Source organism: Cupressus sempervirens, chromosome 2, assembly GCF_028749045.1.
Source record: "Cupressus sempervirens isolate cs-2001-9-10 chromosome 2, ASM2874904v1, whole genome shotgun sequence".
Taxonomy (NCBI): Eukaryota; Viridiplantae; Streptophyta; class Pinopsida; order Cupressales; family Cupressaceae; genus Cupressus; species Cupressus sempervirens.
In genome coordinates, this window is record NC_143119.1 from 22296157 (window position 1) to 22368245 (window position 72089).

Sequence of the window (72089 nt, forward strand, 5' to 3'; positions counted from 1 at the left end):
CAACACCCCCCCTTAAGTGCAACTTAGGGAATGCCCTTAAGCTTACAAAAACTAGGATGAAATGCATAATGGGTCCCAGCTACTAGGCCATGTTAGGTACCCATGTACATAACGAAGATGCAATCTCTCATAAAGCGAAGAAAGAGGGAAAACCTCATGGGAAAAACCCTCCCCCAAAAAGAGAGATAAATAGGGATGCATGGATGGATGGAGTAATCAAGACCCCCCCATTACAAAATACATCTAGTATATACAATAGAGAAAAAATGAGAAGAACAAGAACCTCATAAGAGAAAAAATTCCCTTCCATAAGAAAGAAGAAGAAGAGAGACAAGGTAGTCCCCCCCACCAAAAAAATAAAGAATGCCAGTCAGTGAAAGCTGCTCTAATGAAGAAGCTAGTCCAAGGGTGCTCAATGACATTACTCCCCTTAGGAAGAAACAAAGGCAAAGGTACAATCCTAAAGATGTATGGTGGCCCTGAAACTTGCTCAAGTATTCCTGTGCTGATGTTGGTGTTCACCCCTTCCAACTGCGCTAAGAAGAACGAATGCAGATCTGGAAAGGATGTTTGTTGAACCTATTCTAATGAACCATCTGTCTCCTCAACTAACAAAGAGACCTTCAAAAATTGATGTTCATAAGGATCCACAATCATGCCAACCTGTGAAGATTGATCATGTAGAGAATGGACATGAGGGTCAAAGTGAACCCTCACAACAACTATAGAAGGATCATCGTTATCAGTGAGAAGATGTAAGTCCTCAAGGCTATCTCCCAAGTCAACTAAAGCTGGAGCTTGAAGACTTGTACCATGTTGTGATGGACCTTTCGCTGTGGCAATATAATGTGGACTAGACTAATGATGTGACCTCTCACTACAATTGTCGATAGAACCCCACATGTCTAAACCTGTTGAAGCACTATTGCTGGTGTCACTACCAGTTTCCACTGTGTATGATGTGCAGAGAGGAGTAGAGGATAAGCTAGGTGAACTTTACTCAAAATTAACATCCTTCTCCACAAAAATTTCATGTGTCTCGGGATCCATTAGTCTGTATGCCTTAGCATTATCTTCATATTCGATGAAGGTACAAGGCCTAGCTGTCGATTCCTTGCAACTCCTAGAAGATGGGTTAGTCCATGCTAGACAATCAAAGAATCTAAAGTGATCCACAACTGGTTTTCTCCCGCACCATGCCTCAAAAGGATTCTTCCCGTCCAAGGCATTATGAGGAGACCTGTTAAGTATGTGAGTAGCATTGCTAATGTAGGATCAAGAGACTTGGCTTTTATCATGCAACTTGCCATAGTTTTGAGAGTCCTAATCCTCATAGCTACAACATCTATCTCGTGCAGACTGAATGTTGGTGGATTCTGAAGATCAATCCCCTCAAGTTTGCAAAAGTCCCTAAGTCTTCTGTCTACATATCTATTCTCATTGTCCACTCGAAGTACCTTGATGGCTTTCCTTGACTTGTGTTCAACATGAGTCTTGGAGTCTTGAAGCTTATGAACCACTTCATTCTTGTGATGAAGGAAGTAGACCCAAGTGAATCTTGAAAAGTCATCAACAAATGTGAGTATGTAATGGCCTTGGCTAACTGAAGTCACTGCAAAGGGTCCTGCTAAAACCATGTGAACTAACTAAAGAATAATTGGAGCTCAAGAAGACTTCCTTTTATCATACTTCTCCTTGAGATGCATATGCACTGAACATGATGATAGAGGGCCACACCACTCTAACAACTCACAACCAAGAATGCAACAATATAGAGACCAAGAAAAAAAAAATGCTTCACAAATAATTTTATTATACTTGAAAAATCCTTACAACACCCACAAGATGATATGACTTCTTCAACATAAGAGAAATCCTAAATAAGAGTCTTCACACCAAGAGCTTCACTAAGAATTTCTACTTTAAGAGCTACACCTTTAGAGCTTTCACACCTTGAAGTCTTCACACCTTCTAGCTTCTACTTCTCAAGCTTCTCCTTGAGCTTCCACTCCTCAAGTTTCTCCTTGAGCTTCCACTTCTCAAGCTACTCTTTGAACTTCCACTCCTTGAGCTTGATTAAAAATGCTCATATGCCTTGCTTAAATAGGCACTTACCACCCTATGCATGACTTATCCACAACCTTCTAGAATTCCTCCTACACAATATCCACAACCTTCTAAAACTTCCATAACCTTCTAGAATTACAACTAAGCACCACCATGTGGCCCAATTAGAAAATTAAATTTCCTTTATGGATCACAACAAATATTAAATGCAAGATTTAAGAAACTTTCCACAAGCTTCTAAGATGCCACCTACACACCTCGATTAATGTAATGACAACTATTTTTCTTATTTTTCTATTTATGCCACCTATGCACCTCGAAAATAAAAATCCTCTCTTTCTTTTCTCCTTTTTTCCCCTTTTTTATTTTTTTATTATTTCTCCTCTAATTTTCGTCACTTTCTCTCTCCAAATTTTTTTTTTTTTTTTTTTCAATTTTTTTTTTTTTCAATTTTTTTTTTTTTTTTCCCAATAATTTTTCCATGCAAGATGCTCCTGCATCACATGATGAACACTCACTCTTAGAAAATTTGATGTTAGGTAGACCTTTGACCATATGTTTTGAGCAAAGTTGCTGAAGAGAGTGGAAGTCAAGGTGACCAAACCGCTCATGCCATAAGTTGATGTGTGAAGTAGAGTGAGTCAACAAGGCTTGAGAAGGAGACTTAGGCACTAAGTGGGAGAAGGAATAAAGCCTCTTGTCATCATTGACTTTTCCCACTACAACCAATGAATCATCTCTAGGACTTCGCACCATCACTAAATTTGGAAGGAACTCAACTTTGTGACCATCTCCAAGGTGAGTGATTTGGTAAACTAATAGGAGATTGGAGCTAAGGTTTGGAATGTAGAGAACATCTTTGAATTCCCCATTGTCCATTTCCACATGTCCTTTTCCTTCAACTTCCATTTTAGTATCATCTCCCACGAAGATTTGTAGTACCTTTGACTACTTCAATGAAGAAAAGTCTTCCTTTGAAGAACCCATATGGTAAGAGGTACCTGAGTCAAGTATCCATTCCAAAGAAGAACTTGTGTTTGCCATAAGTTCTTTCCCTTTACCCTTTGAAGAGGTTGGAGTTGAATCCTTGGAAGTATCTAGTACTTGAATCTTGTTCTTCCTGAGTAAGTTTTCCAACTCATCGATTCTTTTAGTTTTGCAATGATGCTCGTCATGATTTGGCTTTTTCTAGTATGCACAAAAGAATTTTTCCTTCTCTTCATTACTTCCCTTCTGGTTGGAAGAAGAACCACCTTGTGGTGAGGAAGATTGCTGTGTCTCAGACTATAATTTCTACTTCCATTGCTTCTTCTTCTTGTTTCTTTCCCCTCCTTGACTTGATTGGTGCTCATCACTAGCCACCAAGGCTTTGGTCTTTGATGACTTGAGAAGTCCTAAATCCATCAAGTGAGATTATTCAACAATCAACATTTCTGCAAATGCATCAAATGAAGGCTTCTGATAAGCAGATCCCATGGTCAACCTGTGAGTATTAAAACTTTAAACAAAGGAAGCATACTCTAAAGGTAGCCTCTTTAGGATGTGATGAATCAACTTGTCATCCTTCATGGGATTTCCACAATCTTTAAGAAGTACCTTAAACTCATTAGCTTTGTTGATGTAATCTTGAATTGTGTCAAAGTTCTTTGGATCCAAGAAAAGTAGATCATCCTCAATCTAAAATCTCTTCTCTTCATCCACCTTACCATACAATGATTTAAGTTTATCCCAAGCTTCTTTGGATTCTGTACAATTGGCAATGTGAAACAAGAGATCTTTATAAACACAATTGCTAATAGCTCATAAAGCTTGTCTTTGCCATTCAATGAGTTCTTTAGCATTAGTAGGTTTGGTAATTGTACCATCAGCATAAAGACTATATCCTTTCTCCATTAATCTACTCCAAGCAATATCTTTCCATGTAGAATAGGTGCATGAAGTTAGAGGACATTTAAAACCCATGATGCAGAAAATGAAAAGAGCACAATAGAGAGACACAAAAATATAGTACACACCCCTCCTTTTCACTCAATCAAAATAACCCCCCAAAAAAGATGCTTTTGACACTTTATAAGTAGTGTGTGTACAATGGGCCAATTGTCAAAATGAACAAAGTGGACTTTTTGATTTTGTTTTTACAACTACCTTATGAGGCCCAAATCTGTCACTAAGCATTGTAGCTTAGATATACAACAATTCTGAAAAGTAATCAAAGCTTTACAATGCAGAAAAAATCGTAATTCTGAAAGTGAGAATTTGGTTCACACAACCCTAGAATATAACTTTAGATCTAGAAAGTAGACAAAAAAATGCACTTCCAAAAAAAATAGAACCTAAAAAAGTGACTAGATGTGCCCGTACGAAGCGTTTGAAGTTGCAAAATGCAAGATTATGTAGGTATAGTCACCAAAAAATGCAATTTTTGCAAAATCCTTGCACAAAACTAGAAAAAAACACTACCACTATAAAATTTAGGAAATTCTACCCAATTTCAAAAAAAATTGCACTTGAATCAGAGTCTGGATGTCCAAGTTATGGGCTCACAAAGTTAGGCTGCCAAATTGAAAAGCAATTTGGAAAGGGGTTTGCTTGGAAAACTAGTAGCTTAAATTTGATGGTCAAATAGCCATCATAGCAATTATAAATGGATAGGTTTTGACAGTCATACGGTCATCAATTTTATCCTCAAGAAAAGATGACATCGGTAAAAAATCTAGGCCCCTTGCTGACATGTCAATGACTGTGTGTTGATTGTATGTCAGTACAGTACAATTGGGTTGATGTGTCTGGGCTTACTAATGTGTCACTATAATGTGTGGCAAATAGCAGACATGCTTATCTATCCACATGTTATCGCAGGTGGCAGATAGCAAGCCATGTGGTGGCTCCTTACAAGTTTGCATGGAGGTTGTCCTGTGTGGCGGATACACTACGTGGCAATAAATGAACAGTCCATGTGTCCCCCTAGCTGTCGTGGGCAGGAGTGAAAAAAATACACTAAATTTCAAATAGTAGTGAGCAGGTTTCCAGAATATTCTTCAAGCTATCAAAATATTCTTTATGTGGCGAGAGCAGAGATATCGCACTAGAAAGACACTCACATTCGTTGGAAATTGTGGCCGAAGTAAGACAGCGGGCACTAGATTATCTTAAAGTTGCCAGAATCTACATGTTAGAAAAGTGAAGAAGGGCTCAGGTCGATAAAATTTGCGGGGGCTAGAGTTTTAATTTTCGGCAAGTGGCAATTGGGATTTTTAATCCCACATTGCTATAGGTTAAGCGCTATGCGCTTTGTAAAAGAAAACCTCTGCAGATATTATGACAAAGAGAAAGGCTGTCGGAGTATGCTGTGGCTGGGCCAGGCCTTGTTGCTCATCGAGGAAGGTATATTTAGTGTCCAAAAAATTTATTAGTGCCCGTTGTAAATTGTTGTACGACCATTACGATGTGCGTAGATTTTTTGATTGAAATGCCCACCTGCAATTAAATAATGAACCCTACAAATGGCAGAGCCGGGGTGTCACTACCCGATTTTGCTATAAAAAAATTCTCTGAATTTTCACAAATATTCTGATGAAAATAAATAGCAGAGAAATAAATACAAATCCAAAAATTAAATTGCAGATCTAAAAATAATGACCATACTCGAATTGCAAATCGGGGCCTTTGGGTTCCGATTTGCAAAAAAGTTTTGCCTCACGATCGACTTTGGGTCTAGGTAGCCAAGTTTATAGTTGATCTTCACCAATTCAGCATTTTGAATGCAATGGTGAAGTCGGATCTAGCTCTAAACAGTTCTAATTTCTGTAGTACTCCAGATTCAAGCTGAGGTGCTTAAGCAATAGTGGTCTCGAACGGCTATGTGATGAGAAAATCTCCAAGCTCTGATACCGTGTAAGAATTTTCCTAAGGGAAAAATTCACCTAGGAGCTAAGAACTCAAACAAAAGCACAATTGAAGACCAAAAAGAGAGAATATGATCAGAATGACGATATATTCATTCAATATGCCATATGAAAGTACACTAGGAGTGCCTGTATATAAAGGCCTCTAAGATACATCTAGAATGCCTCATAATCAGCTACATGATATGTCAACAACCAGGCACATGTCCACCAGATATGGGTTATCCTCCATTAAGCACAGAAGTAAGTGCGGTGATGAGAGGATAAACCTGCAAGGGTGTGACATGCAAATCAGTGTTGTAGACACCATGCGCTAAAATAGAGTTGTGTACTCCTGTGTTGTCAACGTGACAACTCAAAAAGGTGCGCAAACTCCTAAGTGTCTCACAAAATAAAATAATAAAGTAATGCATTAACCTAAGTAAACTTAAGTAAGTGTAAATAGTGAATACGTATTTACACCAACAAATGCAAAGTTCAAACTAATAGCCTATCAACTAATAGATAAGATATATCAATAATTAATGTTATTAGAGAAATATTAGGATCACTTTATTGCTCAATAAGTTATGCCTAAAAGGAAAATATGGACATATAAAAAATTGTGTTTTAGTATCTGCACAAGGAATTTTTAGATTAAGTTTTGATTGAATCTATAAAATGTCATTTTTAGTACACTTGACACTAGATGTGTTATTTCGATGAATTATGTGATAAGGCACACCTCCAAACCTAAGCTACAAGTAGATCAAAGTCCTTTATATATTTTGTAAAAATACAATCCTAGAATATTGTGTAATACTATATGTTGATAAAGTGACTAGATGCCCCCTTCCCTAGTGCAATTTTTTGTCTTTTCCTTCCTGTGAATGTTTCTACAAATTTAGTAACGACCACCCTTTGCATCTCTAAAGGAAGATACCTAAGGAAATTTGGGAAGAAGCATTTGCATATTCTACAATAAGCAGTGGAAGAAACAAAATGGCACTGCATTATGAAATACACAACTTATGAGGATATTTGTACTCAATATGAAAATGGATTGAATGTTGATAGCATGCACTAGCTATTTGAAAAAGAATCAACATTTTTATCAAATTTAATAATATGAGGTACATTATGAAAAATAGCATGAAGATATATTGAAGATGGTGTTGTTCTCGCTTCATAAACTCTTTTGTGTTCTATGGATGATATTTAGCCTCTACATATTAAAGTTATCATCTTCTTCTCTTTATATTTGAAGTAATTGTATAAAAGAGGATAGCAATGCCATGATGGAAATGTCTTATCAAACAAGACAGTTTTTTAAATTAAATAATTTAATAAAAACCTGAATATAACCATATTTTAGCCGATAGGCTATTTGTGGGAACTTTGTTCCTGGAAATTAAAATTTTGACGAAAAATTTGCAAGAGTTTGGTCAGAAAATTGAAAATCCTTCCCGTTAATTATTTATTGGCAATTTTTATCTCCCTCCACTTTTAACTCTTGTTTTGATATTTATTTATTTTTTGATCGATAATAAGATATGTTATTTATTTTAAAGGAAATTACATAGTCTTCATACATTAACCTTTCCAAGGTTCACCATTCTACCATTGAGTCTAAACCTTCCTCCCTTCTTACAAAAAAATTCTTCACTATAGCCATCTACTTTCATTACAAGTCTTTACATATTCAAACATAAGTAATTGCATACTACAAACTTTTCATATTAAACATAATCTTCTATAGGGGACCACCTTCTTTCAGACAAAACCCGACCATTTCAAAATGTATCCTTCGCACATTTTTTGCCTTCCCTTGCCGCACTACTTGCCTCTGGATGACTCCCCTCAGTCGCTGCCTTCATCTTTTTTTTCCTTACCACCAACTAGAGCCAAAAAAATTGAGATTCCATTTACCCTTTTATTTGCTATCGTTCATGTCTAGAGGCAACAAAAAGGATATGGCCTCTATCACCAACACCAAAAAACCTTCCATCAAGTCTTACCTACGCCCTCTGCTGGCCCCTCTTTCCGATCGCCGCTTCCTTGGCACCATCACATTGAAGGGCTCATTTCGGTGCTGCTCCTTGACCTCCATGATTGCATTTTTTAGGGCATTCCACACCACTTAGCGCTCATTCACATATGCCTCTTTCTCCTTATATCCCCGTGGCCTATTCACAAACGGCAAGATTACTTTCTCCCTGCCTTCCTCCTCATCTGCATAACCCTCCGAGAAATTGAAAGCCCAGCCCAGATGAGCCCACTCCAACCATGTTTCCATGTTTGGGATTAATTCCTCTTCAAACAATTCCTTCATAACCCATTCCACTACTCTTTCATGCTCTCCACTTTCTAAGCCCCAGGCCATTGTCATCATAGCTATATCAACTTGCGCTTTCCATCGATGCTTCGAATCCTGAAAAAGGGGGCCCAATGTGTCTTGCAACGCGTCCACCACAGCCTACGATGCGCACTTTACCATCTTCTTCAGCCTATGGTCCGTGACTCACCCGAATAGAGCCTTCTACTATCGCTGAGTTTTGAAAGTGAAGGATGGCTCCATCTCTACTATTCACCCTTTCCTTCTACAATTTCTATCTCCCTTCAAATTTTCACTTAAAAATGACATACGTCGTGTAGTTTTAAGGGCAATTATATTCTTTTGAATCATTAAAACTATCTGTGGGCAACCTACTTAAAAGATTTCGCACACTTCGTAGGATTCATCGGACGGGCTGAGTTGTCAATTTCATCATTTGCTAGCAGTCCTCTTTGTTCCTTGCAATTTAGGATGTTAAAAAGTGTACCTTTTGAATTAATCTTTTCAATCCTTAATGTCTCCTCATTCATTGTTATAGCCCATTTTGAAAGCATGTCGGCCTCCTGATTTCCTTCTCTTTTTATATGCGTTATTTTAAAATCCTCAAAGTTATTCAATTCCTGCTCTATGATATTAATAATTGGTTGTAGATGCCATGCCTTTGCGCTCAATTTAGATATAGCCTGCACTGTGATCAAAGAATCCCCTTCTAGATGTATTTTTTTTATCCCTTCCTTTCTAGCTATTTGAACTGCTAGTAATGTTGCTTGGCATTCTGCTATGTTATTCGTTCCATATGGGAGTTTTTTCACTCCTGCAAATAAAAGGTGCCCTCTGTCATCTTTAAAAACAATCCTGATTCCTGAATCCCCTGGATTGCCTTTTGCTGCTCCATCAAAATTCACTTTGACCCAGCCTTCCTATGGAGTAACCCATTCAACTGGCTTCTTCTTTGTTTTGTTTCTGCTTGTTACCAAAGCTCCTGAAGGTGATTTGAATCTAATCCTCGGCCAAGTATTCTGTATTAGTCTATCACCTCGTGTGAATGAAATTTTCATAGCTTGTTTCCTTGTAGCTGACACACTAACTGTTTCTTCTATTGCATTAATGATTCTGCTTATGCACCTCCTCAGACTTTATTTTTCTCCTCTAAAGATTCTCCTATTTCTCTCCTTCCACAACTCCCAGATTATCAAAGATGGTGCTACTATCCATATACTTGATCAAGTTGATTTCCCAGCTATCCTTTGCCATCCATCCAAGGTTTCCTTTATCGTTTGAGCTCTTGGCCCTTGCCAACTTAGTTTGAATTGAACTATATCCCAGCATTTTTTAGCATATTGGCATTGAATTAAAAGATGGTTAATGGTTTCCTCTTGTTTCTCACATAAAAGACATCTAGATAGTCCATTAATCCCTATCTTTCTTAGCCTTTCAGCTGTTAGAATTCTCCCTTTGTAAGCTAACCATGTAAAGGCCCCGACTTTAGGCAAAATATCTTTGTTCCAACATAAGTCTCTTGAGAAGAAACTTTCCCTTCCTGTCTCAACTAGTAGATTGTAGCCTAGTTTTACTGAGTATTTACCTGATAATGAGCCACACCAAATTACTTTATCCTTCTTCTTTGTTAGCATCACATTCTTGACCTTAAAAATTTGTTTCATTTTCTCTTTCTGTGCATTTGTCAGTTCCTCCCGAGATACATCCTTCCAGCACCACTCCTTTCCTACAAGACCATCCTTCTCAGTCATATAATCTTTTACTGTATTACCCCATCTTTCTTTAAAGTAGGATCTCAGTTCATTGTTCCTTATAGTTTCCCCTAGCACTTCCATTCCATTCCACGAATCTTCCCAAAATTTTGATGTTCCCCCATCCCCTATCTGCCATGTAATATGCTTAATTAATACCTCTCTACAGGATAACATGAAGTTCCATATGGCTGATCCTTTTGGAGGATTTCAGATTGTTAAAATTCTGTGGTTATCCATAGTGTCTAAATATTTACCTTTTAGAATTCTTACCCAGTAGAGGTGTGGGTTTTCATAGACTGCCCAGATTAATTTAGCTCCTAGTGCTCTATTCATAAAGCTCCAATCCCTCAGACCAGCACCTCCTTCCTCTTTGGGTTTGCATATTTTCTCCCAAGCTAACAGTGGAATCTTATTCTCTTTATTGGCTCCATTCCAGAAAAACTTCCTCATTTTCCTTTCCAAGATTCTAATAACTTTCTTTGGCATCTCTAGACACATCATTGCAAAAACTGGCATTACTATTATCACTATTTGAAGTATTAGTATTCTGCCTACCAAAGTCAGCCATTTGCCCCGCCAACCTTCCATTTTCTTTTGGCAATTTTCTATAAGCTTGTCCCATAAGTCTGCCTTATTTCTTCCTGCAAAAAAAGGGATGCCTAGATATTTGTTTGGCATTAACCCCAATTTGATATCCAATATTCGGTAGATCCTAAATCTCATATTATAAGGAGTGTTGAAGAAATTTTTTTTTGACTTTTTCCAATTAATAAACTGCCCCGAGACTTTTCCATAAAGCTCTAAAGTGTTCTTCATCACTCTTGCTTCTTCTATACTAGCTTCTCCCCCTAAAAAAGTGTCATCTACAAATTGCAGATGTGTGAGGGATTCAACTGTTGCTATGATTTTGATTCCTTTCCATGCACCTTGCTCCCTTTTCTTCTGGATCAGCCTTCCTAGCACCTCTGCCATTATTATGAAAAGGAAAGGTGACAGAGGATCACCTTGTCTTATTCCTTTTTCTTGTTCAAAAAATCCTTAAGGGCTTCCGTTTACCAATACAGAGAACCTGGGTGTTTGAATACAACTTTTCACCCATTGAATCCATTCCTTATTAAAACCAAATTGGATTAGCACTTCCAGCATGAAACTTCTATTAACCTCATCATATGCTTTCCTAATGTCTAATTTTACCATCATGTTTTGAGTTTTTGAAGCACGGATGGTGTGCACTGCTTCATGTGCCACAACTACTCCTTCAAAAATTGATCGCCCTGGAAGAAACCCACTCTGCTCTATTGAAATAATGGAGTACAATACTTGCTTGAGTCTGTTTGCCTTCACCTTTGATATCATTTTATACACTATGTTTCATAATGAAATAGGTTTGAAATCCTCAAAAGTTTGTTGTGTTTCCTTCTTTGGCACCAGTGCTATAAAAGTGTTATTAAAATCTTTGAGAATGAAACCTCCTTGTCTCGACTCCTCCACTACTTCCCATAAGTCTTTCAAGAAAATGGAGCTTAAATTCTGAAAAAACAGAGCTGGAAAACCATCTGGTCCTGGGGCTTTGTCCCCTCCTAAACCCTTTAATGCTTGAGAGACTTCGCATTCTATAATTGGATCCATTAGGGCCCTGTTTTGTTCACCAGTTATTACTGTCGGAATAACACTCAACACCTCTTCAACCTCAAGACTGTCCCTTTCTGGCATCTATCCTTTATATGAGAAGAAATTTATAGCCTCTTGTTTTATTTCTTCACTATCCATCTTTAAAACTCCATTCATATCTTTTATTTCATAGATTTTATTTGTTGTCCGCCTTACTTTTACCGAATTATGGAAAAAAGTAGTATCCTATCTCCATCTTTTAGCCATGTTTCTCTAGATTTCTGATGCCAATAAATTTCCTCTTTGTTTAAGCAATCCTCCAACTCCTTTTCAAGCCCTTTCTCCAATTTGAAATCATCCTCAAACATTCCACTTTCTATAACTTTGAGACTTAAAGTTTTTAACTTCACTTCTATATCCTTTTTTTTTATCAAAGATATTACCAAAGTGTTCCCTATTCCAGAATTTTAATTGCTCTTTTAGAAATTGCAACTTTTTAAAGAAAATAAAAGCTTTGTTACCTTTCCTTGGCGGGGCATTTTTCCACCAATCCACAATCAGGTCTGAGAAACCTTCTGCTTTCAGCCACATTGGTTCAAATTTAAAGGGGCATCTATCTGGAGATTTTTCATCTTGAATTTGAAGAAAAATGGGAAAGTGATCTAAACCCTGGTAAGGTAGAATTTCCGCATCACATGACCAATTTGCTTCAGCCCAATTCCCTACCACTAGAAACCTATCCAACTTTTTTGCTATATGCACAAAACCTTCCCTTCGGTTTGTCCACGTGAAGTCACCTTTTTTGAAATTTATATTTACTAATCCATTGTCATTTACAAAGTTGCTGAAATCTTTTTGACTCTCATAAATCTATCCTTTGCCTCCCTTTTTGTCTTCCGGATTTAGAATGGCATTAAAATCCCCACCTAAAATTGTTACCTCATTTGGAAACTCCTGTACTTTTTCAGCTATTTTTCCCCATAACTCTTTCTTCTCAGTATTTTTATTTGGTCCATACACATTTATCACCATAAATGACTAATGTAGGTTTTTAACAAAGATCTTTGCCCATTACCAATTTGCATTTAACTTAGACTCCGAAATTATGATTGTTTCAGGCTTCCAAAGTATAGCCAATCCACCTGAAGCTCCTTGTGCCCTTGTCAACAAACATTCCCATCTCCTAAATTTATTTTTTAAAGCTAGAAAAGTCTTCTTCTTTTATCTTGGTTTCCTGAAGAAAAACTAAATCTGGCTTCGATTGATCAAGACACCTTTTGATCAATCGAATTTTGTCAGGGGCATTGCAGCCCCTGACATTCCACGATAGGGTTTTCATGGCTCCCGGGAAAAGGCCAAGCCTTTTCCCGATCTCAAAAATTTTGTTTGGCTTGCATCTTTGCTCGCCATTGCCAGCTTAAATTTGACTGGTTTTGGTCCTCATTTTTTTTGGCTTCCAACATTCGATTTTTGCTTTTTGGAGCTTGTTTGTTCTAAAGATCTCTCTGCCTGTATTCTTGGCATCTCTATTAATCTAAGGTCATTTAATAGGTCTTCTTCTAAAGGTAAACCCATTTCCTCCATTCCACTACTACTATCCAAGGCTTCCTCAAAAGAATCACTTAGATTTCTTTTTGGAGAGACTTCAATGTCTTTAAAAAATATTTCATCATTACCTTCTAGATCCTTATTTCTCGGTGTTTCACACCCTCCACTCACTCCTCCTACTAGGGATTGCATCTTATTATTTCTGCATTCTACAAAACTTGCACTACACCTTCTTAGGTTTATAGGGTTGTCATTCATCCCTTGCTGGTCACCCTCTATACCCTGAAAGTTTCTCTGCACCTCCATTTCCCTTGGTTCACATTCTTCTTCCCATGGGGTTTCTAGTACTCTTTGGGTGGAGTTCTCTGCGACCCTTTTAACCCCTTCCTCCTCCTCTCTATTCTGCATATCTCTAACCTCTGACTGTACTGGAGGATCTTGAATTTCTTCCTCAATGTTAGTGGGTATTTGGTCATTGGGGATCTGTGCCTAAAGCTTTTGTCCTTCTCCCATCTCTAAGAAATCTAGGATTTTATCTACCTCCAAACCTTTCCCTTTCCTACTGCTGATATTCCACGATACCTCTTCTGGATAATTTTTATCCTCACCTTCCCATTTCTCTACTTGTTGTTTCCAAACCCCATATTCCGTGCTTAGGTTTACATAATCCGGGCATGGATTCCCTTCCTTTAACAAGATCAGTAGCCTTGGATGAGAGGAAGAGTCAACTTTATTAAGGACCATTTCTGACCTAACATATTCTCCTATTGTGTTTCCAATTTCCTCCAACACCTTTTCTCTCCAATATTCTACTAGTAAGTTGTGGAGATTGATCCAAATGGGGAATGACTGTAACTTCTCTTTGTTTGGATCAAAGTTTGGTGTCCACTCTTTTAAAATAATACCCTTTCCTTCTAGGAAATAGGGGTCGTTTCTCAGGATGCCATCTTTATCAGATCTACTTGGTGTTATTCCCAAATAGAATCCATTTGCTAGGGTTTTGAATCTACATTCTACCCCCCATAGAGATCGACTCCCCTGCCTAATAATAGAAACTGACGGCCATGGCCCTAACCACTTAAAGAAAAATCCTTTCTCTTTCATTTCATTAACTGATTCTAGCCAGTTTTCATTACTGATGCGGATTATAGACATTACCTCATAGGTGGCATTGTTCTCTTTGAATTGAGAGCGCTCCTCCACCGCATCTTTCCCCCCCATGGCCACTTTCTCCTGCTGCTTCTGCCTGTAAAACTTGTGGGCAATTCTGGAGTAGTCAAACTTATCAAACTTTTTATAAAACCAGTCATTTCCGTTCCCTATCTTGCTCCATCCCCATTTCTTTGCTTCATCCTGTCTTCTCTATGGTGGATAAAACTATCACTGGTTTTGGTAGTAAGGTTTTTCTTTCTGCTCCCCATTCCACCTATACCGATTCATTGGGCATCTTTTATTGATTTTCTCATCATATGCCCATCCCTCACGACGTTTGAATCCTGGATTCCACTCTGTGAACCTCTCGTGTACTCGCCTGTCTGTTGCAGGTGACCGTTGCCCCCAACGTTCAAACCTCGGTCGCACCCGCTCTCGCTCCATCCCTTCTCTTATTTGTTGAATTTCTGTTTTGATATTTATTAGTTGTATTGTTTTTCTCTTTTTATTTATTAGTTGTGATCCCCACATTAGCTCATGTTGTGATCTATTCATTTAACTTTTGATTTTTAAAATTGATTTAGATTTTAATTTTTAAATTATTTATATTTATTTTTTTTATATTGGTTTAATTTTTTCTTTAAATATTAATTTTTTGTTTCTATAATTTATTTAGTCAATAGAATATTTGTTAGACATATTATTTTTTTGTATTTCTCTTATTAATTTTTCATAATAGATTTTTTGATGGGTTTTTTTTAATGATTATTTTTTTCATATTTGATAAATTTAATTTAAATAAATAATATTTATTAATCTATTTAAAAGATTTTAGTAAATATTATGTTATTTAAACTAAAAATTATTAATACTCTAATTTGTTCACATAAGATTATATTTTAAAATCCACTTTTAACTATTGTTTTTCTTTTCTTATTTATTTAAAAAATAATTACTTGTGATCTTCACATTAGATTATGTTGTGATCTCTATTTATTAAACTTTTGATTTTTAAATTGATTTAAGTTTTAGTTTTTAAATTACTTTAAATTATAATTTTTTATTAGCTTAGTTTTTTCTTTAAATATTGTTTTTTCGGTTTCTATAATTTATTTAGTCAATAGAATATTTGTTAGAGATGTTAGTATTTTTCATTTTTTTTTTTTGTATTTCTCTTATTAATTTTTCGTAATAAATGTTTTGATAGATTTTTTTTTGAATGATTATTTCTTTCATATTTGATAAATTGAATTTAATTGTAAAATCTTGAAATTATTAAACAAGTTTCTTAAACAATATTCAAATTTTCTATGTTTTAATCTTCAACTTTTTTATTTTTTATTTTTATTTTAAAAAAACTTATATTTACATTATTTAATGTTTATTCTACATTTTTTTCTTGAATCTCATCTCCTATCGTGTCACGAGGTCAGAGTAAAACACCCGTGCGACACTGCCTATATACTCAGAACTACCTTAAGATACAAAACAAACTATGCCTACACCGTTTATGCGGAACCCAGATTACTTAACATGACAAGAAACAACATACATTCAAGATACGTAACCAACATAATACACCAATTTGGGTCAACATGGATTCAATACTCATAAAAGATAACAATCACTTACAGTATGCCACCCCATTGTAGCAAGTCGGATACCACCGAAAATACTTGCGCTATGTTACAAACCCATTTGACATCTTGCCCAAATTAAAATCTCGCAGACTATCTATCTTAGTGTTGCCTTACAAAAATCACACCAAACTTAAGAAAAACTATACAATAGCATTACAACAATAACAGACTACTGCAGCGCATCCTTCTTGTCACTATTCTGTGTACGGAATGAATCCAGCGTCCAGATTATATAGGCATAGCTCAGGATCTTTGGAAGATCTAAGTGATTCGCAATTGTTGACTAACAACCCAACAAATTGAGCGTCGACAACCATTCAGCGAACGATCACGTTGCTTGACCGTCGAATGCGCCGCACAATGCGGATGCGGTCTCCCATCGAACTCGAGCCATCCGATTGCGATCTATGTGCTACGATCCGATCCAACTCATGGCAAGCCGTCGATTCCATTTCGAACCAGGTGTGTTTTCTCTTGAAGCATTTCGCCTTCAAGGAAACACACTCACGTCAAGCTCAACAGTGTGCTTGTTGTGCCATATTGTTTATGCATATCGCTATGCAACCAACCCGTTTTAAAGCCAATATAACTCGCCTCATTTCATGGACACAACATTCTCCCCCACTTAAACTAGGCGACGCCCCGACGCCGGTGCATTCTTTCCAAGACTACAAGGAAGAACATCAAGTGCCTCATCAATCACTCTTGCTAAGAGGAATTCCTCCCAGTAAGAAATTCAAGTACCTTCTCCTCATCACGCCACAATACTTCAAATCTCACCCATACTGGATCTTCGGTCTCTGCTTCTTCCCATAACACTAGAAATTCCCTAGCTGCCTTCTTCCCAATGCCGTGCACCCTTGTGCCCAAAATTTCTTTCGCTCGGCGAGTTGGGTTGTCTAACACGTTTACAAGCCCATGCTCAAGAATGTTTCGAGCTAGATCTTCCAGATCGGCTTCATGAGCCCTCAACTGTGAAACATGGAATAGAGGATGAACTCTCAAGTGCAGGGGCAGATTTAGCTTGTAGGCAACCTTGCCCACCTTAGCGACTATCTCAAATGGACTGTCCCAACGACAAACCAAGGAGGAGCTGATACTGTGAGGAGCTTTAAACTAGTCTGGGTTCATTTTCAACAAAACCTTGTCACCAACTTTGAAATCAAGTTCTCGCCTCCTACGGTCTGCAAACTTCTTCATTCGATCACCAGTGAGTGTGAGATGATACCTTGCAACATCAATCTTATTATTCCACCTTTTAACAACACTAATTGTTGTAACATCACTTCCATGATATCCACTCAACAAAGTGTGTGGCATCAAAGGCTGCCGACCCGTCACCAACTCAAAGGGTGAGTACTGACTTGAACCACTCTTCTGCAGATTGTAGCTGAACTGTGCAATTTCTAACAACATTGGCCAATTCTTTTGATCACCATTCACAAAGTGCCTCAAATAGTCCTCTAGCAAAGCATTAACTCGTTCGGTCTGACCATCCGGTTAAGGATGATAGCTTGTGCTCATCAAAAGCTTAGTTCCAACTAACTTGAACAACTCTGTCCAGAACTTGGAAGTGAACCTAGGGTCCCTATCGCTTATCATACTAAGAGGTACTCCCCACATCTTTATAACATTACTGAAAAACAACTTAGCTGCTACTTCAGTAGTGCAGGGATACTTACAAGGAATGAACGTCCCATACTTTGTGAAACGATCTACTACCACCATGATACTGTTGAACCCTTCAACATGGGGTAACTGGGTGATGAAGTTGAGGGATATGCTAGCCCAAGGTCAAACTGGAACAGGCAATGGTTGGAGCAATCTGCCGGGTAGCATGGCCACAGGCTTATCCTGCTAACACACAAGACATGTTCTTACATACTACTCTACATCATTCCTCATCTTCGGCCAATAGAACCCTCTCTCCAAGAGTGCAAGAGTCCTATGCTGCCCTGGGTGTCCTGCCCAGGTAGAATCATGACATTCCTTTAGCAATTCCTTCCTCAACTCTCTCCACTTTGGGATATATACTCTATCTCTAGTAAAGTATAGAATGTTGTCAACTATGTTGAACCTCCTTGTCCGCCCAGCACGAACTTGAAGCATAACTTGGTGAGCTTGGGTGTCGGCTTCAAGACCTTCTTTGGTCCGACTGAACACATCTTCACTCATCTGCTGTCGACTTCCAAACACTTGCTCTTCTTCAACACCGAACACAACTCCTAACTGAGTCTTTGGACTTAGCGCGTTTGCAACCACATTGTGCCGACTAGGCTTATAAACCAAATCAAAGTCGAATTTAGCCATGAACTCTTGCCATCTAGCCTGTTTCGGTGTGAGCTTCGCTTGGGTTTTGAAGTAGGTTGAACTCACGTTGTTTGTCTTAACAACAAAATGCACACTAGGCAAGTAGTGATGCCAAACCCTGAGACAATGGATTATGGTAGTCATCTCCTTCTCGTGCGTAGGATAATTCTTCTCTCTGTTATTTAGTTTTCTCGACTCATAAGCCACTGGATGACCTTCTTGCATGAGGACTCCACCTACTGCAAAATTTGACGCGTCTGTCTGCACTTCAAATGGTTCACCATATCTAGGCAATGACAACACTGGCTCACAAGTCAACTTTTCCTTTAGCAACTCGAACATTGCTTGTTGCTTTTGGCCCTAGTGCCAACCTCTCTCTTTCTTGAGCAAATTCATGAGAGGAGTTGCAAGTCTTGAATACCCTTCTACAAATCGCCTATAGTAATTAGCTAGCCCCAAGAATTGTCGCACCTCGTGCACACTCTTCAGCGACTCCCAATCCACAATAGCTCGAAGTTTGTCTGATTCTGGCCAAATCTTACCATGTCCAACGACATGGCCCAAGAAGTTCACCTCTTGCTGTACAAAGCAACACTTCTCCTTCTTGGCAAATAATCGGTTGTCCCTCAGAATGGAGAACACCTTTGATAAGTGCTCTTTGTGCTCTAACAATGAATTACTATACACAAGAATATCCTCCAAGTATACAACAACACAATGATCCAACAAGTGTCTAAAGATATCATTCGTAAGAGTACTGAAAGTGGCAGGGGCATTGGTTAGTCCAAACGGCATAACCAGAAATTCAAAGCTCCCATACCTGGTCGTGATCGCCGTCTTGTCTTCATCACTAGGACCAATTTGGATTTGATAGTAACCATGACGAAGATCGAGCTTTGTGAAATATCGTGCTTCTACCAAGCGGTCAAAGCTATTAGCGATTAGTGGCAAAGGGTACTTGTTCTTGACAGTGAGCTTGTTAAGGGCTCGGTAGTCCATGCATAGCCTCAGCGACCCATCTTTCTTCCTCTGAAACAACAGAGGAGCTGCATATGGAGAACACAACGGTCTTAGATATCCTGCCTCCACAAGTTCACCTAATTGTTTCTTCAACTCAGTCATTTTTGGGCCAGAGAGGCGGTAGGGAGCTCAATTAGGTGGCCTTGCATCCGTCACGAGCTCGATTACATGATCCACATGCCTGCGAGGAGGGAGGCCTGCTGGTAAAGAATCAGGCATCACATCTGCAAACATTGAAATAACATCCTTGATAGCATCTGGGTCAGTCGAATTAGAGGATTCCCCTTCATCCCAACCACCCACAATAGCAGCCAAGAACAACTCCGCTGTCTGCTTTCTTGCTACCTTTTTCAAACTTAATGCACTTACTCTAGTGCTCTTATCATCAACTACCACTGTCGGCATCATACAAGGTTGATCCGGATCTAACACCATGATGCATCCCAGATGGGGTGCGATCATAGCATTAGCTCTGCGGATAAAATCTTGTCCCAAGATGAGCTCATACTCAGACATCTTTATGGCAACAAGATTCATAAGACCTTGCCAAGAACCAACCTTCACGACAACATTTCTACAATTACCCTCAATTTTCTTAGCTGGGCTACTAACAACCTTAAAACAAGTATCAGAAGGGTCGATTTGCAAACGCAAACTTGTAACCCTATTTACTGCCATATAATTGTGAGACGCACTTGAGTCTATCATTCCAAGCACCTTCTTGGATTCGAAGAACGCCTCCACGTAGCAAAGTTGATGATGATTGATCTCAGTCGGCTGGCTGCTAGGAGTTTCTTTGAGTGCATTTAGTAATTGCAAAACCCCCATCTTAGGCACCTTTTCTTCTAGAACAATAGCTACTCGTGCTCGTTTAGGACACTCACGTGCCCAGTGGTCTGGTTTGTTGCAGATGAAGCACGCCTTGTTATTCTCGTCCTTGCTCTTAGCCGCTGGAGTCTTCTTGGACTGTTGCTTTGATCCATTCGACATAGTCTTTGTCTTCGACTTGCTCTCGTTCTTCTTTTATGGAGACCCATTTCGCCTCTCTCGCCGCAACTTGAAGTTCTTGCGTTGATCTGTTCTCGCACCACCAAATCCTTTGGCCGCATTGCCTTTGTAATCCAAAAGTCTGTCAGCTACTGCAATGGCCTCCGCCAAGGTCTCCACTCACTGTCGACGCAACTCATTTGTTGCCCAAGGTTGGAGATTCCGCATGAAAAGATAGAGCTTCTGGAAATCATTGAGCTTGTTACACTCAAGATCGAGAACTTGAAATGCTCTCACGTAATCATGCACCTTCCCTATATGTTTCAGCTCGTCGAACCTTGCTCGGATCACCCAATCACTGTTTCCAGGTCTGAACTGTTCTTGAAGCGCCGCCTTGAGTTCTTCCCAATTCTCAATCTTTCAAGTCGGTCTGCTAGCACGCTCGTCGTCAAGATGTGTCCTCCACCATAGCTTGGCACTCCCAGTAAAACAAGCCATGGCTAGCTTCAGCTGGGCATCATCCACCAGGCCTTTGGTGCTTGACAAGTGCTCATCGACGTCCCAAAAGAAATCGTTGAGCAATTTATCATCTCGATCGCCATCATACTTAGTAGTAAGACTTGGTGGTTTGGTACTGCTTGGGTTGCCTTGCAACAACGAACTATGCAAGGAATGACCTTCCTTCAAGAATCAGACATCTTCTTGAAACCTCTGCATGGCCTCCTCAAACTCTTTAACTTTTTCAGTCAGCTCGACATGAGTCGCCCCAACAACGCCAAGACGCTCATCGAACTCATTGGCCTCCAAAGTCTCAAGCCGTGAATCATGATCGAGCACCCAATCTCTAGTCTTGGGCTGACTAGAGGTTGCCACTCGTCCAGGCCGCGCCTGAGTGTTGTCATGTTGAGCGGTCTCACCATGATCCGATTCCACCATGACACTCAAGTGTCACTTTCCTCGGTCACAACCACGATGCGCCAAACACCACCAGAGTCGACACTAACAACTCAAATCAAGAATCAAGAATGACTGCAGCTATCAAGTTAAAACAACTCTGATACCAACTGTCATGGGGTCAAAGTAAAACACCCGTGCGACACTGCCTATGTACTCAGAACTACCTTAAGATACAAAACAGACTATGCCTATACCGTTTATGCGGAACCCAGATTACTTAACATGACAAGAAACAACATACATTCAAGAAATGTAACCAACAGAATACACCAATTTAGGTCAACATGGATTCAATACTCATAAAAGATAACAATCACTTACAGTATGCCACCCCATTGTAGCAAGTCGGATACCACCGAAAATACTTGCGCTACGTTACAAACCCATTTGACATCTTGCCCAGATTAAAATCTTGCAGACTATCTATCTTAGTGTTGCCTTACAAAAATCGCACTAGACTTCAACAAAACTATACTACAGCATTACAACAATAACATACTACTCCAACGCATCTTTCTTGTCACTATTCCGTGTACGGAATGAATCCAACGTCCAGATTATATAGGCATAGCTCAGGATCTTTGGAAGATTTAAGCGATTCGTGATTGTCGGCTAACAACCCAACAAATTGAGCATCGACAACCATTCAACGAACGATCACGTTGCTCGGCCGTCGAATGCGCCGCACAATGCGGATGCGATTTCCCATCGAACTCGAGCCATCCGATTACGATTTGTGTGCTGCGATCCGATCCAACTCGTGGCAAGTCGTCGATTCCATTTCGAACCAGGTGTGTTTTCTCTTGAAGCATTTCGCTTTCAAGGAAACACACTTGCGTCAAGCTCAACAGTGTGCTTGTTGTGCCATACTGTTTATGCATATCGCTATGCAACCAACCCGTTTTAAAGCCGAAATAACTCGCCTCATTTCATGGACACAACATATCGGCTCATTGCATATAGAAAAACATGCCACTAGTGTAAATTTTAATTTAATTATTAAATCTAAAAAATGGTCTTTGCCTTTAGACATTCCTGCCACGATCGCATTGCTCGAAAAGAAAAGACGAGAGGGAACCACGTCGGATAAAAGGGCTCTAGAAAATCCTCGCACACAAACACGAAAAGAGAAACACTCGACGAATCTGCATCTATAAAATGTCAGTTCAACATAATTCTTCTCGAAATTTAATCTAAAATATTTGCCTCACTAAAGGAAAAAATGTCCGGCGTGAGGGTTCAGGGTTTAGCTTCTCTCCTCAGCAAATCCGTTCGAGCAGGTATAGCGGCCTCTCGATTACAGCAGAACGATGGAGTCGCAAATTTAACGCAATGGCAATACAGCAGAACGGTTTCTGCATTACCTGCAAGAGGCCTTAATGGCGGAGAAGGAGAAGAGAGGAGATGGTCAAGGGGGCCTCTGGTGGCGGCGGGTGCATTTTCTTTTTCCTTTGCGGCCTCGTCCTCCTTTTCCACTGCGGTTGCCAAGGAGCGCCCGCTGCATGAATTCGTTCCCAAGGAGCTTGTTCTTTACCAGTACGAGGCATGCCCTTTCTGCAATAAAGTTAAAGGTATGATCTTTGTTGTCTAATATATTTTTTAACGATTTCGTTTTTGGAATTTTGGTATGTTTTTGTTGTGTGGCTTGAGAATATGTCACAAGTTGGATGGCAAAGATCTGGAACTGAAAGACTCGGCAAGGATTTTCCCCTGTGTTAATTTTTGTTCAACTTTTAGTTTTGAAGGTTGTTTTTCCTAGTCATTGTTCAACTTTTCTAGTACTTACACTGTGTCACGATGAGAATAAATTGCTCTTTTTGAGATGCCAGACCTCGCGAGTTAGATGTTGGGATTTTGCACACGGTCACATTACTCGCATCACATTTGCAAGGTGGTCTGTTGAGATTTGGCGTATCCAGTGATTTGTTTGCTCGGACTGCGCATCCAATCAAAGCAGCCTCTTCTTATCAGGTGAGGCGAGGTTAAAAAATTACATGTAATGAGATGGTTAGGGGAGACAACACCTGGCCAAGCCTCCACCGATAAGGATGAACTGGAGCTTTTAGGTGCATCTCAGTTAGTGAGTTTGATGTGGTGATTTAGGTGCATCTCAGTTAGTGAGTTTGATGTGGTGACATAGCACTTGGTCAACATACTCTCATTGCACCTAGTGAGGGTGAGTTGATTTGCTAGGGCTATATTTGATGTACTCTGCTAGATCAACTTGCACCCAGTGGGCCTGTCAGAATCTCCAATCCCATTGAGATTGTTGGTACAATCAGTTATCATAGACATGATATTTTCATGTTGCAAGCGATTCAATGAGAATACTCTCGGGAAAAAAAAATATAAATATTAGACATTCATTGCACTAGGTGTGTCATACTTGAGTAGATCAACTTGCAATCACTAGGTGTGCCCGAAGAATCTTCACTTCCATCGATATTGTTGATATAATTAAAAACATGATAGTTGCACATTAATGTGAATCATTCAGAATGCTCTTGGTAAAACTCTCTGTAGAATTTTGAGAATCAATTTTTTAGATTAACAATTATGATCTATCATACACACGAGACATTCTTAATCTTTCTTGGCCTCATCTTGATGATGGATCTCCAAGTTTGATTTGAAACATTGGTTAAAAAGGCTCTATGCAACTTCCTACTTGAAACATTCTAATGCATCACTGTATTCAAGCTAGGCTTTTTGGAAACCCTCTCACAAGAAGAATAATCAATAAAACTGATTTATATGATCATTGCATTACTAGAAATGTCCTATAGATACAAGACAATGGTCGTTGAAATCACATTGAGTTTTTCCTCATTTGATTCAAATACAAGGAACTCCTAAGAATCCATAGTTGTTGGACAATTTGATGCATAAAATGAAAAAACTTCTAGGTTTGAAAATATCTCAGACTACCAGAGAATTACCTTAAGCCATGTTATGGTCCCAATAAACGCTTCAGACAATTTTGTAGAAAAATTATAGGAAACCCAAAACATCGGCAAAATCTTGTTTTGTGTTTTTGGGGTTAAATGGTTGGTTTTGGCCATTTTGAAAGTTGTTTCAACATGATTGGTAAAACCAACTTCAAAGTAGAGTTGATACCCTCAAGGTTATGAAAACGTAAAGAAATTACTGAGATTAGAGGACACTTATTCAAATTGTTTGATAGTGTTTGCATTGGCAGATTTTCTACATTGTTTCAAATTCCTTATTTGTGTTCATATTCCTTGATTATAGCCATGATCAAATAGTTTTAGCCTTGAGAAGTTGGCTGATCGGGGTTGACTCTTTTAATATGCATTGCTAACTCAATTAAGTAGTTGGCTGATGAGGATTTGGCTGATCATAATTTATTGGTCATGAAAAATAGCAACCTCAATCCAAGTTTTTTTGTGTGCCACGTGTTGAGTTGTCGTTTTTTCACCATTTTCATATAATTGCGTTCCAGTGACTTGCACTCTATGTTTTATGTCTTTTTGGTGTGTGGTTTCTTTCTCCAAGCACACAAAGGTCTTGGCTCAAGTATTTTGGCCTACACGATTGGAATTTCTATTCACTTGGAAGCTTCTTTGGCAATTTTTTTCTATACACTTACATATTTAGACTTGCATCACCAAAGCTGCAACTTTTTGAAAGTTGAGGCGATCTTTTGGTCGTGATGTCTCAATTTATTCATGTGGCTAGTGTTTTAACCAATGAATAAAAAACTTTTGCAATTCTTTCCAGCTAGGGTTTTGATGCAATATTTTACAATTTTTTTGACAAAATTTTCTATCATTTACAACACCTAGGGTTCCTTAATGTTTCAACCTCAGGTTCCTTAATTTTTGATATAGCGTTTTAACGACTATTTTAGAAACTCAAAGTGTCTTGGTTTTTGTTGGTGCAGATCGTTTTTTTTGATAGAAACGTCATAATTTGGTCAAAATTAAGTGTTGATTGTACTTTATTACGTTGTTTTTCATTGCAAAGTGTGATGGATGGCGATGTTGACCAACATAATGTTGGAACGCAGTCAATGCTTCATCAAGAATTGCACCATATGGAAACTACACATGGGCATGAGAGTACTAGTGCCTAGATGACATTATTCATGGTAAAGATGCTTGTCTCATGATGACAGGCAAATATTTGGACAAGTTTGATTAGTACAATTAAGACATGACTATTCTCAAGTTATTAGTCATTGATGATATGCTTTTGTAATTGTCGATGCATTTGAAGTATCTCCATGAAACATTAGACGAGGGCAAACCAATCTTTTTGAAGAATATGTTATTTGCAATTATGATGGATGATAAGATGTATTTGTAGGAGCATCTTATGAAAATAAAATAGATTCACAATCAATTAGTAGCCTTTGGTTGCACAATGGAAGAAGAGGACATGGTTTATCATGCTGAAAAGCTTACCACGTTCTTATGAGCACTTCATCAAAACTTTAAGGATTTCATCAAAACTTTAAGGATTATGTTCGCCAATGTTGATTTAAAGTTTTGATGATTTATGCACTAAATTTCCATGATAGAGGACAAGAAATAGTAGTTTGGGAGCAACCAAACAATTACTATGGAACAACCATTTACTACCAAAGGCAAACAAGTCCTTTCAACAAAAAGGACAAAGCAAATTTGAAGAGAGTTTCAAGAAGGTAATAACATGTTTCTATTGTGATAAACTTGGTCATATAAAGAACCAATGCAAGAAATAGTTGGTAGATGAAAAATCCAAATAGAGAGGGTCTCAACAAACGGCCCATGTTTTAGAGCATATTGAGCAGGAGTGCCCTTTATGTAATTATGGACAAAAGGCCAACACTGAATGTCAAAACATTTGCATAGTTTATTCATTTGGAGTTTTTCAACAATTTAGACACAAAACGATTGGTTCACAAACAACACACCTTGCTTCAATTTAGTAATCTTCAACCAAGGTAAAGAGTGTGTAGTTGTCGATAAGGGCAACATTTAATATTTCTCCGAAATTTTTTGGCAGGTATTGCATGTGTTTTTCTCAAAAATCATGTCTTCCTAATCTCGTAGGTGTTTTGCTCAAAATTTCCCAAAAATCATAGTTTTTTTGTTGTTGTGGATTTGATAGGTTTTGATGGCTTTTTGAAATCAAGAGTTTTTATCTTTGTTCCCACAATATGAATGGTTTTTGGATGATTTTTCCACGAAATTGTGGCTTTGTCTTTGACAAATGTTTTGATGATTTTAAAAAAAAAATTGGTTTCTTGCATATTGTTTTGGGTCGTGACTAGGATTTCTAGGGCAAATTGTGTTCCTTCAAATGAATTGGAGTTTTTGCGCTATTTTTATAGAAATTCATGGGCGTTGCTTTTTTTTTTTAATGGAGCGGAATATTTGATGACTTATTCACAAAATTGTGTGTGATTTCAGCATCAGATCTAGCGTTTGACAAATATTTCACAAAGCTGTGGTTTCAAAGTTTTTGTTGATTTTTATTAACAAGGTCAATTTTTTTGTTTTTGAGAAGTTGATATCAGATTTCATGTCTTTGGATAGAGGGAGGGATGCCCTTCATTAGCCACATCAATTTGGAGGGCACTTAGCTTGTTTTTGTACTTGGTCATGTGCAAAAGTGGTTGGCTGATCAGAAGTCCAACCAGGGAGGGTCTTAGCAGCAGGTTCATCTCGCAAAATGTTTTGAGGTGTCAACCTTCTATGCATTTATAGCCAAAATGACTTGTAGATTATGTCAAATCTGCTCTAGGGTAGTAGTAGAATGACCATTAAGTTAGGGCAAAATGTTTAGAGGTGTCAACCTTTTATGCATTTATAGCCAAATGACTTGTAGATTATGTCAAATCTTCTGTAGGTAGTAGTAGAATGACCATTAAGTTAGGGCATTAAAGTAATATTGTAAGATTATTTATAATGGTCATGTAAGTAATTATCTTTTAACTTGGTCAGTTTTTAGTAACTATCTGTTTTTTACGTTGTTTAGCTAGTTTAGTAACATTCTATTTTGTCTTTATGTTATGGAAAGGTCTTCTTGTAATTGTTTATTTAAGGAGCATTTCTTTCCTTTGTATATTATTGTATATCAATCAATTATGATTTTACACTACAAGTGCAGTGTTATAGTAATTGCATTATCACATTAGTATTATTATTCTAATATACTAAATTATGATCCAAGACTTTTAGGGTCATTTCTAGGCATATAAATAGGTTTAAGGATGTTATAAAGCACTCAATGATAGGTTTAGGACAAGAAATAAGTGAAATGAGTTCTAAAACATGTTACAGGGATGGACAATAAAATGAGTGTATGAAACGTGGATATTGTAAATAGTCTATGGATGATTGCCAATCTTTCAAAGCCAAACGGATCTTTTAAAAAAATTATCTGTTTCCATCGATTGGTCCAGTTTTAACTATTTTATCACAGTCCTTAATATAGGATGCCTATTCACTTGTTTCAATTGCAAATAAATTTAAGTTAACTTCCAATTTAAATTTGTTATAGATAAGTCAATACATAAAATATTGTGTTTTTCTCATTTGATTGAGCTTCTCGCGTAGGGTTTTGTCTTGTATTGGTGACTTGCACCATATCTATGCTTTTATTCTTTTGTACTTAATATTAACATGTTATTTTGTGCTCATTTTTGGTGTCAGTGAATTGCAGTCTATTTTTTAGGTGTAGTTCATGTACTTGTTTATGTGTCATGTCAATGGTTCGTCTTTAGTGGCCTGCCCATGAATACCATTTCAGGCAAAGGTCGATAATATTTTAGTTGAAGGCTTCATTCTGCGCTTTTGTTTTGCCATTATAGTAAGTTGCTTTTTCTCCTCGGTTTTTATACACAGTTTTTGAAGAGGTCTTCTTGTTATCTATACCTATGTGTATCCTGTGTTACTAATGCTTTGTTATTCTAGAGTCTTTGCTATTATTTAGGTGGAGGGATGCATGATATTAGCACTCTAGAGATGCTTTGAATGGAATACTCCAGTTCTCTTTGTATATCAGTATATCCCTTGTCTTCTGAAAATATTTTTTGTAGAAGGAACCAATCTTTTGTAGTTATTTTTAAACTGGGAGATGATGCTATATATCATTGTTTGTCAATTATGTTTTTTTTCATCTGGAGCCATCAAATTGTTCAGCATGCACATATTTTGTCTATTGCCAATTTAAATCATGGTAAAAACTTGTAGAATAATATTTTGTTGTTTTTGTTGGCAGCATTTCTAGACTACCATGATTTGCCTTACAAGGTAGTTGAGGTAAATCCAATCAGCAAAAAGGAAATAAAATGGTCTGATTACAAGAAAGTGCCAATATTGGTGGTTGATGGGGAGCAACTAAATGATTCATCAGGTATGCAACTTTGATATATGCTTTTGAATGGAATAACTCTCCTTTTATTCCCATTAATTTGATAATCCTATATGCCAATCAATAGATGCATGTTCCCTGTATTATTTTAGTTTATATGTAAACACTGTCATAACATAAGTTGCTTTATATTGATAACATTTTTTTATCATGACATTTGTAGCAATAATTAATAAATTAGATGAGAGAATTCATCCCGACAAGGAAAGATTGCCTACAAAGGATACAGAAGAGGAGGAAAAATGGCGCAGGTACCAATATTTACATTTTTTTAATTGATTGGAAAATATTGTTTTTGTTATCCCAAACAGGTTATGTTCTGTTGCATACACATAGATCAACTTCGCAAATGCGATAAATGTCTCTTTTTCTTGTGCTGATTTCCTTTCCTTGCTATTTTTCCCTTAGCATATGGTGGTTTAAAGTTGACAAGTAATGTTTGTGTTCTTTCTTCTAAACTAAAATTTTTCATTTCAAGCTAATAGATTCACGCATTCTTCTACAAGTAATTAATTTTACTGATTTGAGCCATTCACTCATATTTTTTTGGATCAAGTATTTTTTGGGCAATAAAACCATCCTGTATTAATTTATACTAATACAGGCAGAGTGTTAACTACACATTGTGTTTTCCCCAAACTATTTCTATCACACATCAATGACATTAATTATACAAGGACTGATTGCCTACTTATATAATATCCATGTTGTAATCCTTAATGATGGGGTACATTCTTTATAGTAAACCAGATGGTGTTTGCAATCATTACAGCCACAAATCTTTGGTGTGTGTGTGTGTGTGTGTGTGGCGGGGGGGAGAGGGGGGGGGGGGGGGGAGGGCAAACTAACAGTCTAAGATTTTTGCGACAAAAAAGAAGAAGATTTGATCTTGAAAAACTTGGATAAAAAAAATGTAGAAAAATGGTAACCTAAAAATTGAATGCAATGTACCAAATAATCAGAAGTAGCCATTGGCTGTTTTCGTTAAGAAGAGAGCTATAGGTCCTGATGATGAATCTGGCGAGACAATCTTTTATAAGTCATTCAACTAGATTTTTTTCATGAGCAAAACAGAGTTGATGCATGTTGCATTGCTTCTCTTTGATTATTCACATTTTTCTTATATTGGTTTTATTTTTTTGTACAAATTACTGCATGTTTACCAAGCTTTATTCCATGTACATTAGTGGTCACTTATCAGCGATAGTCTTAGTGCTATGAAATATTTTTTTCAGTCCGAATCAGACTAGTGCAATTCTAGCGAAGCCTAGGTTTGGTGTTCACATGTATCAAGCATGGACACAACCACTTGGACCTAGGGTCTGCTCAAAATTATCTACAACTAAATTGACTATTCCTCTCTTGCGCTAGGTGTTTGAGTGGAATTGTTGAAGATATGACAGCCATTTGTATGCCAGACCTTACCATAACTTATTTAATATCTACAAGAACTATTATGGTTTGTGATCCCTTTGGATGGTTGGTTTCTCTCGATACTTAATGCTCAAGTGCTTGATAAATATCATTAAGCTTTTCCTAAAGGTGACATACTTTCTCATTGGACCAATCAGTACTTCATTGTAGCAAGTACTAGATTGAAAAATTGAGTATTGCTGCAAGATCTAATTTCCTATATAAGTTTGCCAAATACTGAAAGTAGAAACCTGTGAACTTCAGTTAGGGTCTTCATTATAAACTGTAGATTATTGATTATTCATGTATGGCACAAATCATATCAGAATCCACACATACACCATATATGTGAATGATACAGTCAGAATATTGTTTTTGTTGCATCGAAAACAAAATAAACTGCCCATGTTGCACACAGTTTTTGCTGCTGCAGAGTGTTAAAGCATCTATTGAATATGGTACAGACCTGTTGTTTTTATGATCAGATTTGACAAAGAATGCTGTTTTTTAAAATTATTTCACAAAGTGCGCAGTTATCACACACACACACACACACACACGCACACACACACATATATATATATTGAATTGACTGGGTACAATATAGCCAAATAATAAGGCCTCTTCACAAAATAGATCTGCAAGTATAATGATATTGTAATCTATATAGTGCTGTAGATGTATATCACTGTAATATATGAAGTTATGAATCTCTTTCTATATGTTCGACCTGCTTGCCTTCTTAGATAAGTGATCACTCAAGGTTTGTATCTATCTGCCTGATATGTATTGCTATAGACATATGCACCTCCAAATATGTCGGTGTCACTGTAAGTCTAGATATATATATATATATATATATCTCACTCTACCTGATATATATTATGGTCTTCTTGTCGATCTGTATACAGCTTAATGTCTTCAGGTTCTAAGTTAATGATTGTGAATGCATACTTTACATCTTGTTTCTGAAATGATAAGTCACGTTGCCTTATGTTTATAACTTTATTCCTTTTCTACCCAGACTGCTTCATTACCATTTTGGTTGTGAATTAGACTTAAGCTCTTAATTGATCTTATCTAATGTTAAACACATTGCTAACAATGGATTTAGTATTGTGCCTTTTAATGTTCTTATGATTTATCTCATTGGATCGATACCAATCATAACCAGTCAATACATAATTAATTAATTGTTGAAGTTAATATATGCATCACTTGAGATGATTAGATGATCTCTTGTCATCCTCCAGAAGCTAATCAACAACTCTCTCACTCCTAGCTAGGGAGGCAGAGATCTGAGTTATAGAGCAACGTCCACCATGACTACTCCTAGAGGGTGGATCCATCATGGCTGCTCCCACGAATGGAAATGCAACAAGGTCTTTCACCTCAATTCTCTCCATCTCAAAAAAAAGCTTAGTTACCGGATTCGTGCCCTAGAGGCTGGATTTGGATTCGGATCCGATCTGGATCTGGATTTGTGCAGATCCAGGCAGGATCCTTGTTTTACACAGTGGATTTGTCCGGACGAATTCACTATGTAAAACAAGGATCCTGCCCGGATTTGCATGAGTCTAGGCACTAGTCCTCAAGGATCCATGCGAATCCTCAAGGAGCGGACGAATCCACTATGTAAAACAAGGATCCATGCGAATCTTGAAGGAGCGGACAAATCCACTGTGTAAAACAAGGATCCGCTCAAATCCTCAAGGAGTGGACAAATCCACTTTGTAAAACAAGGATCTGCGTGAATCCTCAAGGAGCGGATGAATCCATTGTGTAAAACAAGGATCCTGCCCAGATCTGCACGAGTCTAGGCACTATTCCTCAAGGATCTGCGCAAATCCTAAAGGATCGATGGTTTTAAGTGGGTCTAAGATATTTAATATGACTTTTTAAAATATATTTTTTGCTTTCTAATCCTAAAATGACCCTTTTATGCATTATATATACTAAAAACTGAGAGAAATATACATAATTCTAAAACTATATATATAAAAAAAAAATCGTGAATCCACAGATCTGATTCACGTGTTTGAATCGGTAACTAAGAAAAAAAGCACTATGAGTGTTGACACTTCAATTTTGTTTTTCTTAGAGAAATGCACTTACGAGGGTTGACACCTCAAATTTCTCCATCTCAGAGAAATGCACTACGAGGTTTGACATCTCAAATTTCTCGGTCTCAGAGAAGTGCACTCCAAGATTTGACACCTCAAATTTCTGTCTTAGAGAAATGCACTCTGAGGGCTAACACCTAAATCTTTCTGTCTCAGAGAAATGCACTGCGAGAGCTGATACCTCAAACTTATCTCTCTCAGAGAAATGCATTATGAGGTCTGACACCTCAAATTTCTCAGTTTCAGAGAAATGCACAACAAGCTGACAACTCCAATTTCTGTCTAAGAGAAATGCACTAAAGTACATCTCAGGAAATCACTGATGCTGGGACTCCCCTCTCAGCAAGGGCTTCATCCTCTACAATTCCAAGATTGTCTCAAAAATGCACAAACTTCACTTTGGCAAGAGGCTTGGTGAGAATATTGGCCTTCTGTTCTTCACTGCTAATGTACTTTAACTGTATAACATTCCTTTGTACCATATCTCTAATATAGTAATATTTGATATCTACATGCTTGCTTCTATCATTAGACACAGGATTGACAGAAAGTTTCATGCAACTCTGGTCATCACAATGAATAACTGTAGGATCCAATGATTGTCTGGACTCCAAACAATCCTGCAAGAAGCTTTTGAAGCCACACAATTTCATGTGTTACTACAATAGCTGCAACATATTCAACTTCTGTTGTACTTTGGACAACACATGACTGTTTCTTGCTGCACCAAGAAAGCATAGTAGATCCCAAACTAAAACAACAACCTGAGGTACTCTTCTGATCAGTAACACTACTTACCCAATCAAAATTGGTATAGCCCTGCTAATCTAAGTCCACCTTTGAAGAATACTTCCGTCTATATCCAATAGTGCCATGCAAGTATCTCATGATACTCTTGGCTGTAACTAGATATATCTGTCTGGGTTTGCACATGAATTGACTAAGTCTTCTCACTGCATATCAAATATCTGGTCTAGTATTAACTAGATACATAAGGATCCAAACAACTGTCTGTACTTAGTAGGATGTGCAAGATCTGAACTAGCTGCCGATTCACTCAACTTCTTCAAGTTCATTTCCATTTGTGTGGACATGGATCTGCAATCTAATATCTCAAATCTCTTTAAGATGTCGATGGTGTATTTTCTTTGACTTAGATTGATCCCATTAGTCCTTTGCTATACTTCCAAACCTAGAAAGAAATGCATGGGTCCTAGGTCTTCCATCTCAAATTCTGAAATCAACTGCTTGCATCTTGAGATGAGATGTTCTTCTCCAGTAAGAAACAAGTCATCAACATATAGAACCAACATTAAAGATTCACCATTGAGTACTTTGAAGTAAAGATTCAGATCAACATCATTCCTGTAGAAACCTAAACTCATCAAATTTGGTCAATCCTATCATACCATGTCCGAGGGGCCTGCTAAAGACCATATTAGGCTTTCTTAGATTTGCATACGTGAGACTCTTTCTCATGAATCACAAAACCTTCAGGTTGCTCAATGTAGACCTCTTCTTCAATAACACCATTGAGAAAAGATGTCTTCACATCCATCTGATTTAGCTTGCATCACTTAGCTTCTGTAATGGCAAGGATGGTTCTGATAGAAGTATACAGAGCAACTGGAGCAAATGTCTTTCATAGTCTAATACTTCTTTCTGAGATAAACCACATGCTACAAATCTAGCTTTGTATTTCTCAATGCTCCCATCAGCTGCACACTTAATCTTGATAGCCACTTGGAAGATACAACTGATTTCCCTTCAGGTCTAAGTATAATATTCCAAACATATTTTTTATAATGGATTGATATTCCTTTCCACAGCATCTTTTCATTGATGCTGCTTTGAGGCTTCCTCAACATTGGTAGTTTCAATCTCTATAATATAACACATTAAGGCAACATAACTAGAGAAACTATGTGGTCTTTTACTTTCTCTAATAGTGGCTCTAGGAGCTGCATATTTTTCTGCCTCCTGCATAGTTTTTCTTGCTCAAAGAGGTCTCTTTCTATTCACAATAATATCTCTAGGGCCATCAGTAAGATCCAAAGGCTCAATTGGGTCATCATTCTCTTCAGGTTTTGTGGACTTTTGAATCTCAAGTGTGTGACCAATGTCCATGTCTTGAGGAGTCTCTTGATCCTTATCTATCTCCATGGATGAACCTTTAGATTTTCTGAAGGCAATATCTTCGTCAAATTTAACATCTCTGCTTACCTCTATTTGTTTCTGACCGGAAATGTAAATTATGTAGGTTTTAGAGTTTTCACTTTAACCCACAAATATTCCTTTCTTGCCAGAAGGTTCCAGCTTGGTTCTTTGTGTTTAGGTACATGAACATAAACTGGACAACCAAAGATTTTCAAATGACTAACATCAGGCTTAACTTCTGAAAAGGTTTCTTCTGGAGCTATATTCTACAATATCAGATGCTGACTTCTATTCTGAACATATACTGCAGTTCTGGAGGCTTCTGTCTATAGAAAGGTTTGAAGGTCTTGATCATGGATGATGGATGATGGCTTTCACAGCTTCAATATTGGATATGTTCTTTCTTTCTGCAACCCCATTTTTTTGCGTGTTGTAAGGAAAACAAAAATCCCTTTGATTCTTGCCTCAATACAGAAATCACGAAGACTAGGACAGGCCATGTTGATATTTCCTGTTTTACAAATGTATATGCATACACATAAAATTAAGCTCGACTGTCATATAAATCAGAATTGCTGTATTATGTAAATATTCCAAGACCACTATGTATTTGAATCTGCTTTGTGTTTTTTTTTTTTTATCTAATCTGATCTGCCCTCTTTCTTCAAATGAACCGTCTTCCCTTTATATCCCCCAGTGTGAGGGAGATGTCACACCTTTATATCATAAATTTCCTTTGGCAAGAGAGAGAACCTTTCACCATTAGCACTCTTCAAAGAGTGCAACTCTTCATTATTTCTGCCCTTCAAAAGGGAGAGCTTTTCACAATGAGACATGCACTTCTTATTATAAATCAGACCTGTACTTCTGATTTCTCCTTGTCTGATTGCAGAACAAATATTTAATTCCTTTCTATTATATTGGTCCTATATGCCCATCTCGAATGAATCCTTGTCCCTTTTTATATCTCCCCTTCTGAGGGAGGTGTTGTGCCTATCACTATTTTGCTCTTTTGAAAGAGTCACAACTCTTGAGCCTTTAACTACATTCTAATTGTCTTTTATTTTATGAAATTGTTTTCCTTATTTTGATTATATTTTCCCATAAATTAAATGATTTCTTATTTTTGTGAGGGAGGTGTTGTGCCTATCGCTATTTTGCTCTTTTGAAAGAGTCACAACTCTTGAACCTTTAACTACATTCTAATTGTCTTTTGTTTTATGAAATTGTTTTCCTTATTTTGATTATATTTTCCCATAAATTAAATGATTTCTTATTTTTGTGGGGACATGACATTTGACCTTACCATTCAAACTATAATGTCCTTGCATAAAATTGACAATGAGCGCTGGCCTTCTAATTTCGTTCCTAGAAGGCTAATTAGGGGCACAAACTAAGGGACGAATAGGTGTGCTGCAACACTATAACGTAGTATTGGTTGCTGAATAAGACAATATATATGGGGTCAAGTTGAAGAGTGACTCGCCCGTCACCTAACAGCTTAGTTGGAAGGTAGGTAAAGACAAGCTTCATTAGATGGTTGAGCCGAGATGAGCATGCATGACTCACAAGGGATGATGCAGGAGCATCCAGAGGTATAAGGGCAATCCTGTGTCACCCAAAAAAATGTACTTAGACTTAGTTTCTATTTTATGTCTTTGCATTTTTGGATACCCATTTGGCTCAAATAAAGGTTCCAACTCTCATAGTTCAACTATCAGTGCATTTAAAAATCCCGAAAAAATAGGAGCATGCAATTTGACCATCATTTTGGTGACCTAGAAGGTGTGACTTGGCCAGATGAATGTAATCGAGATTTAGAGCATTCCAGAAAAAGAATCAGGTCAAAAGGCCCCACGGTTTGAAAGTTATTGCAGTTTTTCGGGTTTTGAAGACCCCCTAAGAATGCTTCAAAGTCAGGTTTGGGGCATTAAATGACCTCGAAAAGGGTCGAAAAATGGGGGACGAGCGAAGCTTGTCCATAGGGCTATAGAGCGCTTCGAGAGCTTTCCGAAAATGTAAACGGTTCGTCAATCGGAGTTACGGTTCAAAAGTTATGCCTCCCGGAAGTTCGGCTACCGTTTCTGGATTCTTCTAGAATTGCACCGACTTCTAACGCAGCTTCCGGAACCTTCTATTTTGTCGGTGGATGCCTACTAGCACTTTCTAGAATGTACTCCTAGTCCTTAACCCTCTGGGGTCTATTTAAGGAGATTTCTAGCATTGTAAAAGGCAGTTCGGATTGGAGCTTGAGAGGAGGTGCTCAAAGGAGAAATATTCTCCAGATTTATGCTATTGTAAGCCCGCAGGGCATGTTTTGAGTTTATTTTCTCTGCACTGTTTGTACCAGCTTATTTTCTCAGTTAATATAATTCCCCCTTTCTATTGTGTCTATTCTGGTTGTTGGGTTGTGTCCCCATCAAGGGATGGGAAGAATGCATATGCTAATTTAAGTCTTAGGTGTTACAGCATTGGCCCATGCTGTTTGGAGTGAGTGAACGGTTGTAGAGAAGGTAAAAAGATGCTGGGAGGAAGTGTACTCTCACATTTTTGGGAACATAGCTTTGGAAAGTTTTGGGGTTGAAACTCCAGTTGGTGTGAAGTGCTGAAGCACATTGGAAGTCATATGCAGACCACGGGATAAGCCACTTCTGCGATTAGAACTGTGTATGTGGGTGTGAGGGACATCAACCTCACACATTGACAGCTTTTATGTCAACCCAGGAGTTGGTCTTGGAGCCTATCAAACAAGGATTCGTTAGATGTTATACTCTTGGCCAGGCTTGTCTTTCATATTCATGGTGCAAGTGACAGTTTAGTGTTTGAGATTGGAATCAACCAGGCAGGAATACAATGCTGAGACTTAAGCCACCACGGCTGGAGAAATCTAGGAGACAACATCTAACCTCACAGAAGCCAGGGGAACTAAGGACGCACAGAGTTACTATCACATTGGGAACATGGTCATAGTAGTGTTGCACACCATTGTGGAGGTTTAAGTCTATTCCATCAAGAGTAGTGAGCAATATCAGAAGAAGCAGCTACCTTGTGTTGTACATGCAGTGGCTAGAGCTAACAAAATGGGAGTTTAGCAGTAAATTTTGAGTACATTTAATTAATGAGTCCCACTTGATCGGTTGAGGACAGTTCTAAGTACCAAATTGGGTAGCCCATTACAGTGGTATCAAAGCCTAACGATCCTCCAGCCTATGAAGTTCGTTGTGGGTAGATTGTGACAATGCGGTTGAAGAATGAACAGGACTAACTACAATTTTCGGAATACACCAACACGAGTGAAATGACATTGCAGATTGAGATTGAATCTAGTGATACAGATTCCGAGGAGGTAATATTTGAGAATACAATGAGGCATGTATGTTCAGGCAGCTAATAGAAACCATCAACTAGGGACATCTATTGGCTGAGCAAAGAGCGCAATGACAAGATCAGTGAATGTAACATATGTTGCAAATAATGGCACAACAAATCGGGTTAAATATGAATATTAATGACAATAACGCAGCAAACAATATTGGGGTCAATGGTGCAGCAAATGCAAATGGGGGAGTTAATGGAGGAGAAAATATGGGTAACAATGGTGGGGTTAATGCAGTTAACAATATGGACTGGTAGGTTGACCAAAATAGACCAAATGGAGTAATACAGGTGGCTGATAATTTTGTTAAGAGTGCCCAGACCAGCAAGGACCACTTGTTCAAGGCCAAGCATTCCAAATTTTCCTCCTAGAATTCAAGTCCTACAAGAGGTGCAACTATAAGATGTACAGGGCCAGTTGATGAGGGAATGGTTAGCAGGAGATGGGTTTCGGGCATCCATCTCTTTATGTGACTACATAGACTTGAGGATGAGACACATGCCAAGAGGGGGCAACGGAGGGTAGCAGATGGAGTTACTAAGGAAGATTAATAAATTCTCCGTCCCTTCCTATGATGGAACGGGTAAGATGACTGTAAGGGCTTGGGTTCAGAAGCTAGACATGTATTTTCTGTTAAGAATGTTAGCAGTTAATTGTATTGAAACATCTGCTCAGAAGTTGGTAATTGATATATATATATATATATATATATATATATATATAATTGCTGTCACTATAATATTGCAGTGTCTCCATTATTAAATACATTATCATAATATTCTTATGCACTGAGATATCGATTACATCAGATAAATGATCACTGCTGATAAACCATAATATTATGGTGACGATAGGCAATAAACCGTTGCTATCGAATGGGCTCCAAACTCAGTCACACCGATTGTATTATCGGGCAACATCCTGTGCATTTGTTAAAGTATTACAATGTTATCGGGTCCGTCTAAATACTGTGGCATATATTGTATTTGCTATCGATTAACTAATCTTTATGAATCGGTGCTAGTGTATGTGCATATTGAGGCATGACCACGTAGGGTCATGCCCCTACCCATTTGTACTTCAATATGTATATATATTAGTTCCAATCTTATATCTGCAGATCATATCAGATCTCAGATAAAATAGGATACTATCATAATAAGAATATATAGAATAAAGAGTCTAGCATTATATAAGGAAGACACCAGTCTGCTATATCATAGAAATCATACTGAAACTAATTGATAAGTCTCCACCAAATAAGATCATTAAACTTTACATTTTCAGTTGAATCCCATGGCAGAGGAAGATGCTATTAAATTTGCAACATTGCACCTAGAGGGACTTGCACATGAATGGTGGAAACATGGTATGATTACCTTAGGGCATAAGCAGATTACTTCATACATTGACTTCATGGAAACATTGGTTGAAAGGTTTGATAACAGGGATCCAGAGTTGCACTTTAAAGAATTAACACAATTGAAGTCTGAAACAATGGAAAAGTGTTGATAATTACATAGCTGAATTTCAAAGGCTAGCAGCCCTAGTGACTGAAATAGCACCCAGTAGGCTTTTAATGCTCTTTATGGAGGGCCTCACAGAACCATTAAGGGGATGGATCAAAGGTTTAAGCCTCACTTCATTGCAGCAAGCCTACAAAAAGGCAAGGGACATGGAGCCAACAAAATCTAGGGGCAGTTTATTTTAAGGGGTCCACTTCCAAAAGGGACAAAGATAAGAAGCCTCTCCACAAAGAACAACCTCAAAGGGTTGAAACCAAAAAGTTGGACAACGATCAACTTAATGAACTTTGAAGGAAGAAATTATGTTTTCATTGTAGGGAACTGTGAGACTTATCCTCATAAATGCCCTCTCAAAGCTAAGGCAGCTAACATGGAATATTTTTCAGTGGAAGAGTCATTATTAGAGGGAGAAGACAACCTCTCAGAAGATGAAAACAAGGGAGGAGAATCTACGGATGATGAGGTGATTGAAGGGAGAGTTATAGCCCGTGTATCATGTGATGAACAAGCTATTACCTTCCGTGTGAGGAGCACAATTCAGGGGCAGCAGGTGATTACCTTGGTATATATAGGTGCCACACATAATTTCATAACTGAGACACTTGTTGATAGGTGGGGGTTTTAGATAGATATGGATAGAGGTTTTAGAGTCATGGCAGCTAGTGGACATCAACTTCTTAGCTCCTTGGTAGTGAGGGATATGCCTCTACGTATGGGAGATATGATATGACAGACAAATTTTATGTGGTTCCCATGAGTGATTACGATTGCATTTTGAGCATGACTTGGATGAAGACCTTACACGAGTTCACCTTCAACTTGGATAGGATGGATTTGAAGTTTGAGCACCAGGGTAGGAAAGTAGTGATTTGAACTCTCATAGATAAGGGGCTTAAGGTGATATCCTTGAGGTGCATGGAGAGACTCATCCAACATGATTAGGTGCAGTGGGCAGTAGGAGATGTGATGATGCTGGAAGAGAGTATGCAGTAGAGGCATGAATACCCACCACAGATTCAGGATTTACTGACCAAACACTCTAAAGTGTTTGATGATAGTCCAGAAAGGAGACCACCAGACATGGGTATGGAGCATGTGATTGAGTTAGAGGAGGGAGCCAAGCCGGTTATTATTACACCCTATAGGCATTCGAAGAGGTACAAGGATGAGATAGAGAAGGCGATTAAGGAGCTTCTAGAGATGGATCACATCAAGCCTAATAAGAGTCCCTTTGTTTCAGCAGTGATATTGGTCAAGAAGAAGGATGGGACATTTTAGATGCGCATTAACTACATAGAGCTTAATAAGCACACCATTAAGAACTGGTACCTCATACCCAAGATTGATGAGTTGATAAATGAGTTGCATGCGGCATGCTACTTCTCGAAGATTGATTTGAGATCTGACTACCATTATATTATGAGGATGTGGAGAAGACTGCTTTTAGGTGTCATTATGGGCATTTCGAGTTTTTGGTCATGCCATTTGGGTTTATCAATGCACCTGAGACTTTCCAGTCATGCACGAAGAAGACATTTAGAGAGTAGTTGAGGAGATTCATTTTATTCTTCTTTGATCATATACTCATCTGTAGCAAGACATGGAAAGAACACTTGTAGTACTTAGACGTTGTATTGAGCATCCTAGAGAGGGAGGTGTTATATGCAAAGATGTTGAAGTGCGAGTTTGGCATGACAGAGTTATTATATCTTGGACACATCATTAGTGCAAAAGGGCATTCAAGTTAATCCTGAGAAGATCCATTCTATTATGGATTGGCCTCCACCCAAGAACCTTTCACACCTCTGTGGGTTCATGGGATTGTGTGGATTCTATAGACACTTTGTGAAGGGGTATTCCCAAGCAGCAACCCCTCATACCGATTTCACTCAGAAGGATGTGTTTGAGTGGACAAATAGGTCTTAGCAGTGCTTTGATAGGTTCAAGCAGTTGATGAGCTCTTGCCTAGTATTGGTCATAGTGGATTTTACTCAACATTTTGAGTTACATTGTGATGCTTCAAGAGAGGCACCCGATAGCATATGAGAGCAAGAAGTTGAGGGCTGTTGAGTGGAATTACAATATTTGTGACAAGGAAATGTTGGCTATAATGCATGCCTTGGCTAGTTTTAGGCAATATTTGGTGGCTAACAGGTTCACAGTCAAAACAAACCATAACAGTTTGAAACATCTCCTTGGGCAGCAAGAGCTGAATGACAGGCAGCAAAAGTGGGTCAGCAAACTACAAGCTTATGACTTTGACATGGTTTTTGTAAAGGGGAAGAAGAATGTAGTTGCTGATGCATTATCTCAAAGATCACATATGTGTGCGGTTGGGGCATTGCTTGATGATTGGAGGGATTTAATTATGTTAGATTATGCTAGAGATGATTGGGCCTCAAGCATCCTAGATAGTACCATCCAAGAGGAGAGGTATACGGTTGTGAATGAATTGATCATGTATAAGGACAAGATATGGCTAGTACTTGGGTCTGGGATTAAGCAGAAGATCTTTAGAGATTTTGAGGACTCACCAATGTCGGGTCACCAAGGATACTTTAAAACATACAAGTAGGTGAGAGCGATTTTCTTGGAAGGGGCTCAAGATGGATGTGTTATAGCATGTGAGGGAGTGGGCAATTTTCTAACAAAATAAGCATGAACACTCTTATCTAGGTGGATTATTGTAGCCTTACCTATCCAAAACAAAAGCGGGATAGTATATCAATGGATTTCATTACAGGTTTACCGAAGGTACAGGTAAGGATTGCATTTTTGGTGGTGGTGGATCGGCTAACTAAGTTTGCACACTTAATTGCTATTCCATCCACTCACTGCAGTCTAGGTGGGTAAGGTATTTTCAAAGAGATCTTTAGATTAAATGGTTTACCATGAACTATCGTCAGTGATTGGGACGAGAGGTTAATGTGCTTGTTTTGGCAGGAGTTGTTCAGATTGTGCCGCATAGAACTCACCCCAAGAACCAGTTAGTACCCTCAGACAGATGGCCAAACAGAGATAGTGAATTAGTGGCTTGAGGGATACTTACGTAATTATGTTGCTGGGCAACAAAAGGGTTGGATGAAGTGGTTGCACATTGGTGAATATTGTTACAACACAACACATTGCATATCCATATAGATGATACCCTTCATGGCCCTCTATGGTTATGATGCACCCAACTTCATGGATTTACTCTTCAGTGATAGTAGGACCCCCAAGTCCAAGGGGTGCTTAAAGGAAACCCAAGACATCATGAGATCACTGAAGGATAACATGCTTAAGCCTCAAAACTGGCAAAAGCAATATACAGATCAGTATAGAGTAGAGCACTCATTCAAAGTGGGAGATATGGTGTATCTGTAGATTGGACTATCACACAGTTTCAGAGAATAGTCTAATTGATACATATACAGTAAAACCTAGTTCTAGTAGTCCCCAATCTATGTGGCAGTTAGTCTGCATAAAGGCGGCCAAGGCCTCTGCTGTCGTGATGATAGTTTCCAATTTCTGAGCCCTAGCCTGCTGCATAATCTTTCGAGTGGACTGCTCTAGAAATAAGATAGATAAGTTGTCAGTGACGACGAAAGAAGATGCCAAGGCCTCTGTTGTCTTCATAGTATAGTGGTGAGTATTCTCGCTTGTCACATGGGTGACCCGGGTTTGATCCCTGGCAATGGCGCTAAAAATGTAGATTGGAATATCACACAATTTTACAGATACACAAAATAGTCTAATTGATACATATACAATAAAACATAGAACATACCACTCATACTACGATGCCAATAGGCAAGGAAATGATTTTTTTTATTAATACCAAAAACCAACATGAGTACAATACCAATGTTCCAAATATTTATAGAAGGTTGGTTAGTTGGAAACCAACCGATGCATTTCCTCACCAGCTAACTACCCAGGCCGACTAGCTTTAACAAGTACTAAACATAATAGTTACTTTATTTCGACTAGTATCTCATGTTACAACCTTATAGACAATTGTTCCTTAAGAGAAGTGGTGCAGTGAAGCTGAAGCCTTACTATTATGGCCCATTGAAGGCAATCAAGCGGGTTGGAGAAGTGGTGTATGAGTTGGAGTTACCAACGAACAACAAAGTGCACAATGTATTCCATGTTTCACTCCTTAAAAGGGCGATTGGGCAAAATGTGGCACTTTCAGAGGTGTTACCCCCACTTGATAATGAAGGGAAATTGGTATTGATTCTCGAGGCAATTGTAGACATGAGGGAACGGGTGCTTTGCAAGAGAACTATTAGGGAATACTTGGTGCGATGGAAAGAAATACCCAATGAGGATGCAACTTGGGAGTGTGAATAGCTACTGCAGCAATTAGAATCGAATCCGCTTGGGTACAAGTGAATTTAAGGGGGACAAACTATAATATGCATTGCATAAAATGTCCACAATGAGTGCTAGCCTTCCAATTTTGTTCCTAGAAGGCTAATTAGGGGCACAAGCTAAGGGACGAATAGGTGTCTTGCACCGGTTGCTGAATAAGACAAAATAAATGGGGTTGAGTTGAAGAGTGACTCATCTGCCACCTAGCTGCTTAGTTAGAAGGCAGGTAAAGACAAGCTTTGTTGGATGGTTGTGTCGAGATAAGCACGCATGACACACAAGGGATGGGAAGAACGCATATGCTAATTTAAGGCCCTAGGCTTTACTCATGACATTGGCTCGGGCTGGTTGGAGTATGCAGATGGTTGCAGAGAAGGTAGAAATATGCTAGGAGGAAGTGTGCTTTCTCTCTCTCTCATGTTTTTTGGAACAAAGCTTTGAAAAGTTTTGGGGTTGAAACTGCAGTTGGTGCGAGTGCTACTGTGACTAGGTGGATAGGGTATGCGGGTGTGTGGGATGTCAACCTCACACATTGACATCTTCGACGTCAACCGAGGAGTTGGTCTTGGAGCTTATCAAACAAGGACTCATTGGATGTTATACTCTTGGCCAGGCTTGTCTTGCATATTCATGGTGCAAGTGTCAGTTTAGTGTTTGAGATTGGAATTAACTGGGCATGAATCCAATACCGAGACTCGAGTCATTGCGACTAGAGAACTCTAGGAGATGTCTAAACTCTAACCTCGTAGAGACCAGGGGAACTAAGGACACATAGAGTTACTATCACATTGGGAGCAGGGTCATGGTAGTACTCCACACCATTGCAGAGGTTGAAGTCTATTCCGTCAGGAGTAATGAGCAATATCAATAAGAAGAAGCTACCTTGTGTTGTACAGGTAGTGGCTAGAGTAACAGAACGGGAGTTTAGCAATAAATTTTGAGTACCATTAATGAATTTGTCCCACCCGATCAGCCGAGGACAGTTCTAAGTACCAAATTGGGTAGCCCATTACACAAACCTACTTTACTGGGGTATTGGAACCAGTTGAAGAAGTACAAGTAAATTAAAGCACATTGCATGCATGCTTGTTAATCTTGCATTTAAGCATTCTCTGTATGTTTACCAATGAAAGATGGGGCATATACTCAAATGTTTAGCCCCTAGTTCCTAAGATTTTTTGAATCATCTGCAAGGTACATATGAGCATGTTCTCATTGCATTTCTTCTCATGCTTTTGTTCTTTTCCTCTTACATTAAAATGTAATGTCAATGAAATATATTGTCTTAGATTTTGACACCTATTGTTTGACTTTTTAATAAATACTTCCAGCTAGAGTCAGTACCCTGTGGTTTTAAAAAGTCAGAAAGCATACATTTACTTATCGTACTACTTTTCTAAGGCGGATTTGAGTATCAATTTAATATTAGCTATAGAGTGCTATGCTAAATGGATATTGCCGTCTCATTTTATGCTTAATATTTCAGAGTTAATGTTTTTCCTAGACATTAATTTGGGCTATTACAGAGCTTCCTTTGAACTTTTTGTAATTCAATAACTCAAGATCTTCAGGAGCTGCAATTTTTTCTGCCTCCTGCATAGTTTTTCTTGCTCAAAGAGGTCTCTTTCTATTCCAATAACATCTCTAGGGTCATCAGTAGGATCCACAGGCTCAATTGGATCATCATTCTCTTCAATTTCTATGGACTCCCTCTGAATCTCAAGAGTGTGATCAATGCCCATGTTTTGAGGAGTCTCTTGATCCTTATCTATCTCCATGCATTAACCTCTAGATTTTCTAAAGACAATATCGTAATGTAACATCTCTGCTTACCTCTGCTGGTTTCTTACCTGGAATGTAAATCATGTAGGCTTCAGAGTTTTCACTTTAACCCACAAATATTCCTTCTTGCCAGAAGGTCCCAACTTGGTTCTTCCGTCTTTAGGTAAATGAACATACACTGGACAACCAAATATTTTCGAATTACTAACATCAGGCATAACTCCTGAAAAGGCTTCTTCTCAAGTCATATTCTACATCTGACGAGGACATCTATTCTGAACATATACTGCAGCTCTGGAGGCTTCTGCCTATGGGAAGGTTTGAAGGTCTTCGTCATGGATGATGGCGTTTGCAGCTTCAATAATGGATCTGTTCTTTCTTTCTACATCCCCATTTTTCTGCGGGTTGTAAGGGATGCAAAAGTTCCTCTTGATTCTTGCCTCAATACAGAAATCACAAAGACTGAGGATTAGGCCATGTTTATCTTTCCTATATTACAGATGTATATCCATATAAGTAAAATTGAGCATGACTGTCATATAAATCAGAATTCCAGTATTATGCATATATTCCAAGACCACTATATGTATTTGAATTTGCCATGTATTCTATTTTTTATCTAACCCAATCTGCATGCTTTCCTCAAATGAACCTTCTTCCCTTTATATCCCTCAATGTGTGGGAGATATCACACCTTTTTATCATAAATGTCCTTTGGCGAGAGAGACAACCTTTCACAATTAGCACCCTTGAAAGAGTGCAACTCTTCATTATTTCTGCCCTTCAAAAGGGACAGAGCTTTCATAACAAGATCTGCACTTCTAATTAGAAATTAGACTTGTACTTTTGATTTCTGCTTGTCTGATTGGAGAACAAACATTTAATTCCTTTTTATTTCATTCATCTTCTTTGGATGCCCATCTCAAATAAATCCTTGTCCCTTTTATATCCTTCCCATACGAGGGAGGAGTCATGCCTTTCATTATTTTGCCCTATTGAAAGAATCACAACTCTTGAGCCTTAACTACATTCTAATTATCTTTTGTTTTAGGAAATTGTTGTCTTAAGTTGTTTTCCTTAGTTTGAATATTATTTCCCTTAAATTGAACGCTTTCTTATTTTAGTGGGGACATGACATATGACCTTACCATGAAACCTACTTTAGTGGGGTATTGGAACCGGTTGAAGTAATAAGTAAATTAAAGCACATTGCATGCATGCATGTTTGTTAATCTTGCATTTAATCATTCTCTGCATGTTTACCAATGAAAGATGGGGGCATCTACTCTGTTTAGCCCTCTGGTTCTTAAGGTTTTTTGAATTATCTGCTAGGTACATTTGGACATGTTCTCATTGTATTTTTCTCAGGCTTTCGTTTCTTTTCTTCTTATTTTGTAATGTCGATGAAATATAGTCTTAGATTTTGACACCTATTCTTTGAATTTTTTAAAATAACCACTGCTAGACTTAGTACTTTGTGACTTTTAATAGTCAGAACACGCGCATTTACTTATTGTACTACTTTTCTAAGGCAGATTTGGGTATCAATTTAATATTTAGCCAAGAGTGCTATGCTAAATGGATATTTCCATCTCATTTTATGCTTAATATTTTAGAGTTGATGTTTATCCTAAGCATTCATTTGGGCTATTACAGAGTTTCCTTTGAAATTTTTATACTTGAATGACTTAGGTTTTCACAGATTGTGTTTTGATGAGATTCTTGTTAGTGTAAGGCCAGATAATTCATACTGCTAAAGGTCTTTTGAAACATCAGGTGGGTGGATGAACATCTTGTACATGTATTGTCACCAAATATTTACCGGAGTGTTTCGGAAGCTCTAGAGTCCTTTGACTATATTACTACAAATGGTAAGTTGGCAATTTTTGATGCAAGACTGTTATTTTGGATATTGTTTAGTTATTAGAATATGCCATCATTGTGGGTCATAGATATAGGCTAACATTGCCATTAGAAATTAGCTGATATAAACAATTATATGCAATTGTTGAATTCTCTGAACTTCAAAATGGAAATGAGTGGGAAGGGTAAAGTTTAATTTTACTTAATTGGAAATATGAGATGGGTTTCTAATTGGATTATAGTTTACCTTTTTTAATGCTAATTTTGGATTTTACATATGCTGTAGTTATGAATCGAAAGCAGAGGAATGTTTAATGTCCTTTGATGTGGGTTGTCTGTTCTGGGCTGAGTTTAAATAAAAAATACAATGGTGAAAGCCTGGCTTTAAACAAAACAGCAGCAAATTTTTAAGAATTGTCTTGTTAGGTTTCATCTGAATCAAGTTGTGAAGCTATGGGATGTATTCATAAAATAGTTTAGCCATGGACTGAGGCAGGTATACTGTGCAGGTAATTTCACAACTTTAGAGAGATTGACTGGGAAGTATGTAGGAGCAGCAGCCATGTATTTTGTCTCAAAAAAGCTTAAGAAAAAGCACAATATCACAGACGAGCGTGCTTCCCTATATGAAGCTGCAGAAACTTGGGTGAAGGGCCTTAATAATAGGACGTTTATGGGTGAGTCTACCAGCAAATTTTTTTACCACAACAGTTGTTAATGAACTTTTGGAATTATGTGAACATTGATGAAATGAAGTGCACTTTCTGCGACTTTTGTGAGATGACCTTTCTTTAATCCATCTGCAGGTGGTTCTAAACCGAATTTGGCAGATTTGGCTGCCTTTGGAGTGTTAAAACCCATACGACATTTACAGGCTGGGAAAGATATGATAGCAAGCACAAACATTGGGCCATGGTACTCCAGCATGGAACTGGCCGTTGGTGGGACTACAGGAATCAGGGAGTGAAAATTTCATCCTGTTTGAAAAGCCTGAGGGAAATCTAATGCCTTAACTCTTAGTAGTTAATAGTGCTCAGAAATTCTTTGTGCGATTTCTAAATTTTGGACTTCAATTTTTTGGCCCTAACTTATTTTGCAATTTGCACAGAATATAGGTGGTAGTTAATTTGAGGAGAGCTAATTCTTCAACATATCTCTTTTTAAGAGAACAATAAAGCACCACTGAATAATCTCATCGGAAGTTTTTCTAGTCTTTTCCTAGAGTTGCGTTTCATGCAATCGTGTGGTATTATCCACTGATGAAATTTTCAAATAGTAATGATACAGGCATAAATAGAATACATAAAGATTGTTTAGAATTGAGCTTGTCAGCTATCACTTTTGTCACTGTTATCAAAATTTGAATGCTAAAGATTAAGTGCTTCCAAGGTCTATAATACTAAAAAAAAGTTTTTGGAAATTCAGTGTCACCACATTTCCATGGTTTATAAAATTATTTACATGGTAATCCCCCATAAATCTTTCCTAAAATAAATTGAGTTTTATCATATTTGGGCAAATGGCACTGATTATTTTTTTGATATAAAAGCAAGCAAAACTAGGGGGTTGATCCTTTACAATAGTGGTGAAGCAACCAACAAACAGCTACAAAGACCCCTTAATGATTTACATCAAAAATATAAATAACATTATAGTAATTAAAAGTACTAGAGTTACTACTCTTAAAAGCATCAAAGTTTAACAAGTTAACAAAAGGCATGTAGGTGGTCATTGCATCGTACCACCTACAACCAATATTCTTGTTTAATAGAAAAAATAAAATCATCACCGAATGATGGAGAGAAAAATCAGCAAAGTACCAAAAAACACCAGGCACCCAGAGGCCACTAACAGACATCTTTTTTCTTTCCTTTCCCAACTAGGAGGACTTTGGCCTAGTCTTTCGTGAGGAAATTGGAGCGCAGCTTTGAGTCCTCCTTCCTAAGGCCCCCCTACTTCAACTTGTGAGCTAGAAGTTGGAGAGTGGTCACAATTGCATGGGTCACCTTCAGAGTGAACTTTGAGAAGAGGGTGAAGCCCTCCTCTAGCGCATTGCACCTGTCCTTCAACTCTTGGAAGTTTTTACGAGTAACAACCCCATCTGTTGAAATACCTAGGTTTAAAGCCTTGCTGCAATTTGCTAGAGAATTCCTTTTGTCTTGCACATCTAGATTGTTAGTGGGGGCCCTAAAAATTTCTAGCCCATCTTTCCTTATAGGGGAGGAGATAGTGTTCGGGGAGGCTTTATCAGGTTTGGGGTTATCCTATTTATGAACAAAAGGGTGATGGTAGTAGAGATATGTGTGGGGTCTTGGGAGGGGCCCTTGGTAGGGTTCTCTACCTCAAAATCCTAGGTGCCATCGACAATGTCATCCCACTTCTCCACTTCTTTATCAGTCTCATCCTTCCCCTTCTCCTGACCATCCCCTAAGATCTTATCACTCTCTGAATTGTTATCTTCCTCCTCTTTAGAGTGATTGACCTTTTGTTTGTATCTACTTTGGGTCTCAGCTATTCTTTCTGACTTTCACCTGTTCCAACATATTTCATCATCCAAATCCCCAATTTCCACCTCCACCCTCTTATTAGTTTTAATCTTTTTATTGGCAACCGGCTCCAAGGCCAGGGTTTTATTTTCCCTACCCGTAACTAGGGTTTGGCTTGGCAAGGGTTAAGGAGTAGGGGCATAGTTATCCCTTGCAAACTCCAAATGAAGGGGTGCCCCAAAGGGAAGGAGATTATGAATGGTAATCACACGGGGAGGGAAAAGGCCTAGGTGGAATTGAAAAAGACGAAACATGAGCCCTTTGTATAAAATAGTGAAATTAGAGCACATTTCTTCTTTTTTTCTCCCTAACATCCATCACAGTCTTCTCGAGGGTATGCATTAGAAAAAAAGGGAATGCAGACAAACTCCCTATTACGAAAGTGGTTAAGCAAAGGGAAATGGTAAAAATAATACGCACCTTGTCTGCCTTCCAGAGTGAGATACTTCATTATGATTAGGCACACATCGTCTTAGGGCTCTAGAAGCTTATCCCTCCTAAAACCACCACGATACCGATCTAGGGCCTCATTGCCTCTAAAAAAAATTAGACAGGCTAGCTTCATTCACCACCTTCGTAATCCTTTGTCATTTCTTGCTAGTTATGTCTAGGCCTGTCACCATAGCTATGGTCTCCTCATTCACTTGAAAGGTGATGCCATTGATAGTAACTCGCCTATCCTTCCAGCTATTGACGAATTGTTGAGAACAATTCTTGTCGTAGCCAACCATGGCTTGCATGTAAGGAACAAACCCTCTCTCCTCCAACACTATCCAATTTACCTACCTTTTGGAAAAATCCTCCATCTTCGTGGGCTCCAGTTTAAGTTCCCCACTCATCGAAACTCTCCTCAACAATAGCTTCTTCCACAATCTCAGTAATTTCATTCGCAAGAAGAGCATCGCCCAAAAAATCACAGAGGCAGGGCTAAAAATGGTGTATCCAGTTTTTAAAATGCCTTTTTCCTTATTCTTCACGAGGATGTAAAATCCATAATGTACTGGCCAATTTAAAACATAATTACAGGGAGTGCAAATAATTTGCACATAATACCTTAATGATTCGATATTAGTAATAATGACAACTTTTGCCATAATCATCCCATACCACCAAAAAATGATGGTGTTGAATTTGAAGCCAAGGTTATTAACTTCTTCCTCTTTTCTGTGCCCTCGCGTGGTGCAAACCACATTGTTGATCCTCGCGAAATGTCTTGTCAAATTCAAAGCGATCTTAACCATCATAATAATAGCAAGGCTGCCAAATTTGCCTATTCTCCAAATTTGGGTAGTCATCAAGCATAGTTTAGAGGAGTCTTTTCCTTACTAATAAGGGAATATATATATTCTGGTAATAATTTAGTACTCTTCTAGCATTTTGTGCTCGTGAAATCAAAACTCAATCCTATGAGAGCGTCTGCCATCGCATTGTTGTCCTTGTAAGTGTGTTGTAAGTCATAATGATTAAGGGCTGTCAGGAATTGCCAAATGTCCCCCATGATGCAATGTAGAGCCCAACCAGGTTTAGCATGCCCTCTGATAGAGTCTATGATGAGTTTAGAGTCACCTTCTATAGTTAATCTTTTGACCTTCATTTCCACAACAAATTTTACACCCCAAAGTAAGGGAGTGGCCTTTGCCACATCATTGGTTCCCTTGCCCACATTCCCTGAGAAGGCTAACAACACATCACCCTTTTCATTTCGCAACACACCTCGTGTTGCCACCAAACCATCGCACATCGCATCATCAAAGTTGTATTTGACAGTAGACAATGTGGGAGGGATCTAACAGATCATCCTTCCTACTCGGGGGGTTCCTATGGCACTCTGAACTTAGCCACCATAACATTCTCTATAATGAGCTTTCTCAGTATCTCTCCCATTACCTCATGTCCCCTTTTCTCCTCTCGGAAGACCCGGTTATTCGTCTCCTTCTAGATGCCCCAACAAACGTGTGGGGAGGAGATTCCAAAGGATTATGAGACAGGGTGATAGAAGGGGCAATTCTAGTTCTCCATGAATTGTTCCACGCCTTCATGACCAAAGCCAAGGGGAATTTGTTTTAGACGTAGGACCAAACCTTTAAAGTATAGGGGCATTCAAGAAAGAGGTGCACAATGCTTTCTTCCTCCTTGCAAAGTTAGCATCTATTATTAATCAACATGCCACTCCTTAGGTTGTCAGTAGTTAGGATCTTGTTGTGCATGATTGTCCACCAAAAGAAATTAACTTTTGGCAGCAAATGACTATTCCAGATTTTTCTCTAGCTGATTGAAGTTTGATCTTTTTCAAAAATAAGTTGGTAGGCAGAATTAATCGAGAACCAACCATTTGTCTTCCTATCATAAACCACCTCATCGGGCTGAGTATGCAAAGGAAGTAAATGGTGACTGATCATGTCCTCTAGTTCTTTAACCAAAGGGTCCTCACTGTTAGGAATATTCGCAATAGATAGATGTTTCCATTTCCTTTGGTCATCAATATAGTCCTCCAGCTTTACCTCCACCATTCCTTTTAATGGTTCTTGAAGACTGCTGAATTTGCTGTAGATTAGTGGTTTCCTCCCTAACCAGTTGTCCTCCCAAAATCTTCTTTTTTTACCATTGCCCACTAGCCATCTCACTCCTTTCCTCAAAAGCGAACCGTTCTTGAGGATGTTGTTCCATACCTTAGAGGCATTGGGGAGATCATTATTGAGGAGGATGTATCTGAAATGGGTGTTGGCTAGGTTTTTGACCCTCATGGTTCATCCCCAACCAGTCTTGTTTTCCACCAATCGCCACCCATTTTAGTGAGTAGAGCTTTATTCATATCAGCAATTCTTCTAATTCCCAAACCCCTTTTATCATTGGGTTTGCAAATAGTATCCCAATTGACGAGGTTCCATTTGTTTCTCTCCTCCATACCAGACCAAAGGAAATTCCTTTGCAATCTTTCGAGTTTTTCTGCCATACTCTAATTAATCTTAAATATGGAAAGAAAATAGATAGGTATTCTCTGCAGAGCCTCCACCAGGAGTTGTAGTTTTCCCGCATTGGTAAGTAATTTTACCTTCCACCCAAAATGCGCTTTTTGCATCCTTTTTAGAACAATGTTCCAATACGTGGTAGAGACATCCTTGATTGTCAGGGGAAACCAAGGTAGGTGTCCAGGAGGTTTTGAGAATGACATTCTAGAATATTTTTAACCTTAATCTGCAAAACCTCATGGGTGTTAAAGAAATACACTGTACTTTTTAGTAGCTTAATTTGCTAACTTGAACAATTCTGATAGAGCACTCGCCAAATAGGAAAGTGTCATCCACGAATTGTTGGATAACCTTTGGTGGTAGAGTAGTAGCTGGTTGGATACCTTTTAAGTTGTCCAACTCAACTAGTCTGCAAACCGACCTTCCTAACACTTCAATCACCATAATGAAAAGGTAAGGGGACAGAGGGTCACCTTGTCTCAGGCCTTTGCCAGCATCAAAGCTGCCCCAGGGTGTCCCGTTGAGCAACACCTCATATTGTGCGATTTCCACCATAATTTTTATGATTTTCACAATGTCCCTTTTGAACCCCACCTATTCTAGTACTTTATATAGGAAGGTCCAAATGACTCTGTCATAGGCCTTTGAGATATCAAGTTTAAGGGCCATACCTAGTCTTCAACTTTTCTCCATGGAGTGAATGATATAATGGGTGGTAATCACAACATCCAGAATTTGACGACCCAAGACAAACCCCTTCTGAGGGCTCCTGATACACATATCCAAAAAGGGTTTAACCTTGTTGACCAACACCTTGGAGAACACTTTATATATGGTATTACAAAGGCCGATGGTCTAAAATCCCTTATTCATGTGGGTGTTTGTACCTTAGGCACGAGAACAATAAAGGTTTTATTGATCTTTAGCATTTTCCCAGTCCTGATCATCTCCTTGGTGGCCCAAATTAGTTCATTTTTAATCACTTCCCAGAAATTTTGGAAGAAGGCTTGCAGGAAGCCATTAGGGCTTGAAGCCTTGAAGGCTTTCATAGAGAACACAGCATTCTTCACCTCCTCTTCCAAGGCTTTCTCCTTAAGCTTATCATTTTCCTCATTCCCCAATACTATTGGGATGTTATTGAGCATACTTCTTATGATTATATTGTTACTCCTCTTGTCCTCCTCTTTATAGGCATTCATGAAGAACTCAACTACATGTCTTCCCATTTCCTCCTGCTCCTTCCAGGCCCCTCCTTCCTCTTCCAGGGAGGTAATGGTGTTTCAATTTTTGTGCTTCGAGGCAGATCTATGGAAAATAGAGGTATTCCTATCTCCTTCAGATAGCTAAGAAACACGAGACCTTTGCGTCCAAAAGACCTCCTCCTTGCTAGTACTTTCTTTCCACTTTTTCTTACAGCGTTCTTCCTCTTGGGTGGTAGCCTCAGTGTTGTCCCCCGCTGCGATGACCACTTGTAGCCTTTTGAGCTCCTCCTCTATATCCCTTTTGGTTTTAAACACACCCCCAAAGGATCTCTTTACAAAGGTAGAATCTGAAATCCATTTTCTTTTCAGATGCCCCATATACTACGAGATTAGAGGGAGATTTTATTGTCTATTTAGAGATTGCAGATCCCTCTCGATTTTTTTTAGGTACACAGATCAGTGTTGCATTGCGCTCTATCTCCATGGGTCCTTACAGCTTCGTGACCATACTTTATAGCTGTCATCTCCCAGGAGTCAGACCCAGGCACAATTTATTACAACCTTCTGCTCGCCCTTAGCTCTAACTCGGGGGTGTGAAGTGACCGTATAGTTTCCCTAACATGGGCCATTCCAGATCTGTGAGACCCCATAGGGGACCTCTTCGCCAACGACACTCCTCTCGTAGCACTCAGCCTCATCACAGGACCTTTGGTAGCCACCCAAATCAGTCATTGTTGGACTTTTTCCCTATGAGGATAGATACCTAATCTTTTCCGTGATGTCTCCTATTTTCTTCATTTTTTGTACTTGTTATTTTGTGGACACTGTTTGGTGCTCCATTTCTCTGCTATCTTCTTGGTGTAAGTTTCTGGTCCCATAGACCCATGTTGTGGTCGTCTTTTGGACATTAACAAAATTATCTTATCTATCTTATCTTTGTCCATTCCTTAACATTCCTCCTAACATTATCAAGTTTATAGGTCAGCTTGAACATAGCAATCCCATCCATTATGATATTCCACCATTCTTCCACTTTATTTTTGAAGTTCGGATGGGATTGCCACATAATTTCATACCAAAAGTGTTTAGGCCCACTCAAAATTTTATTCTCCCAATTGAACATAATCAGGGAATGTTCATAAATAGTTCTTGAAAGATTAACTAGGGAGGAGGGGATGATGTGAGGCCAATCCCCCGAAACTAGGAGCCAATCAAATTTGACTTGGATCAACTCCTGACCCTTCCTGTTATTGGTCCAAGTAAAGGGGTTACCTTGCAGGTCAACATCTAGGAGATCATAAGTGTTAATAAAATCCAAGAGATCTTGCATGCTTTCTGAGAAGTCATTGTTCCTCCCGAGCTTTTCCGATGGGTATAGTAGGGTGTTAAAGTCCCCCATACACATAATACTTTTATCCTTCGTTCCACCACTCTTCCAACCCTTCCCCAGGTTTCACTTCTTCCCACCCTGGTATTCGAGGTGTAGATGTTCACTAGGTTCCACACTATTTTGTCGTTATTGAACTTCGTAATCATGAAGTTCTTTTCTTTATGGATCTCCGTGCCCATTAGGACACTAGGGTTCCACACTGTTGCAAGGACCCCGAGGCCCCTTCCTCTTCCAAATGAAAGAAAGCAACACTAGGCCATAACTTATTAGCCAACTTAGTAAAAATTTGGTCATTCATCTTAGTTTCGTGAATGAGAATACAATCTACCTTTTCAACTAGAATACATTGCCTAAGAGCATATTGTTTCTAGGAGTTATTCAACCCCCTAATATTCCAAGAAAGGAATTTCATTTCTTACCTTTCTTGATTGTCTCCAGTGTAAATTGTCTTCCACTGGCCACCTCCCTTGTTGCTTGCTTCGTTCAAGTAGTTCTGCTGTTAGGATGACCCATAATATTAGTTACCCCCACATTTGGTTTCTTCCCACCCCTAGTTTTTCTCTTAAGGAATTTTCACTCTCCCATAACACTTGTTTGAGGGGAGGAGGGTGCCGAGAGAGAGCCATCCTTCCCTTAGCCTCCTCAATTCTACTCATGACTTTGGTCCTAGCTTCCTTAGGAGTCACCAATTTGAGCCTTTTCGGGGTAACAATCCCCCATTGGGTGCAATTAGCCAACATTTCAGGTTATCACCACTCACCTCCTTTAGGAGTAGAGATTTCTTGACCGATGTCACCAACACCGTGTTCTGTTTCCTGTCCAAAGGACTCAAGGACCCCCAAAGGCTTCTTGGCCAAGAACACTTAACACTTAGTGACAACATTGCCTATAATTTCTTCTTCCACAAGGGCTCCACTAGGGGTCCCAATTTCACCTTTCTCCAAAGCTTGGTTAGCAGTATCCCCTCCCGTCGCTGGGGATTTCAAGAGATCTATCTCCTTCCTAAACAGGTATTCCTCCATATCAGTTCCTTTCTTCACTTCAACACTTGGCAACAAAACTAACTGGTTAGCTTCCACAACCTTATCCTTCTCTTTTCTTTCCTCTGTATTATGGCCTTCTAGGTTATCCTCCTTTCTTTCAACTACTATTGCCACAGGAGTAGTCGAAGATTACCCCAACACAGCAAAAAACATGACTATGTCTGGCGAACCCACCTTTTGCTTGTCCTTTTGGGAAGGGGTATTGCAATCCATCGTTATGTGGCCAAAATGCCCACATTTTTGACAATAGAGGCTAGCATTCTCATACTCTATAGATTGAACCCTTTTCCCCCATTTAGTAAACAAACTAACTATGGTCGAGAGTGCCCTGTTAATGGTAACATTCACACAGAATCTAGCAAAGACAAGTCTAGATTTATGCAACATTAGCTCTTCCCTAGCTACAAAATGTCCAAAAGTGTTACCAATGCATCTTAAAGACTTTTCATCCCAGAACTCTAGTGCTAATCCTGGCAAATAGACCCACAACTGGGCCATGCTTTGGAGCTCTAGGCTCACATTGAAGCCAAAGTACTATTTAGCCAAGGCTAGACAATGTTTGCCATAGTACCAGGTCCTAGAAAGGATGGCTACCAGATCCTCATCAATCATTAAGCGAAAGCAAAAAACGTCATTGGGCATAATCGAGACACAAACACTACCCTTCATGGACCATTTATGTGCCACCCACTTCTTGGTTATCTCAATTATTGGTCGGGAGGAAATAAATCTACCCACAACACTATTTAAGGGAGGCAACAACATTTTCCAAGACACTATCTGGGAAAGAGATTTTCAATTCAATAATGCCGTGGGTGACTTTGGGATCCTCAACTTTGGGATTCCCCTCCTTTCCCCCAACAAGAGCATTTTTTCACCCCCCATTGGGGATGGGGGGAGAAACAATTGACCCATCCTCTTTATGCATAGAGTCAACTCCGGAATTCAAAGAAGGGAACTCTGGTGTGTTGACCTGACTAGTCGCATTACCTAACAAAGAGGGGGAATCTCCTCTTTGTAGCTCTAGCACCATGTGCAGGTCCAGGCACATTGGGACTTCCAGAAGCCCTGGGCCCTCCAGGGCCATGAAAATTCAAAATTCAAATCATGAAGTGAGTGGGAAAGTTGCAGTCATTTTCTCTAATGGCATTGATTATTATTAATTAGTCGGAAAAAAAAATACTAAAAATGTAATAATCTGTTAAGGGATTTATAGTGACTGTATAAAGGAGGACGATATGTACAGATTAAAATGACTAAGGCATGCCAAAAATCACCATTCCAGATGTTATTTTTGCAATGCGTTCATCGTTTGGAACAAACATGAATATCATATAAATTTTTTTTTACTCATTCCACTTTTTAACTCTTGGTTTGATATTTATTAGTTGTTATTTCCACTTTTAACTATTGTTTTTCTTTTTCTATTTATTTTTAAAAAATTACTTCTAATCTCCACATAGTGAGTGATCTCTATTTATTTAACTTTTGATTTTAAAAATTGATTTAGATTTTAGTTTTTAAATTAATTTAATTTAATTTTTATATTAGTTTAGTTTTTCTTTTAATATTGTTTTTAAGTTTTTATAATTTATTTAGTCAATAGAATATTTATTAGAAAGGTTGCTATTTTGTCATCATAGCCTTTTAATTTCTCTTATTAATTTTTCATAGTAGATTTTTTGATGGAGATTTTTAAAATGATTTTTTCTTTTCATATTTGATAAATCAAATTTAAATCAATAATATTTATTAATCTATTTAAAATATTTTTGTGAATATTATGTAATTTAAATTAAAAATTATTAATAATCTAATTTGTTCACATAAGATTATATTTTAAATCTCCACTTTTAACTATGGTTTTTCTTTAAAAAATGATTGCTTGTGATCTCACATTAGTTGATGTTGTGGTTTCTATTTATTTAGCTTTTAATTTTTAAAATTGATTTAGGTTTTAGTTTTTAATTTTTAAAAATATTTATTATTATATTATATTAGTTTTTTCTTTAAATATTAATTTTTAGTTTCTATAATTTATTTAGTCAATAAAATGTTTTTAGATACTTTATTTTTTGTATTTTTCTTATTGATTTTTCATAATAGATTTTTTGATGGGGTTTTATTAAATGATTTTTTTTAAATATTTGATAAATTGAATTTAAATGAATAATATTTATTAATCTATATAAAATATTTTAGTAAATATTATGTTATTTAAATTGAAAATTATTAATAATCTAATTTGTTCAAATAAAGATATATTTAAATAATTTTTGTATCGAGCACCTATTGGCTTATTGTTTCAAGCACAAAAGCGTGCAATTGCTAGTCATAGACTCATGTTTTGATAAAAATAAATAAACAAAATATTATATAATTTTTTTAGGCAGTCCAAATTTTTCAATTCATCCAATTGTGTCAAATGTCCACCAATATGATGAGATGTATTTATATCAAATGCCGATCAATATGCATTGTGGCATTGAATGTTAAAAAAAACCAAATTTTATTTTTCACATATTGAATAAATTTATTTATAATTATATCATATATTTTAATTAAATAAAATTCAATAGGTAGGGTTTGCATAATAGTTTAGGCTAGAGAAAGTGTCCAGGTTAGGCTTAGGTTTAAGCTTTGAGTATAGGCTTGGGATTATAGTCGAAGTTATTAGGTATACATTAGGGTTAGGGTTTGAGGTATGGTTAGGGAAAGGTTAGAATATTAGGGTTATAATTTAGGTTAGAAATACAAATAGGGATAAGAGTTAAAAGTTGTGATTATTGTAAGGATTAGGGTGTAAAGTAGGATTTTGATAGGGTCAGAGTTTAGGGTTAAGGTTATGGTTTGAATTATGTTAGGGTAAAGATTAAATTTAAGTTTTGGGTTAGTGATATAGTGAGGTTTAGGATATTCTTAGTTTATAAAATAGTTGGGATTTAGGTTAGAGTTATGATGATGGTTAAGGTTTAGGGATATGAGTAAAATTAGGATATGGTTAAGGTTTAGGGTATCCATCATGGTTAACATTAGGGTTTAATGTATGTTTAGTATAATATATTGTTAGGGTTCGGTTTAAATTAAGGGTTAGGGTGATGATTAGGGTTTAGTGTTTGGTGTTTAGACTAGGGTTGAGGATCATAATTATTGACATGATCACTATTAGGATATAGGGTGTATAGTTAGGATTATGGTTAGGGTAAGGGTTTACATTGTTGATAATTTTATGTTTTGTCTATGATTAAGATATAGAGTTAGGGTTAAGGTTAAGATTAGGGTTAGGTATAGGATTATGGTTAGGGTAATGGTTTATATCATGGTTAGTATTATGGTGAGGGTTGGAGTTTTGATTAGCATTAAGATTAGATCTTAGGGTTTAGGATTAGGACTCTCATTAGATTTAGGGTTTACATCATGATTATTATTATAGTTTGAACTAGAGTTCTACGTAGGGTTAGATAAGAGTTTAGGCTCATGCCAATGTCATTGTTAGGGTTATGTTTATGTTCAAGTTATGATCATGTTTAGGATTAGGATCATGCTTAGGGATAAGTTTGGTCATTTGGGTTAGGGTTGAACATTAGGATTGGTAATAGGGTTTTGTATTTAGGGTTGGGATTATGGATAGGGTTAAGGCTTACATCATGATTAGTATTATGGTAAGGGTTAAGGTTTGGATTATGGTTAGGATTAGGATTCGAGTTAAATGATTATAGTTAGGATAAGGGTTTACATCATAGTTAGTTTTATGATTATGTCTAAAATTGGGATTTATGGATTAGGATTAAGATTACTATTAGGATTGGATTTACTATTTGGGTTATGGTCTTGTTTAAAATTATAATCATGGTTAAGGTTAGGTTTTAATATTTGCATTAGGGCTAAAGATTATGGTTTAGGGTTAGGAATAAGATGTAGGTTACCACTAAGAGTATGGTTAATATTCATGGTTAGATTTTGTATTAAGGTTAGGATTAGGATTAAGATTATTGTTACAATTAAGGTTTATGGTCAGAGTTAGTTGATAGTTAGGGGTAGGATTAAGGATTATGGTTTAGATTTTTGTTAGGTTTGGGTATACGTCATAGTGTGTATAGAGGTTAGGGTTATGTGTAGGGTTAGGATTATGGTTAAGGTTTTATACTATGGTTGGGGTTATGTTTCCATATGGTTAGGATTAGAGTTTGTTATATTGATAGGGTTAGATTTAAAATTATGGTTAGGGTTATATTTTAAGTTAAGGATTATAATTAAAATTAGGGTTTACATTATGGTTAGGCTTAGAGTGATTGTTTATAGTAGGTTTACGATTTAGCTTTAGGTTTGGGATTACAATTTGGATGCTAAGGAATACATCATGGTTAGGGTTTGAAGTAGAGTTAGTGCAAGACTTAGAATTAGCAATAGTGTTAGGGATTGGATCAAAAGTCTGATTAAAATTAGGGTTAGATTTCTAGTTACACATAGGATTAGGGTTTGCATTAATTTCTATTTAGGGTTAGGATTTTGGTTATAGTTAAGGTTTAGGATTAAGCTATTTTATGAATAATTCTTAAGGTTAGGGTTAGCTTTAGGTTTTGGACTAGAGATATAGTTAGGTTTAGGATTAGCTTATAAAAAAGTTAGCATTAAGGTTCATGTTAGACTTAGGGTTAGATTTAGGATTAAGGTAATAGTTTGGGTTAGGTTATGGTTAGGGTTTAGAGTATACATGTCATGGTCAAGATTATGTTTTTTGAGTAATTAGGGAAAGAGTTGAAATTATAATTATTAGGGTTTAGGTTATAATATAATTATGGTTAGGTTTAGTATTAGTACTCTTAAGATTAGGGTATGATTAAGATTGTGGTTGTAATTAGGGCTAGGGTTAAAGTTATGGTTTTTTGAATAATAGTTGGGATAATGGTTTAAGATCTAGATTAGGTTTAAGATTTTGGGTTAGGGTTAAGATTACCTTTAGGTTTAAGGGTTTACATCATAGTGAATTTTATGGTTAGGGTCATGGTTTTGATTAGGATTAGGATTTGGCTTAGGGATAAAGATTAGATTATTGTTAGGTTAGAGGTAACATCATTGTTAGACTTATTAGTTGGTGCTCTGAATTGGGTTAAGATTAATGTTCAACATTTAAGGTGCAACATTTAAGATTAGAGTTTACCATTTAGGATTTGGAACAATTTAAGATTAGGCTTTGGATTTAGTTCAAACAATTAGAGTTAGAATATTTATAATATTGAGAAATGAAGTTTTTGGATTATATATGGAATATGTTGCATCATTGTACCAATTATGTTTTGTGATCCACCATCAACATGGGAGAGACATAAAGAGTAAATTGATAAGTTGTAATTACTTTATGTGAAATTGACAAAATTAAATTTTGGTCAAAAAAATATATTATTTTTTAGGATTAAGTTCTAGCATTTAGGATCAGGGTTTACCTTTCAGGGTTGCAATTTAACTTTAGGATTCATGTCTTAGCATTTATGATTATGTTTAGAATCAGGGTTGAATTATTAAGGTAAGGATTAGAGTTTAGCAATTAGGGTTAGGATAGTTAAAACATCGAGGTTTAGAATTTTTCGATTACAATTATTTTGAATCAATGAAATAATTCATTAACATATAAAAAATAGATAAAGAGAGCATAAAAACTAGTATAGATATCTTAAATAAATCTATCTAAAGAAATGTTGATAGATATCCACAAAAAAATAATTATAATTTAATTTACTACATCTAAAATTATTTATATTTCCTTTATCTCTATTTATTTAATTTTTTACTAATTAAGTTTTTTATTTTAATTTCTAAAAAAAGGGTGATTTATATCTCCAAATATTGTAATTCAAACAAATATTTTATGTGGTATTTATTAAATTATATTTTAAAGTATATTTTATTTATAATAAGATTTGAATTTTTGACATGTAGATGGTTGTCAAATTTAACTTAGAAGAATAAAAGTTAACATTAACACGCTCACACCATCCCACTCCACCCATTTTTCCATTGTAGAATGCCTATTGGCATTAATTACATGTTGAAAATCGTTACCAAAATAGGTTTTGTAACTTTTTTTTTTCAACAATTAAATTTTAACAATTTTGGGCCTAGAAAGATTTAAATTTTTAACATGTAGATGGTTGTCAAATTTAACGTAGAAGAATAAAAGTTAACACTAACATGCTCACACCATCCCACTCCACCCATCTTGCCATTGTAGAATGCCTATAAACATTAATTACATGTTGAAAATCATGACCAAAATAAGTTTTGTAACTTATTTTTCAACAATTAAATTTTAACAATTTTGGCCCTAAAATAAATTATGACTTCTAATAAATTTAGTTTAGTTTCTTTAACTCATAATAGTTGAATACTAAAATTAATTATTTTATCTATTACATGAAATAAAACTACAATCTAATACAAAATTATTTTATTACCACTTCTTCTTTATTTCCTAGAATAAAATAAGGGAATTTATATTCTGTATTCCAGAAAAGAAATTACATTTTAATATACAAAATATTTTACTATCACATTTAATTATTTAAAAGATAAAATAAGAAAACATTCATTCCATATTTTAAATAAATTGCTTTTTAATATGAAAATTATTATATTATCACCTCTCACTATTTTATACAATAAGAACGTATTAATGAAATTTACTTTCTAATATGAAAATGATTTAATTATCATCTTCCATTGTTATATCCAATAAAATATAAAAAACTTTCATTTCCATATTTTCTTAAATAGTTATACTTTCTAAATTATTTTACTATCACTTTTAATTCCCATTGAATGTTTTATAAAACTAAATAGATTTACTTTCTATTATTAAAATTATTCTATTATCATCTCCTAAAATTAGATCTAATATACTATAAATTTTTAATGAGAAGTATTGTTAAAATAAATTATAGATTTTTAATAGTTTAAAATACAATATAATCCTTTCTAATGAATCTTTAATATTATTTTGTTTATTTAATTTATTATTTTTACAAAAAGAAATCCAAATTCAAGCATAAAATATTTTTTTTCTTGACCTAGTTTTTGGATAAAATTGGATTACATTATGCTAGAATCAATTGGGCAATATTCCATAACCAACCATTTTGTCATCTATAAATTTAAAGGTATCTACTTTTTTGACCCTATGAAAAAAATTGTTAAGAGGAAGCTATTTTTAATATCTATTGTATGTTTTGGTTTACCACTTTTCTTTCCTTCGTCTTCCACTTTATAAACAACATCTACTCTAGAAAAAACCAACTAAGATCCATTAGTGTCTAGGCTAACATTTTCCATAGAGAGATAACCTAGTCCAATATGTTATGATGTGGAGCCTAATCAGACTCAGAGGTTTATTAGACACGATTTTCCTCTAGATTATTTCTATTGGGATTTGGGGGTAGTGCCCTCATGGGGTCCTGGGGTAGTGCCCCAGGTGTGCTCCCTGTCGCAATACAGGGTAGGGTCGAGGGGCAACACCCCTGTAGGGGTTTTTGGGGACAGCGCCCCCGAAGCCAAAAAACCCTTATATTATAAAAGGCATCAACTACTATTTTTCTATTATTCTAGCCCTAAATTTGTAAGCAACAAAAGCTTGTATAAAAATGGTTAGGGTTAGGGATTTTATGATGAATGGTGATATTGTAGCTTCTTGTAGCAGTATTGAGCTATAAGGGATTACAGATTGTAATCACTAAATAATAATAATATTGGACTTGCTATTGGTGGACGCAGCCCAGGGATTGTGTGAACCACGTTAAATCTTGGTGTCTTGTGTTCTTTTTTATGCGATCTACTATATTTGCATGTAACTATTATTTTTGTCTAAGGTTAACCCTAACAAGTGGTATTAGAGCCAAACGATCGTCATTTTTGTCTTTTTTTTAGTGATCCTCTATAGGAAGGTCTCACAATTGAGTGGGAGTGATGACAGACGAGGGTAAGCTGAGGGTTGACAAGTTTAATGGGTAGAACTTTCAGTTATGGAAAATGCAAATGGAGGACTATTTTTATCAAAAGGATTTATGGAAGCCGATCGAAGGAAAAATCAAGCATTAGGGATCTATAAAAAATGACGACTAAGATCTTTTAGATAGAAAGGCACTTGAAAGCATTCGATAATGCATGACACCATCGCTGGCATTTAATATTACAAAAGCAAAGACAATAGAAGAGTTGATGCAAACCCCATCGAAACTGTATGAAAATCCCTTCGCTTCAAACAAGATATTTCTCATAAAGTGTTTATTTAATATGAAAATGACAGAAGGTAGATTTTTTGCGGATCATTTAAATGAGTTTAATACTATTACTAGTTAGTTATCTTCCGTGGGTATCAATTTTGATGAAAAAATTAGGGCTTTCTTGATTTTGTGTTCTTTGCCTGAAAGTTGGAATGGCTTGGTAATGGTTGTGAGTAATTATGTTTTTGGATCTCGTACCCTAAAACATGATGATGTGATTGGTGTTATTTTGAGTGAGGAAACTCGTAGGAAAACCTTAGGTGGATCTACATCAGGAAGTGCTTTGAATGCACAAACCAAAGACAAAACAATTGAGAGAGGAAATAATTTTGGAAATCATAGGAAATCAAGAAGAAAGTCAAAGGGGAAGAGGTCTCAATCTAGAGGACCAAGAGATTGCTGGTGCTGTGGAAAATGAGGGCATAAGAAGAAAGATCTCTGGACTTAAAAGAACAATGAAGAAGATAAATCGGAAGGGAACAAGGAGGCAAATATGGTAAGTAACAAATTCGAATAGGATGTTTTGCTTCTGTCTTTAGAAAGTGTTGATGATTCATGGGCTTTAGATTTTGGTACTTCATTTCATGCTACACCTCATAAAGGTTATTTTATTGATTACGTCTAAGGGGATTTTGGGCTTGTTTATTTGGGGAACCCTATCAGATTGTTGGAAAGGAAAAAGTTAAGATTAAGTTGCAGAATGAGAATCATTGGCTACTATTGTAGTACCTTACCCTAGTTTACATTTTGTTATTATTGTTGAACTCTTTTAGGCCAGTTTATGCTTCATGATTAGTAGCACTATCTTTTAGATTATCATATATTGTTTCATATTCAATTGATTTTATGATGAGACTACTTGGTACTATTTACTTCATGTATGTATAATGATTATTATAGTCATTTTAGTTATGTGATGATAATGAGTTAGATGGATTATTATACGTTTTTTCTTATGGATTCATGTGTATGGTGTGCGTGTATATTTTCTTTATGTATGACGTTTCTGATGTAGTTAAGGAAGGGAGTCGTAGTCACTTGCTAGTCAAAATCTACACGATGCACCACTTCCTGCCATTGCCTGTTTAATTTAGAATATAGTTTAGAATATATGTGTTTGTACATGTGTGAATTTTATGTAGATTGGAGGTACTGGGTATCGACTTCCCTTAATTGCTAGGATGAGCGTACTGTATCACATTATCTTAATGATAAGAGAGGGGAGATAAATTCTTGAGTCCAAATCCTAAACCTTTTAGCCAATTGTCCTATAAAATTAGGACAAGTATCTAAGATGATTACTTTTCGAATGTGTCGTATGATGTAAATTTGTGATTATAACCCTTTAGTTTGATTTTGTATACGATACTTTATGATGGGTTTTTCTATTTTGTCCTATAGGTCTTTGGTGATTTTTCTATTAATTAAGTCAAATTAAATTAAATTAATGATTTAATTTGTTGGATAATTATTATGATATTTTTATTAATTAATTGGAAAATTAATTAAATAAAAAAGAATTAAATTTAAAGATAAAATTAGAAGTTTAATTTTAGAGCGTAATTATATTTATTTAATTTAATAATAATATATTTAGGAGATCATTTTCAAATAAATGCTAAATATTATTATTACTTAAGTTAATAAATATTTTATCAATTAATGCTTCAAAAATAAACTGAAGAATGGAAAAAATATTAATTTATTAAAGAGTTTTAAGATTGCATAAAGTATGCATGAGATTAAAATTTAATAAATTAATTAAAAAGAGAAGTCAAGTGAATTTAAATAAAGATATTTTACATTGCAATAAACATGCATGAAAACATAAAAGAAAGATAATAAATAATTAAAGAGTTATAAGCAAGGAGTCCTCTCGGGTGATCGCACAATTAGTGCCCCGAATTTAGGGGAGAACTCTTTATCAACAATTGAGAGTTCATTTTTGAGGGACTGTGAATTTTGGAAAAGGAATTTTTAGAGAGAAGGATTTGAGAGAAAATTTCTCTCACAAATCTTTTGGGTGTTTGCGATTTTAGCATTAGAACCAGGTAGATTCTTGTGTTTTGATTCACCCAATTAATTATGTTCTTTATTATTCATGTCTTCTTCATGACAGTGAATTGTTTATTTGATTTTATTTGTGATGAATATTTCAATTTGGAATTACTGGTATGCATTTTAATTTCTTTTGTATACGTAAAGATTAAAACATCTTAGAATCCTTGTTCAGTAGTTCTACAAATTAGTTTTAAAACGAGAAGGGTTTTGAATTGAAAAAGAAAATTTAAATTGAAAATTTGACTGGTTGGCCACATTTTCCCTATCAGAGATTTGCCAAGATTGTTATATATATACATATATAAGTTTGTGGGAGGGATTTTGTTTTGAATTAATTTAAAAAAAAAACCTATTTTAAATTATTTTAAAAAAAATTGATTTTATATATATATAAAAGTGGAGGCGGGTTTACCCCACCCCCCTCCCTGCAGCCATGACTGTTGTCTGCGTACATAGACTGTGATTGCTACAAGCGACAACAATTAATACTACTATCAGTGGCAAAAATCCAGCCTGCAGCTGCACGACTATTAAAAGTCGGCGAGCTTTCAAAATATACACTATTTTTTTACATTAAATAAAATTTTATTATTTTTTAATTATTATTTAATAATAATTATTAATAAGTTTTTTAATATTAATTTTATTATTATTTAATAATGTTTATTAATAAGTTTTAATTATTAATGAATATATTAATAGTGTTATTAATTATTAATATTTAATAATTAATAAGGCATTCAGTGGAGTCCTAAATTTATTTAATTATTATTAATAAATCTGATTTTAATGAAATTGTAAATTATTTTATTTAAAATCAATGAGTATTATTTTAATATTTTAAATAAATAATTACCCTTAAGTCATTTGGAACAATGGACTTAAAATTGAATTAGGGTAATTGTGCATTTTATTTGAATATAAGAATGGGTTAAATTGTAGGGGTAAATGGTGAATCTTATCTACTTGAAAATATACATTGAAACGAGAACTTTACCTTACTATTAACTCAAAACTATGTGCTTTCAAATTCAAACCAAACTATGAAACTACTCTATTATCTGTATGTTGTCTATGTTTTGGGTTTGAGTTGACTAGAGTATTGACCATTTATAGGATATCTACCAGAGACTTGAGAGTTATGCATTTGTGATATTATGATGTTTTTATCTCGATCTTTTAAACTCAACCATGCTAATGTGTTTGGTATGCTCTATGATGATGAGTTTGAATTTATTGTTCATTATTGCTTTCTAGTGTTCTTGTGTGAAGCTGAGGTGAATGTTTTGACATATTTGACTTAACCTTTTTGAGTCTTCGATCAATATTTTTGGCATGCTTTCCAGTTGCTTGTAGAGAACTGATGGGTTATTGTGAATTATCTTTTGATGCTTTCTAGTCACTTGAATATGATTGAGGTGATATTATATGATTATTTAATTTTTGAATTCATGAGCTTAGGGTAGGTTATCTATATGTAATATTGGGAAGTGGCTTGCAATGGACGCTGGGGCCCTAAGTGGCTGCCAAGGTAACCCATTGTAATTTGTTTAATAAGTTAAAACACTGCACTAAATAAGAGTAAAATGAACCTAATAAGAGTCTTTGTATGTTCTTACCCATGCCTCGAGTGCTAGTATAGACTAGGATGGGAGTAGAGAGAATGCTTGGTTGCGACCATGCATAGTTAGTATGCCTTGTCAATACGAAAGGATACTAGTGCCGCATAGAGTCACTAGGGGACCGGGGTCAAGTTAAACAGCCAGGGTAACTCTAGCATTGATTCATGCAATGACACTTGCCTACTTACATAGTAGATTCCCTACATGTCTTTGTGTGCCTCTAGGTTTAAATGTCGATTTATCTTGGAACCTTTGAGTTAAATTAGTTTTGGGGTTTCTTGGACTTAGATATTACTTTTGATTTTTGGATTAATATCCTGCTTGGGACTTGAGACTATCTCCTTAGTGTGGTGGGAGTGGGCCTTTTTGGGTTACCATACGATCGAGTGGTAGTGCTTTTTAGTCTTACCATTGAGATCCGTCTATTGATGTCATGGTTGGAGTTCTTTGTCTACATTTCCTTTCATTCTATTCTTATGTATAATGATGGATGATTATATCTTTATGACGGATGATTTCACTTATTGTATTCTACTTTGTTTCATAGATCTGAAAGGGATGATGTAATCTATTTTTAAAAATGTATATTCTTTTAGCTTTTCATACCCTGTGACATGTACAGTGGATGATTGAGCATTCAAAATTTTATTGCCAAGTGGCATTCAGAACAAATGTATATTATTTAAATGGCCTTGGAGTTATAATTATCCTTTCATGTGGATGTGGTATTTGTTAGACTTAGTATTAATTAAATTTAAATGTGATTCAACGTCTTGGGATCCTTAAGAAATGTAATCTATTATGTTTACTTATGTATGATTGTATGCTATTGCTTCCCCTACTTTATGTTTGACGTGTATGTTATTCTTTCTTTAAAAAAAAAAATGTTTGGCAAAATTAGTAAAACTTTAGGTTAATTCTTTTGGATCCCTTTGGCGGAGTGTTACATTTGGTATCAGAGCCTGAGTTCTACATTGGAAGCTCTGGGTATATTGGAATGCCACTAGTTGTTAACTAGTTGAACTAAAACAAAACTTAAATTGTTATATATATCTATTTCAAACTAAAACTTGAACTAGTTGAACTGAAACATAACTTAAACTTTTAGTTGTATACTTTCAAACTTGAACACTTATACTTCAAAACTGAAATATACTTAAACCTTAAAATAGGCAAAACTAAAAATTGAACTTATATCGTTTTCAAAACATGTGCCTTTTATGTTAGCATCTTTTATCTTGGATATTATTGTTGAAGTGTTCTCAATGGAGTCATATCCTCCTAGAGAGGGAAAGGGTCCAATGGGATCCACTCAGTGAGTTCTTTAGTTTTTCCTTTCTTGTAGGCTCCGAGTAGTAAGCCTAAGTCTAGGGGGATGGATGTAGTGCCTACCCCTAGTTTACATTTTTGTTATTATTGCCAAACTCTTTTAGGCCAGTTTATGCTTGATGATTAGTAGCATTATCTTTTAGATTATTAGATATTGTTTCATATTCAATTGATTTATGATGAGACTACTTGGTACTATATACTTCATGCATGTATGATAATTATAATAATAATTTTAGTTATGTGATGATGATTAGTTAGATGAATTATTATACGTGTTTTCTTATGGATACTTACCCCATACTACATATGTATGGTGTGCGTGTATATTTTCTTTATGTATGACGTTTCTGATGTGGTTAAGGAAGGGAGTAGTAGTCACCTGCTAGTCAGGATCTACACAATGCACCACTTTCTGCCATTGCTTGTTTAGTTTAGAATATATGTGTTTGCACATGCATGGATTTTATACAAATTGTAGGTACCAGGTATTGACTTTCCTGAATTGCCAGGATGAGCATACCCTATCGCTTTATCTCAATGGTAAGAGAGGGGAGATAAATTCTTGAGTCAAAATCCTAAACCTTTTAGCCAATTGTCTTAGAAAATTAAGAAAAGTATCTGAGATGATTACCTTTTGAATGTGTTGTATGACGTAAACTTGTGATTATAACCCTTTAGTTTGATCTTGTATGTGGTATTTTATGATGGGTGATTCCACAATAATGGGTTCCACTTTTTGACCAATTTTGACATTGAAATCAATATTTTTGAAACAAACCTCACGTTCGAGTGACTATATCTCTAAAACTATAAATAATTTCTAGATGACATAAACTAATAATTTTTAGTACTCTATTCTTACTTTGTAACCATATTTTTTAATCTAAAAAAAATTATTTATGTCAATTTTTTCTTCTCCTTTGAAATGTGGTACATAATAAAATTCAATATTTTTAAAGAGTGACAGTCTGCTTGACACACATAATTTTTTTTCTAGAAAATATGATGAGGTAATTCTTTCAGCGTTGGATTTGTAACATCAATACCCAGAAGATGCATTTATTTTGATTCAATTTGGTTGAATATTGAATAGTTTATGAAGTTTTGAAGTGACGTCAATTATAATTTAGACATACGTTCATTTTGACATAGATAACTTGAAGTCAATTTATCATAAATCTTTTTAAAAAAAAATAGAAAGCTATCTCAATAAGCTATTTCCTAGATATTTTTAAAAAAAAAATTGACCTAATTTACTAATTTTTTCGAAGTGTTGAAGTCAGTTGATGTTTAATCTGTAATGAACCTATGATGAGTTAAACTCATATTTGAAAGTCTTAATGATTAAAATATGTATTACAATTATAGTCGTTGGAAAGCTTGCTCTGAGCAGCACATTTTATCATTTTTTATTTTACAGTAGGAGATCATTCATCTATAATTATGGGTGTCAAAAGAGTCAAAAAAATTTAAAGAAAAAAGGGCCAATTTTTTTTTTGGTTTTACATGTTTGCATGAACACAATGTTCATAGCAAATACATAAAGTATGTTCCCTACGAACATGCGGTACAAAAATTTATGGTTGCCAAAAATTCAACAAGACATGTTCACATGAACATGTCTAATATTTGGCGCTCGCGCAAATATGTAAAAATGCTGACATCGACTTCAGACAGGTCAGCTTAAAAATAGTGAAGCTGTACTGCGAATTCGTACAACATTTTTATATAGTTATTGCACAAAATTTATGTTGAGGCAAGGGGTAATTTTTTTTTTTAATAATGATTTTATAATGGGAACCAAGAAAGGGAGGCACAAAAAATATGCAAGAAAGAGATCTGATGAAGCATAACAAAGAAATCTTTAGAAGACTGTGGCATGTTATCATCGAATTAAACAAGGCATGTAATTATATATATCAGTTTTTTTTTATGATTTTGAATTTAATTATGTTTCAATCTTATTTTTTTTATCTAATTTGATTTATTTATAAATTTGTTGTAGCCAATCAACAAGGTGAAGGGAATGTTGAAGAAGGCTCAATAGAAGAAGAAGTGCATATGGGAGAGAGGTTAGGAACACTCCCTACCAAATCTCAAACAATGAATATTGAAGAAGGTTCAAGATCGCTCCCTACAGAGGTTCGAATAACAAAAGTCAAAGAAGGGTTAGAATCTTTCCTTGCAGAATCTTAAACAATGAATGTTGGAGAAGGCTCAAGATTGCTCCCTCTAGAAATTCTAGTAACAAAAGTCAGAGAAGGGTCAAGATCAAGTGCAGGAACTGGTATGGATGAACTCCTAAATATTTCCCAATTTGTCAAGAATGATATTTCTCCAAAAAAATAAGATCATTTACTTAAAATGGATGTGGATAAATTGAGAAGACTTGCAGCTACTGTTC

At 36.7% G+C, this 72089-nt stretch overlaps 1 protein-coding gene across 1 annotated transcript; it reads left to right on the top strand.

The window, feature by feature from the left end:
• The first annotated feature begins 22448 nt into the window (after positions 1-22448).
• Positions 22449-48566, top strand: LOC149570884 (Glutathione S-transferase family protein). The gene is made up of 6 exons (XM_089812444.1): positions 22449-22836; positions 28496-28630; positions 28812-28899; positions 47161-47255; positions 47757-47924; positions 48054-48566. The coding sequence occupies exons 1-6, from the start codon at positions 22488-22490 to the stop codon at positions 48212-48214; spliced, it is 996 nt and encodes a 331-aa protein (XP_089668570.1). The 5' UTR covers positions 22449-22487; the 3' UTR covers positions 48215-48566.
• Positions 48567-72089: the final 23523 nt, after the last annotated feature.

What these genes read in the sequence shown, in the direction of transcription:
- LOC149570884 (XM_089812444.1), top strand. Translation starts at nt 22,488, where the DNA reads ATGTCCGGCGTGAGGGTTCAGGGTTTAGCTTCTCTCCTCAGCAAATCC. An exon ending in TTTCTGCAATAAAGTTAAAG is followed by an intron (nt 22,837 to 28,495) that starts GTATGATCTTTG and finishes TTTTGTTGGCAG; the next exon opens with CATTTCTAGACTACCATGAT. An exon ending in TAATAATAGGACGTTTATGG is followed by an intron (nt 47,925 to 48,053) that starts GTGAGTCTACCA and finishes ATCCATCTGCAG; the next exon opens with GTGGTTCTAAACCGAATTTG.